Genomic DNA, 68,329 nt, shown 5'->3' on the forward strand with positions numbered 1-68,329 from the left:
AAGAAAAATGGTAACAATTATTCCAATGGGCATGTTCTTCATCTTCAGCCACATTATTGTGCTTGTAGTGCTTATAATGTGCATGGGACCAATCACACCCGAAGCACAGGCACAGACCAATGAGACCATGACTCTTCCAGATGATGAGGGTATGGGGCTTTTCTCTTAATATTCTGATAAATGAAGTTATTGTTTAAAGAAAATAAAAAATAATTATTGACACTTTTGTTTTGGTGGGTAGTGCAAGCTCTTCGTGAAATAGCTGCACAACTGAATAAAAAGGACTGGAATTTCAGCGACCCATGTAGTAATATTCCAACTTTCTCAACCCCACATACGGATCAGTACACCAACACTCTCCTCTGCAATTGCTCCTTCTCTGCCGCCAATGTATGCCACGTCCAAAGCATGTAATGCACCTTTCCCCAACCCTCTTATTAGTTCTTGTTGCACTACTACTTTATTCCTTATATATATGATGGGTGCTGGTTAATTTGGTCGAAAACTCGAAATGCATCATTGGCAAGTAATTTTATTATGATTATGATATTTAGTTTAGATGACTTCAGCCTCTGTTTCCTTTGCTTCTTGGGTGATACCCAAGTTTGTTGTGTGGATTGTGCAAGAGTGTGTTGAGTCCCATATCGATTATGTATTATTGGGTCAACTTGGGCAACCCAAATTAAAGTAATGGGTCTCCCAAGTGGCGACTGGCGAGTGAGTCCTTGGGTAGTGACGAGTGTCGAATTTAATTATCAATTTAAATTTATAATACAAGATTGTCTCATAACCTATGATTTTTTGGGTCCATATCATGCAGTTTGCTCGTGGGGCAGGAACTTGATGGTGTGCTTCCATCAGCTCTGGTGAAGCTGCCTTACCTTAAGCAAGTGTATGAAGAGCTTTCCACTATGTGTTTTAGCTTTAATTACCAGTACCACTCAAAGCTATTGGCTTTTGTCCTAATTAATAGCACTCTTTCTTGCTCATAGTAATCTAGGCCAGAATTACCTTAGTGGTTCAATACCACACGAATGGGGTTCTACCAAGATAGAATTTCTGTAAGTGACTTCTACAGCACTCATGTTTGAGGTTGCCAACAATAAATTTTCTTGCCAATAATTGAACTAATGCAATGTACCCACTGCAGGGTTCTCAGTGTGAACAACTTATCAGGACCCATCCCTGCCTATTTGGGGAACATAACTACTCTCCGAGCTTTGTATGTTTTGAATCTCTCTTACACACTTTTATCTGATCATTTAGAAATAAATTGATGTACCATTTGGTTTGGTTTGGTTTGGCTGTGACCTTGAAGAGACTATGCTTTCAGGGCGTTGGAAAGCAACTCATTTTCTGGAACTCTTCCTCCGGAGCTGGGGAAACTGATTAACATGGAGGTTCTGTAAGTGTGCTTTTTTTATCATTTTTTTTTTCAAAGTTCATATTTTGATATTCTTTGATTTGCATAAGCAAGTAAAACATGATAATTGACAATGGTTTGTTCCTGCCCATTTGTAATTAACTACAGCTACCTTCGTGCTAACAATCTCACCGGAGAGTTGCCTGTGGCCCTCACTAATCTCACCAATTTAAAAACACTGTAAGTGGTTTTACTGTACTTTAAATAATTAAGATGTTATGAGGAAAAAAGAAATCAGGTTCATGACATTCATTTTTTTTGGGGGGGCGGGGGTTCAAAAAATTTAACAGTTGGATTGGCAGTAACAACTTCTCTGGAAGAATACCCAACTATTTTCCTAGTTGGAAAGAACTCCAGATGTTGTAAGAGATCTTTTCTTGCATGCTTTTTAAATATTTATCTTCTGCAAATATTTTTGGGTGTAACCTAAATCCATTTAAAATGTGCTGTTCACAGGGAGATGCAAGCGAGTGGTCTTGAAGGGCCCATTCCTTCTAGTCTTTCTACCTTAAAGAATATGACATACCTGTGAGTCCTGGCTTCTAAGTTTTCGATTATATCAAGTTTCAGATTCTTTTCATTTTGTTTTTCCAGAAGATCATTGACGGAGAGACTTGCATTCCTGATCATAATCATGAGGTAACCTTTTGCAGAGCAATTAGTGACTTAAGCGGTGAGAGTTCAGATTTTCCAAACTTATCAAACATGAAAGACATGCAGAAATTGTGAGCCATTTTATGGTTTTTTTAATTTTTCTTATTAGAGTAATCCACATTCATATAGCAATTATTTTTCTTATATGTTCAAATTTCAGGATGTTAAGGAGCTGCAATATAACAGGAGTAATCCCTGAATATATCTCTAATATGACAAGTCTGCAAGTTTTGTAATCCTTCTGTTTATTCATTCTCTATTTTTTTTTTTTCATGATATGCAGCTCTTGATACTTGGCTATACACCCTATGGGGTAGGGGCTCTAGGTTAATATGTTGTATAATGAAATAATTACATTTATAAGTATATACAAAATGAGTTGAAGTAAGAATATTCTACCACTGTTGGGTATTCCTTAAACTTCTGTTTGAGCTTACATACATGTGAAAATCTTAAAAGCAGGTAACTCTAAGCTAAGCATCAAATGATAAACTTGTTGAATCTTTGTAGACCCAAATTTAAAATTGGGGGAAATGTTACTAATGTTTTACACTACTTTCATTTTTGGTTTACTGAATTGATATTGATAACCTTTTTTCTGTGTTCCCAATATCCGGTGAGTCATGACTTCTGGTTCCCCATCCTTTTTCTTTTGCAGGGATCTCAGCTTCAACAGATTGGAAGGGAACATTCCAAACCTTGACGCTTTATTAGGATTGGCCACAATGTAAGTAGTGTGATTCATATGGGTGGCTAGCTATAGCTCACATAAGTATTATGATTCATAGGGGCTTTTCCCCTTGGTTTCTGCATGTATCACAAAACCATGGATCATTGTTAAACCACATGAAGAATCCTACTTTTAAGTTTTCCTTTTGATTTTATAATGTGGAATTCTAGTTTTGGATACTGCACATTCTAACCAAATGAGAACCTGAGTATGGTTAGGATTAATCCAAACTGTAGTGTCTTTGCTTATGAATCCTCTGTACCAACTACCAAGGAATGGGCATTTAGTTTCCACACTCATGAACTTTGCATGGTGCATTGTGCCATTAAATTATGTATCAGGAAGGCTGCATGTATACAATTATGTTTAAAAAAATTTATATTTTCCTTATTTCTGTGTAAGCTTTTGAACTAGCATTGGTGTAATTAAATTTTTATTCACATGTAATCATATTGCTCAATGATCAGGTATCTGACAAGTAACTTGCTCACTGGGCTTCCAGAGTGGATCAAAAATAGAGATAGTCGCTAGTATGTTTCTTCATCCTAAATCTTACATAATACTATTGTTAGAGCTCTGTTCATATCCATCATTTACTTCGATCATATGCATACCATTGGCACACAGTGCACAGACCTACTTGTATGCTGCAATTTTTCCTCTTTGATTTCAGTCTGTACTTCTGAGGCTTTGTAAAATACAATGTGTATATATGGCAACTTGGTAGACAGATTATAATGCTAATTTAGATTGTGTGAATGATAAAGCCAATTACTTACACAAAGTCTTCTATAAGGATGGATAAAATTATCCATGCGTGTACTTTTTGTAGCTGATAATCGTAAAAAGGCTGGGATATGTTGTATTGATGAGTGGTAATAAAGTCCAACATTTTCTATCTTGATATCTTTGAAATGTTGAATGATTTCCTCTTAGTTCTGTCCAAATTAATTAATGTATGTTAGAAATTTTACCAAAATATTATGATATTCTTTATCTTTGAATTTCAGTAAGTTAATAGAGAACTTCATGTTTGTGTGCAGCATAGTAGATCTTTCTTACAATAATTTTTCAGAGAACTCTGTCCCAACTACATGTCGAGAAACCTTGTAAGAGTATACCCTTTTTCATTTTTTCTTCTTCTTTTCAGTAACCTGCTTGATATAAACATGTTTTGCTTTCGTTGACTACCTAAATATGTGAAAGTAACTATAGTTTGTTGTTTCATCAGTAATGTGTTCAAAAGTTTTTCCAGACAGAACAACTCGTAAGCTTCGAACTCAATGAGTTGTATTGGAAGTTTATTCATTTTTCCTCATTAAGTGTTCATAAGCTAATGCTTCTTTTATGAATATATATGTCAATGTAGAATTCTTAGCAATTGCCTCTATCCATGTTCAAAAGGTAATTAAATCTGTCGTAGAATATCTGAGGTGTACACCTCTTTTTTCATATAAAATAATTGTTTGAAGTCTTGTCTTTAACCTTATGTATGCTGCTTTTCCTGTATAGAACAGTATTCAGTACATATAAATTGTGGTGGAAAGAAAACCACCATTGGAAGCATCATATATGATGGCGATGAAGCCTCAGGAGGAGGAGCAAAGTTTGTTCACAACACAGAGAATTGGGGATTTAGTAGCACTGGTGATTTTGGGATTATGAATTTTGACCATGACTATCTAGCAAATAATATTTCCACACTCAAAATGAGCAACTCTGAATTGTACAAAACTGCCCGAATATCTCCTCTTTCTCTCACATATTATGCCCGTTGCTTAGCAAATGGAAATTACACTGTGAAACTACACTTTGCAGAAATAGTTCTCAGAGACAACAGGTCTTATTACGGTGTTGGAAGACGAATGTTTGATGTTTATATCCAGGTAGTAATTTTTTATATTCACCATGGATGAGATAAATTGGTAATTTTATGTTTACTTAATGTTTACCTTTTTAATCATTTGGATAAGTTTAACTGTTCTCCATAGTCTTTTTTTCTCCCACCAAACTTAACCACCTGTCCACATAGACTATCTTCCTATAATTTTCCTTATATATTTCTTGATCACTCCCCTTCTTGTTGCAACTCGAATAATTTATTATAGTAATTTATTACAGGAAAAACTGGTATTGAAGGATTTTGATATTGAAAAGGAAGCACAAGGGGTTGATGAGGAAGTGATTAAGGTATTTAAAGCAGTTGTCAATGCTATGATTTTAGAGATCCGCTTTTACTGGGCTGGGAAAGGGACAACTAATGTTCCAAAAAGAGGAATATATGGTTCTCTTATATCAGCTCTCTCAGTGGAGTCTGGTAAGTAATTCAAGTAATTAGTTTTCTCTCTATTTAGACTGCAATCTTATCGATCACTGTTCTTGGCTCTGTTTTCATTTCTAGATTTCAAGCCGCCAGCTGATAGCAAATGGAAGATTTTCATTGTGATTGGAGTTGTTTTAGTGATATCCATTATTTCCATGACCTTTGGCATTGTTTGGTTAAGAGGCTGTTTGGGAGGCAGGACATCTAGGGAACAAGGTAATGTAAATATCATGAAAAAAAAAAAAAAACTTTAATAATTTGAATCATATCGACGAAGTTCAACTGCATGATTGAACACTGAAGAGGGATGTAAAACAATCTAACCTTGTAACATGCATGGACAGATCTGAGAGGTTTAGATCTGCAAACTGGTTTCTTCAGATTCAAACAAATCAAAGCTGCCACTAACAACTTTGATGCTGCTAAAAAACTTGGAGAAGGTGGCTTTGGAGCTGTTTACAAGGTATTTTATAACTTATTTTTGTTTTCCCAAATATGTAAGTACTTTTCCTTTTGTTTTTCTACGCTTTTGGTCTATGACACTTATAAAGTATTATGGATGACCTACATTCCTCTAATGTATTATATTTCAAACGCAGGGCGAATTATTAGATGGTACTATTATTGCAGTTAAGCAACTTTCTTCAAAATCAAAGCAAGGAAATCGTGAATTTGTGAATGAAATAGGCATGATTTCTGGTTTACAACACCCGAATCTTGTTAGATTGTATGGATGTTGCATTGAAGGAAAGCAGCTGTTGTTGGTATATGAATACATGGAGAACAATAGCCTGGCACATTCTTTGTTTGGTAAGCTAGAAAGTTTAAAAGTGGATGGTATATATGTTATAAGTTTTTAACTAGTTTGATGAATGAATCTCATTTATTAGGCCATCTTTGTGAAATTCAGGTCCGGAGGAAGGTCCACTGAAACTGGACTGGCCTACAAGGCAGAAAATATGTGTTGGCATTGCAAGAGGTCTGGCTTTCCTGCATGAAGGGTCAACACTGAAAATTGTTCATAGAGACATCAAAACTACCAATATACTGCTTGACAGGGACCTTAACCCTAAAATTTCTGATTTTGGTTTGGCCAAGCTGGACGAAGAGGAGAAGAGCCATATCAGCACCAGAGTTGCTGGAACTATGTGAGCAGCCTTTCATCTTTTTTCTCTTTCCTTCATTGCGCATTCTATTTCAATTTTTCTTTTTTTATTCTCTGATTTCTTTTCCTTCCAAATCTTGGTTACTAGATTGTTTCATTTGTCTTGATCACAATGTCTCCAAAGTTCAGAAAATGATAAGAACAGTTTTCTCAAATGTTTTTCTATGTGGGTTAGAAGTCATGATATGCTGAGTGCCTATTTGTTGTGCAGAGGATACATGGCTCCAGAGTATGCATTATGGGGTTACTTAACTGATAAAGTAGATATTTACAGTTTTGGGGTTGTTGCACTGGAACTCATATCTGGCAAAAACAACATCAAATATCGGCCAAATGAGAATTATGTAGGCCTTCTAGATTGGGTAAGATCTTCATCACATTCGTTTGGTAGATGAAAAGTACAAAACCTTCGTTTAATTATAGCATTTTATGCATATTTTTCTTTATTAAGAAGTGAAAGTTGGTCATCCCAAAACCACAAAAACCCGGCAAAGCAACATCCCACTTCACCATCAATTAAAAAACTTAAAACAAACCAACTAGATGGTCATTTTTAGCAAAATTTATTTAATCACCAATCAAGAAACGTGCTTTGTATCTTTTTTATGAAATTTTATTTTTCCATTTCGACTTTCTTCTCGATGCTGCAGGCCCTTGTTTTGCAACAGAAAGGAAATCTGATGGAGCTGGTGGATCCAAAGTTGGGCTCTGAGTTGAACAAGGAAGAGGCAATAAGAATGATTAAAGTGGCTCTGCTATGCACCAATCCGTCACCGGCATTAAGACCCACAATGTCTACAGTAGTGAGCATGCTTGAAGGCCGAGCTATTGTTCATGAATTGAAAATAAATCCGAGTATTTATGGTGATGAAATGAGGTTTAAGGCCTTAAGAGATGATGAGTCTGATCTCACTATTCAACAGAGTTCGTGTGAGACTCAGACCCTCATTTCTTCATCTGATCATGCAAAAGGGACTGCCTCTTCCTCATCGTCCGTCCATGATATCTATAATCTTGATTCTTAATAATAAATCTAGCACAATATTCATGCTTGTAAGGACAAGCTTAGACATATGGATGTTATATTTTACTAGTGTTAAACTTCATTTGGATCAATCTAAATTCGTCTATCCAATTCAATCCAATTTGACCAATTTTGATGAATTTCACATTTCAGACCGGATATCCAAACTCAATCCAACATGTTTGGATCGTTTTAGCGAATTTCTTTGTGAAAAGTCAATTCAATCCAAAGAGATTGGTTTCTTTGTGATTGGATTTGATTTGATGACAATTTTGTATGTTTCAAGTATTTTCCTATCCTTTCTTGTTGGGGTAGTGGAGACTGATCTTATGGTGGCGACTGCGAATTTCTTTGGAGCCTTCCAAGGAACCTTGACTGGTAGGCTCTTCAGGCGTCACTGGACTACCATCAATAGGCTCTTTAGGCGTCATTGGACTAATTTCAGGCGGTGACGCTGCTACAACTGTTTCAGGGGGGATCGCAATTGGTTTTGGAGTTGTCATTGAACTTCCATTGGTAGAATCTTCATCTTCAGGTGTTGGCGCTGCTGCAACAGTTTCAAGGGAGCTCGCAATTGGTCCTGGAGTCTCTGGTGGGAGCGACTCCAGAGATGATTCTGGTGATGGGGTTGGACTAAGTTCAAGAGGTTCTTCTTCAGGTGAAGGAGAGTGAACTGGGAATGGTTGAGAGGGGGTTGGTGATGAATCGGAGTCGACTGGTGGTGGAGGAGGGAGAACTGGGGGTGGTGGAGGTGGGTGAATGAGAGTGTCAATTGGAGGTACAAGATTTCCATTGGTAGAATCATTAGGTGGAGTTGACTGGATAGGGGGTGGTAGTGGGGGTGAGTTGATTGATGGTGGAGGAGAGCCAATTTGTGTTGGGGGTACTGAATTGACTGGTGGCAGAGGTGAGTGAGCATATGGTGTTGTTTCAGGGGGGCTATCAACTAGTTTTGGAATTTCTGGAATCGGCTTTGGTGTCTCGGGTGTAGACACCAGTGGCATTGGCCTTGGCGTCTCAACGTGACATTCTTTTGTTGACTTCTGATTAGGCCTATCCAGTACGCAATTGCCCGTGTCTTTGAACACAATGTTCTTTCGAGATTGTACACATTCTTGGGCCTCACCATTGATGTAGTTGTGGGAGAATTCGAAATACCCCAAGTTAGGCAACCTGCATATACTCGCAGGAACAATCCCAGTTAGCTTGTTGTTTGAAATATGCAACTCCTCCACCTTCTCAAGACCTTTGAAAGTCGTAGACATGTCCCCACTAAATTTGTTTGAACTAATATCAAGCACTGTCACATTTGAGAGAGATCCAATTTCAGGAGGCAAAATCCCAGAAAGCTTGTTGTTGGAGAAGATGACCTCATTCAAAGTGTTTGCCATCTTTCCAATGCTTTTAGGAATGGATCCCTCAAGACAATTGTTGGCGACCACAAGCAATGAGACAGGGGAGTTCCCAAGTGTGTCAGGAATGGCGGATGTGAACTTATTGTCGTTCAAGATCAGAGCATCCAATTCTTTATTGAAAAGCTCAGGAGGCAATTTCCCATCGAAATCATTGAACCTGAGATCAAGGTACTTGAGGTTTGGAATTGATAGAACAACTTCCGGGAACGATCCCACAAATCGGTTGTTGCTAAGATCAAGCTCGTAGACAAGTGTAAGCCTCTCGAAGCTTTTTGGGATGATACCACAAAACCTGTTGGAGTTGATGTGGAATAAGGCAATGTCACTCAATAGGCCTAATTCAACAGGAAGGTATCCTGCAATGTTAGCATGGTTGAGATCAATGCCAGCCACAACCTCTAATTCTTGATCATCAAGAGCTGGGGCACAAAACACTCCGGTATAATTACAAACATTCACACCAACCCAATTGGCAGTTGTGTTAAGAGGGTCGGAGTATATGGATTTCTTCCAAGCTTGAAGTGCAATGTATGCACGTCTAAGCCTGGAGTTCGGAAACCTCAGGTCCAACTCAACCTCATTTTCGTAGTTGTCAGGCAGGTCACCGTGGCCTTCACGGAGAGTTAAGAGCTGGCGGCGAGCAATGAAGGACGCTTGGACATCGGTTAGAGCAGAGGAGAAGGATGAGAGGGAAGAGAGGAGAAGAAAGAAAACTAGAAAGCAGCCAAGGGCCTCCATCTTTTGTTAGCTAGGCCCTAGGGCTGATGAGGAGGAGAGGGGAGTTTTATATTTAGAGGGAAGGCCAATTTGGTTGGGGTTTGTTTGAGAGGCTCTGCAACAATATCTCTGCATGCATGTTTTGCAAATTTAAGGAATGCCTTTCTGCCCTTCATAAATTAAGCACCGAAAATTTAGTTAGGTTCGTTAATTCTACCGTTTTTCCGCCCTGGGTTATGTTTTAGAAACCCTTTCTCCACTAACAAACACATCACCAGCACTGATTTTTAGACGTAGAGTGTCATTCTACAGTTGGGAGCATTATGCTTGAAGTCCGAGCTCTTGTGTTTCTAATATTAGTTAGCATTTTTTGTTTTTTGGCTATAGTTTTTACGTGTTGAAAAACTCCATCGTCATGCACTGCTTCATCGTACAAAAGTTTTCAATTCCAAATAAAATTATGGTGTGTACCGGTGTTGATCTCCATCAATCAAAATTATATGGTGTTACTGCAAACAATAAGCGAAAAATTGCTAAAATTGAACCTGTTAATTATTGAAACCAACCCCAGCAAAAATATAGTAGCTAGAAGAGTAGCACAAAATAAATACAAAATTAGAGGAAAATACGAAAAGAAAAATAAATAATGGGCAAATTACACAAAAATACCTCAACTAACCACCCTATATCACTTGAGTACCTCAATTAAAAAAAGTTGCTCGTAGGTACCTCAATTACTGATTTTGCACTCCCAGGTACCTTCGTCAATTTTTCCGTCAGGCCTGCCGTTAATTGCCTACGTGGCACACTAGAAACATGCCACGTGGACAAAAAAAATTTTAAAAATAAAAAATGTTTTAAAAAATAAACTAATTATTTAAAAAAACAAAAACAAAATTAAAAACTAAAAAAAAAAAAAAAATGGAATTGCAGGAGGGGATGGCTGCAAATTAGGATGAGGGGGGGATGGCTGGGTTGGGTGGGTCTCGGAGGGAGAGGTGGGAGGCGGAGGGAGGCTCCTGCAACTCCATTTTTTTTTGTTTTTTTTTTAGTTTTTAATTTGTTTTTGTTTTTTAAATAATTAGTTTATTTTTTAAAACATTTTTTATTTTTAAAATTTTTTTGTCCACGTGGCATGTTTCTAGTGTGCCACGTAGGCAATTAACGGCAGGCCTGACGGAAAAGTTGACGGAGGTACCTGGGAGTGCAAAATCAGTAATTGAGGTACCTACAAGCAACTTTTTTTAATTGGGGTACTCAAGTGATATAGGGTGGTTAGTTGAGATACTTTTGTGTAATTTGCCCATAAATAATTAATTCCTAAAGAATAACAATTGTGACAGAGTTCTTCACCAAAGGAAAAAACAATCATGGAGAAAATCTCGATTGCACTTTGTCAAAAACCTCACAAAGAGAGAGAGAGAGAGAGAGAGAGAGAGAGAGAGAGAGAGAGAGAGAGAGAGAGATGGGGCAGAGGGGAGAGGAGGGCCGTCGTTAGGGGAGGGGGGTCGATGGTGGGGAGTAGGGCTGGTATTTTTTCCCGACAAACTGTCACCGATCGAAATTTCGACCGAAAACAAGCCGTCGGTAACCGAGGTGGCATAATATCGAACCCATCGGCGTCACCGACTGACGTGCCGACCCTTGTCGGTGGTGGTTTGGAAATCCCAAATCGTTGGCAAATCGTTACCGACTGACCCTTCTTCTTCTTCACATCTACAACGTCTCAACTGTCAATCTCTACCGCCGAGTACCACTTGTGATTTCCCCACCACCCGAGACCTCCTCACCACCTGCAATCTCCACTACCACCACCAGTTTCTCTCGCAATCTCTCTGCCTCCCCACCACCGACTTCTACCAACCGCCTCCGACACAGTTGATAGCCGACCACCGTCGAATCAGCATCGACTCACATTTTGGTATTCCGACCAGCCTCGGTCGGTTGGTTGGTTGGAAGCTATCGAGTCAGTTATCGATCCAATACCAGCCCTAGTGGGGAGGGTTTCTCCATCCCTTTCTCTTTTTTTCATATAATATTTTAGTTTTCATTTTTTATAATTGTTTTAGTTTTACTTTTTTTATAATGATTTTAGTTGTATTTTTTGTAATTATTTTTAGGTGAATAGACGTTTTTATCCTTAAAAATTGGTTACGTGGTGACCAATTTTTAATGGAAGTTATCACAGAATTAACGAAAATTCTTGAAACAAATCGTTAATAATAGCCTTTATTTGAAGCAAAGGGAAAACATGATCTTTAACTGAAAATAAGGGTATAGTTGGAGTCTTTGTGCTAAAATTTTCCTTTTTTTGAATGTCTAAGAGGCCTCTCATCTATTTTCTTAAAAAACAATTACAATTTTATAGTCTATGTGTAGTTAAAAACAAGAAAAATGAATTAGACTTTAAATGGCGGCACATCACATTGTAAGACGTAGAAAATTCTCAAGTTTTAATTATAAATAAAGTTAATAACCTACTAAAAAGTCCCTAAAAACATTTAGTAAGACTGAAAATGAGCATATATCGTTTTTAACACGTGAGGACATAAGCACATTGACGGAAGTAAGGCTGGGTTGGTTTGACCGAAAAACCGAGACCGTACCCGAAACCGCTTCAACCGATACCGAAAATAACCGTACCGGAGAGAAACCGTACCGAGATCTCGGTTTGCCAACCGAACCGGTATGTTCGGTTCCGGTTCCGATTTTTAGATCTTAAAACCGTTGGTTTACCGAACCAAACCGAGTATATATAACATTTAATTTAAATATTACATTTTTATACATTTCTATACCCTAAAATACCTTTCTATAATACATTTATATAAATTTCTATAATTTATATAAAAAATATATAAATTTATAAACCCTAAACCCTTTCTATACCCTAAACCCCATAATTAATAATTTATATGTTTTTTAATTTATATAATACATTTCTATATAAAAACTAATTACAAATACCCTAAACTAATATTATACCATATTCTAAACAATTTATATCATATAACTATAAACTAAATACTAAACTCTATATCCTATTCCTATATCTCATACCCTAAATCCTAAACCCTATTATGTATTTTAAAATTTTTAAATCATATACATTATAAGGCTTATTATATCCTATATACCATATACCCTAAGACTATAATTGATAATAATTCAATAATTTATAGTTGGTATATAACTAATAACTATAGTCTATAAAAATGTTTAGTATGGTATAAGATGATAATAGTCTATAACTAATAACTATAGTCTATATAAATGTTTAGGGTTTAGAAATGCATTATATAAAATGTTTTATATAAATTATAAAACATATGTAATACAAAGTAAAAACTCTAAACCCCAAAGTCCAAACCCTAAACCCCACGCAAACCCCAAAATACCCTAAACCCTAAACCCAAAATATCCTATTGTCTAAATTTTTAATGAATTTTTAAAACATTTTATTTTTAGTTTTTAATCATCTCTTCTCTCTCCTGCCAACTCCCCCTTTCTCTCTCATTTCTGACTTTCACTTTCTCTCTCCCCAACGTCACGCTCTCTCTCTCGCCGTGCCTTTGATCAGCGATACACTGTCGTCCGGCGGCTAATGGAGGCGAGACCACCTCCGAAATGCTCGCCTCTCCCTCCTCTCTTTGCCCATGTGTTTTGATTTTCCAGAAAGGCAAGGATCGCGGCAACCTGAGCTGGGGCAGAGCCGAGCCCTTTGCCGACGATCTCTGTGCTCCGACGGCTTCGCGACTTCCCACCACCCAGAACTCATTCCTCTCATCGAGCCGGTCATTTTGGTACCTTTCCCTCACGCCGACGACTCCCCAAGACGGCGAATCGAAGCCACCCAGTTCGACCTCCGATGGCATCTCTCTGTTCCCTTGCTCTTCTCCCTCTCTCTCTCTCTCTCTTAACTCAAGCCGGTCAATGGCCATACCGAGCCGAGCCGACCCGAAATGCCGGTTCGACCGAGTGCCGATTTACCGGCATTTCAGTTCCGGTCTCGGTAACCAAAAGGGGCAACCGAGGGGGGTCCGGTCGGTTGCCGGTTTGGGGTTCTCGGTTCGGTAACCGGACCGAACCCACCCCTAGACGGAAGCATGACCGATCGCTTTTTTATCGTAATAGTGCTGACTGCTGATTGTTTAGTTACAAACTTACAATAATGCAGTAATTAACAATTCTAAGTGTTATTGCTCTGAAAATATATTTTTCTTCCCTATTTTCTACATGTTTGTTGATAATTTTTTAGGTAGAGGATTTTTTTTAGATATGATTTAGCATGTATTAAGGGATTCATAAGGTTAAGATTTAGAATTTTGAGTTTTTTTTTTTAAAAAAAAATTAATAGTGTAACTGCACCGAAAAATGTGCAAAACAACGCTACTGAGCTCTGAGTGCTCGGCCCATTTTTTTTGTACTTAAGCATGAAAATCCTCCATATATTTATTTTTGAATGGATTATAGATTAGAGGTCTTCTATAAAGAAAAAAAATATATATATATATGGATTACAGGTGTTTTAGTCGAAAACCCTTTAATTTTCTTGTAATGAGGTGAAATTCTTACTCATACATAAAATGCTATTAAACTATTATTCAATATTAAAATTTAATCTGATTGCATACATGCATAAAAGTGCATAATTAACCAAAATAGTTTGAGCAGATTATTAGCTTAGAGAAAAGCCAGTTTCCATTCACACACATCAAACAAATATAGAAAATTAAAATGGAGAAGAAATTTGATTGAACAGTTTGCCGATAATGTCCTTTATTGCATTAAGTAGTCATGAATTACAATCTATGATCAACTAACAAAAGTGGGTGTTCATTGAAAGATTGTAAAACTTATAAAGAGAGCCAAAATGTAAGGAGGAGAGGTTGATATTGTATTGCTTAGTAGCCTGGAAACATCGGTGGAGGTGGCGATGAGTATTGGAAGCCGAAGTTCGGTGGGAGGACCAAGTCATCTATTAGGGGTGGTGAGAAAGCAGGAGGAGGAGGTGAAAGGGAAGGAGAAGGTGGTGGCGAAGAGTTTACTAGAGGTGGTGGAGAATGGACTGGAGGTGGAGGTGAAAGGGAAGGAGAAGGTGGTGGCGAAAAGTTTACTGGAGGTGGTGGAGAGTGGACTGGAGGTGGAGGAGAGTGGACCGGTGGTGGAGGTGAGTGGACCGGTGGTGGTGAGGGTGAGTGAACTGGGGGTGGTGGAGGAGAGTAGACTCTAAGTGGAGAGTAAACTATTGGTGCCTCAACCTCCGGACTTTTAGTGGAAAGAGCAGGCGGTGGTGGAGGTGAGTGGATCGGGGGTGGAGGAGAGTGGACCGGTGGTGGAGGAGAGTGAATCGGTGGTGGCGAGGGTGAGTGAACTGGGGGTGGTGGAGAGTAAACTATAGGTGGAGAGTAAACTATTGGTGCCTCAGCTTCCGGACTTTTAGTGGAAAGTGCAGGTGGTGGTGGAGAGTGGACCGGTGGTGGTGGAGAGTGGACCGGTGGTGGAGGTGAGTGGACAGGTGGTGGTAGTGGTGGAGAGTGGACCGGTGGTGGAGGTGAGTGGACCGGTGGTGGTGGAGAATGGACTGGTGGTGGAGGAGAGTGGACCGGTGGTGGTGGTGAGTGAACCGGTAGTGGAGGAAAGTGGACTGGTGGTGGCGAGGGTGAGTGAACTGGGGGTGGTGGAGGAGAGTAAACTATTGGTGCCTCAGCCTCCGGACTTTTAGTGGAAAGGGCAGGCTGTGGTGGAGGTGAGTGGACCGGTGGTGGAGGTGAGTAGACAGGTGGTGGAGGAGAGTGCACCGGTGGTGGTGGAGAATGGACCGGTGGTGGTGGAGAGTGCACCGGTGGTGGAGGTGAGTGGACCGGTGGTGGTGGTGAGTGGACCGGTGGTGGTGGAGGTGAGTGGACCGGTGGTGGAGGAGAGTGCACCGGTGGTGGAGGTGAGTGGACCGGTGGTGGTGGAGAATGGACCGGTGGTGGAGGTGAGTGGACCGGTGGTGGTGGTGAGTGGACCGGTGGTGGAGGTGAGTGGACCGGTGGTGGTGGAGGTGAGTGGACCGGTGGTGGTGGAGAATGGACCGGTGGTGGAGGAGAGTGCACCGGTGGTGGAGGTGAGTGCACCGGTGGTGGTGGAGAATGGACCGGTGGTGGAGGTGAGTGGACCGGTGGTGGTGGAGGTGAGTGGACCGGTGGTGGAGGAGAGTGGACCGGTGGTGGAGAGGGTGAGTGAACTGGGGGTGGTGTAGTGTTGATTGGTGGTGGAGGAGAGTAAACTATTGGTGCCTCAGCCTCCGGACTTTTAGTGGAAAGGGCAGGCAGTGGAGAGTAAACTATTGGTGCCTCAGCCTCCGGACTTTTAGTGGAAAGAGCAGGTGGTGGAGGTGCAACAACTGTTTTAGGTGGGTTCACAACTGGTTTTGGAGTTTGTTCTTTTGGTGGTTTCTCCCTGGGAGATTGTTGGTCGACCACTTTCGGAGGTCTAATTGGAGGATGAGAAGGTTTTAGGGGTCCTGATCCGCCTCCACACTTTGCCTTACTGCAATCCACTGGTTTGCTCACCACAACTTGACATTGTTTTGGTGACTTCTGCTTAGGCCTATCTGGTAAGCAGTTGCTTGTGTCATCAAACACCGTGTCCTTGTCCTTCTTAGACGATGGTACACATTCTTGGGCCTCACCATTGAAGTAGTTGTAGGAGAAGGTGAAATTCCTCAAGTTAGGCAACTTGCATATACTCTCAGAAACAAACCCAGTTAGAATGTTGTTTGCAATATTCAACTCCTCTACCTTCTCAAGGCCTTTGAAAGTCTTAGACATGATCCCACTGAATGTGTTCGAACTAATATCAAACACAGTCACATTTGAGAGAGATCCAATTTCAGGAGGCAAACACCCAGCAAACTTATTGTTGGAGAAGATGACCTCATTCAAAGTGTTTCCCATTTTTTCAATGCTTTTAGGAATGCATCCCTCAAGATGATTGTTGGCAACCACAAGCGCTGAGACAGGGGAGTTCCCTAGTGTGTCAGGAATGGTGGAGGTGAACCTATTGTCGTTCAAGATCAGAGCATCCAATTCCTTATTGAAAAGCTCAGGAGGCAATTTCCCCTCAAAATCGTTGAACCTGAGGTCAAGGTACTTGAGGTTTGGAATTGACAGAACAACTTCTGGGAAGGATCCCACAAACCTGTTGTTACTAACATCAAGCTCGTGGAGAAGTGTAAGCCTCTCGAAGCTCTTTGGGATAATACCACAGAACCTGTTGGAGTTGATGTGGAACAAAGCAATGTCACTCAACAAGCCTAATTCAACAGGAAGGTATCCTGCAATGTCATAACGGTTGAGATCAATGCCAGCCACAACCTCTAATTTTGGGTTATCAAGAGCTTGGGCACAAAACACTCCGGTATAATTACAAACATTAGTACCAACCCAATTCTCAGTTGTTTTAAAAGGGTCGGAGTATATGGCCTTTTTCCAAGCTTGAAGTGCAATGTAGGCATTTTTAAGCCTGGAATTGGGAAACTTCAGATTCAAGTCAACCTCATATTTGTAGTTGTCTGGCAGGTCGCCGCCTTCAGAGATGGCTAACAGCTGGCGGTGGGCAATGAAGGACGCTTCGGCATCAGTTAGAGCAGAGGAGAAGGATAAGAAAGTAGCTATGAGAAAAAAGAAAACTAGAGAGCAGCCAGCTGAGGCCTGCATTTTTTGTTCGGCCCCGGGCTGATGAGGAGGAGGGGTGAACAAGGGAGTAATATATTCCGAGTTTGGTTGGTTTTTTTTTTTTTTTTTTGAGAGGCTGTCCGTGAAATTCTCTGCAGTTTTTGCAAACCTATGGGCTATGGCTTGCCTTTCTGTTAGGCCAAAAAGAAAAAAAAGGATTGCCTTTGTGGCTTCTTAAATTAAGCCCCGCCAATTTCGTTGGTTTGTTTGTTTTTCCATTTTCAGCTTGGTCGTTGCTTGAAGGCCGAGCTATTGTGTCTGATATCCCATTTTGTTTCAGCCAGTTGTTACTTGTTGATAAATTGATTAGAACAGTTTTTGAATTCATACATGCACTTCATTGTAGAACATAACATAAAATGGTAATTAACAGTAACAAAGTCATATAAATGGTCCAATTCTATTATCTGTTGTAGTGACTCTACTTTTTCTTTTCTTTTTTTCGTATGACTAATTCTTGGGATAATCAAATATTCCCGTAGTCATCATTTATGTATTTTTCTATACCTAGATATAATTGATACAAGATGACGAGAAAAAGAAAAGATATAATTGATACAAGAAAAAAAGATTTTTGAAACTTTTTCAAGAGTTTCTGCTAGCTAGCTAGGAAGAAAAAAGTCTAGCATGGATGGCAAACTTGAACCAACCTAGCTAGCTGGGAAGTTTGCCATTTTTAACATTCGTCAATTTCAACATTATGGACCAACCCAAACAACTACAAGAGGTTCATATTCCAATTTAGCAAATGTCCTGAGAACAGGAGTCAAAGGCATTGCAGGTTTGCCTTTGTCGAAAGCAAAAGGAGCATATACTCATGTTTCACCCATTTAAATAAGGAAAAAATTTACAAACATGACACATATTTTGATGGTTGTTTCATTTCAGGACATTAATTTTGTTTTGTGTTAATGAAGGACACATACTTTCATTTTGTGTTAATTAAGCACCATGTTTTTTTCAGTTTTTATCTCAACTTTGGCCCGACGTTGGACTCATCAAAACTTCACTAAATTCAGAAAAATTATACTGGGTTTAAAAATATGCATCTCCTCTTTACAACCATATAGAGATTACCCAAATCGGATCTCTACAACTCCAGATAATCGGCCCTAAAGTAGGGTACCCGAAATTGTTTGATTTTCCAAATTTTTTTCCAAAGGTCCGATTGGACAGTTTCGAGTATCCTACTTTTGGGCCAATTATCTGGAGTTGTAGATGTTCGATTTAAGTGATCTTTATATGATTGTAAAGAGGAGATGCATAGCTTTAAACCAAGTATAAGTTTGCTAAATTTGGTAGAGTTTTGATGGGTCCAATGTCAAGCCAAAGTTAAGATAAAACAGGGTCCTTAATTGACACAAAATAAAAGTATGTGTCCTTCATTAACACGAATCAAAATTAATGTCCTGAAATGAAACAGCCATCAAAGTATATGTCCTGTTTGTAAATTTTTCCCTTTAAATAAAGTATCATGTGTCTTAAAGAAAACAATAAAAAAACTTGCTTCTTATTTTAAATTAATTACATCTAAGAAGGAAAAACGCATTTATTTATATAGGAAATACACCAAATAACAAATTAAAGCTAAAGAATATTTTATGTGAATATGTGCATCTGTCAGTATAAAAAAAAACTATCGAGTGCACGACATTCTTGTCGAGCCCTAAGCAAATGCATCTCCATCTGCGCACATTTTGAGTTAATTTTTTAGTGACATCTACATTTTTGAACTGCTGCAGTTGCTAACTGCTCGGTGCAAATTTTTGTCATGGAACTTAAGTCTGTGACCGGCTGATCTTGTGGTTTAAAAAATTATGTTTTTTGTTCTTTTAATTAAAGCACCCTTATTTTCTTCTTAAAATTTTATCTGGGCCTAGCTACTATCAAGGAATAAAATTTCGGGTTTCGAGGAAATTTCGAAGATTTTTAAATTTCGACAGAAATTAGATGGAAATGACGGAAATTGCTATCAACATACGGAAATTTTGAATGAAACTTTACCATGTGTTTATTTAACATATTATCTACTAAATTGATAAAAAAATATTGAAGAAATCAAATTATATAGTAGGTTTCATGCAAGGAATAAAATTTCGGATTTCGAGGAAATTTCGATGGAAATTTCGACGGAAATTTCGAAGATTTTTAAATTTCGACAAAAATTCGACGGAAACGACGGAAATTATTATCAAAATACGGAAATTTTGAATGAAACTTCACCATATGTTTATTTAACATATTATCTACTACATTGATAAAAAACATTGAAAAAAACCAAATTATATGGTAGGTTTCATGTGATATGTGATGAATATAATGCGCGCTGGAGGCAAATACTGTTAAAAAAATGCTTCACTAATTAATAATTACTTCAATAACACATTAACACCTCAATTTTATTTTTACTATAATATTGCCACATGAATTACAAAAGTAATCAATACCACATAGAGTTTCTAGGAGGTTCAAAATTTCCGCTGTCTTCAGTATCATCATGTCCAGAGTAGGTGTAATGTGAAGAATAATCATCCCAAGATACTTCTCCAGTATAATTTTGCATGTAATTGCCAACATGCCAACCATATGGATCAAGAACCTGTTGTGGTTGAATTTGTCCATAAGCATACTCATTTGAAGAGTTTGTCTCTTGTTGTGCCAATGAGTTACTATCAGACTCAACCAAGTAAGGCAGATGTGGTGGGTAGAATATTGGAGGGTTTTTGCCCATAATTGTAATTGTCACTTCCTACCCCCCTAGAGCCAAAAGTGGTGGATAATGAATCTTCTTCTTCTTGTGCCAAACTCTCATGACCCAAAATATGATATTGATCAATTGATGTTAGATAATATTTAAAAGTGGGTAAATGATATACTCAACCTCATACATACAGATATACTCATATACATCAATACATGATACATTAATTTAGACATTTACACTGTTAGTTAAGTCTATTAGACAGTTTAGAGTTTAGAACTTTAGATTAGTCTATTAGACTATTACTCACAGTCACGGCCTTAAGACATGGACTGATGGACCTAATTCAAAATAGAACCTAACTATAGAAATTAGAAACTTGATTGAAAATGAAATCTAACTACAGCGGTACAGCCACAGCCCACAGAATCAGGACTAATTCTTATTTAGAATGTTCAAAATATGAGATTAAAGTAATTAATTGCAATGTGGAGATCGAAGTTGGCTAGCTATTATGTTAGTGTTTATTTTATTTTATACATGACTACTTTTTTAATAGGATATTTTATATTTGACTATTAAATGGTTCAATTTTCAGGGCAACCGCATAAAAGATTTTAAAATAAATAATAATGTATCAAAAATTCAAAACGAATTCTTATAAGAATATTGAACAGTCAAACTTCTAAAATCAAAGTAAAGTCTAAGAATAAGTCCACAGGAACCTGTTTTCGACCAAATAAAAAAAAAAAAAACAAAAACTATAAAACTCTAATTAAAAAAACAATGAATACAAGTATACAAGTTATACACTTATACTTATACAACACAGTTAACACTATTTTCAATTTTTCACACCGATTGTTAGAGACTCAAGTCACGGGTTGATGGCAGAGGCAGAGTAGCAGACTTGGCAGTATGGCACTTCGGCTTCGCACAAACTGGGTTCAGATTTTCAGGGGGCTTCAAGGTGGCCGGAACGGCGCTGCAAGCCGAGAACGGCGCCGAGAAGATAGCGACGCCCAAGAACGGCGCTGCAAGCCGAGACGATGGAGGAGAGAGGCGAGAGAGAGAGAAGAGACAGAGCCGAGAAGACGAAGGAGGTGTGCGCCGACGGAGGTGTGCACTGCAGATCGGGCCTTAGCTTTCGATGAAGGTGTGCGCCGACGACTATGCAGGTGAGATTGTGAGGGAAATTTGGTGCGCTGGGGGCTGGGGTTTGCTGGGTTACTGGGTATTTGAGGGAAATTTCGTCGAAGTTTCCCTAAATTTCGACGAAATTTAAGCGAAATTTCCCTCAAATTCAAAAAAATTTGCATTTAGGGTATCCGAAATTTCGAGCGAAATTTACCGAAATTCGGTCGAATTGGTGTTAAAATTTCAGACCCCCGAAAAAACGAAATTTTCGCCGAAAACTTCGAAATTTAAACCCTTGGTTTCATGTAATATAAGGTGAATATAATGCGCGCTGGAGCAAATACTGTTAAATAAAATTAGTATAATTAATAAACAAAATTAGTATATTCTTTATACTGTATAATTTAATTATATACTAAAATCTAAACCCTAATACTCTATATATTCTATATACTCTAATACTCTTTATACTCTATAATCTATACATTAAACCCTATATATTCTATATTTTTTAAGATATTAGGTTTTAAGTCCTTTAGGATACTTTTAATTATTTTTTTTATATATAAATGTATTAAAGTTTAAGGTTTAAAATAACTAAAAGAAATCTCAAACCTTTTTTTCTTCTTTCCAATTGCCCAAAGGCCCCAAACCCCTCCTCATTTTTTTTCTTTTTCTTTTTTCTTTCCTTACTTTTTTTCCCCGTGCCTCTCTCTTTAGTCTTTTTTTTAATTTTTTTATCTTTCCTTCCTTTTTTCCCGTGTCTCTTACTTAACCAAGCTTTGTCTTCACAAAGTGTAACAACCCAAATTTTGGCTTATGTTAATTTTGTTACATAAATTTTTCAAATTTGTTTTAAGGTTTGTTTAAAGGAATTAGAAATTTCTTTAAATTTATTTTAACTAACTTAGACCTTTGGTTGTGGTTCTAGAGCTTAGTTGTATGGAAATGAATTTTAGAAAATGAAAATTCAAGAATTTGACGATTATTATTTTTTTCTGAATTAAATTATAAGAGTAGGAATTTTCATAATTTTTTTGAAAGCAATTTGACTATTTTGAGGTTATAGGAAATTAGTACTCATCAATACAAGTCCGTAGAATTTTTCAGTGAATTATTTGGAGTCTCGAGCTATTTTTGGTGAATTTTTGAAGTTGGAGAAAATAGAAAATATGAAAATTTCGATAAATTTCGCCAAAATTTCTGAAATTTCGGCGAAATCTTTCCGAAAAATTATTAAACATGTATTTCGATTTCGACATCTTAAAAAAACGAAATTTTGTCAAAAATTTCAAAATTTAATTCCTTGGCTACTATTCATGAAATGAAGATAAATTGGAGTATTGGAAATGGATTCAGATGGGCTAGGCTATTTATTCTTTTTATTTTTTTGGCCGCCACTGGCTAATTATTCTTTTTTGGGAGCTTTAGAGGCTAGTCAACATCTTTTAAACTAATACCATATTAGTTTTTAAAAATCGACTGAGGTCCAAAACTCTTGTTCAGCTGCCACGTTGTCATTTTCAATTCCAAAATTACCCTTAATATTATCCTAATATTATTAAGATTTCAATTTTACAATATTTAAATCTCACAATTTAAAGGATTTAATTAATAGATTTACATCCCACAATTTTTGGGATTTAAATTGTAAAAATGTAACAAAATATTCACTAGTAAACATTTCCTAAAATTTCACAAGCCGTGCCGTGAGATGTCACTAGCTAGCTCCGATTTACCCATGACCAAAAAGGTTCCTCTATTTATACAGTCTACCCTCTCGTTCTTTCATCTTGTGTATATTGACCTTGTTCTTCGTCCCCAACTCAACCGTGAATCACAAAAACGCACGTCTTTAATCCTGATCAATAACCCAATCAAATCTAAATTTGTGGTTGTATTCGATCAGTCTGGGCTTTATTCCGAAGAAGAAGGTGAAGGCCAGGTTTTTATTTGTGCATGGGTTTCAAAATAGATCTTGGAACAAGAACGAGTGGCTGTGTTGGTGATTTTTAGTCTGAATGACAAACCCATTCAAATTATTGAAGAAATGCATAAAATGGAGAAAAACATCAATTGTTAAGGATGTACACTATATATAAAAGAATGAAATTTTTTGTTTTTTTCCTGGAGTTGGGAAACCACTTTGGCTTTTGAGTTGCATGTTGGTCTGCCTCCTGTAGAGAAAAATCTTTTGATCTTACAAGTATTTTAATATATCCGTACCTGATAGAAGCAATACCCTTTTACAATTACAAGGTAATATGAGAGGGCAATATCATGTTAATATATTTACTATAATCATTAAAAATTCATATTTTGATTGCATATATGCATGCATAAAAGTCCATAACCAAATTAGTGTGAGCAGTTAGCTTAAACAAAAGCCTACACAGAATTAGAAAAATAAAATGGAAAGGAAATTTGATTGTACAGTTTGCCGATAATGTCCTTTATTGCATTAAGTAGGCATATGGAGAAGATTTACACTTTGATATATGTCACCAATTACAAACTATGATCAACTATCAAAAGTGGATGTTTGCTGTGAGATTGTATAACTTATAAAGAGAGCCAAAATGTAAGGTAGAGAGGTTGATATCGTACTGCTTAGTAGCCTGGAAACATTGGAGGAGGTGGCGATGAGTATTGGAAGCCGAAGTTCGGTGGGAGGACCAAATCGTCTACTGGAGGGGGTGGAGAGAAAGCAGGAGGCGGAGGTGAAAGGGACGGAGAAGGGGGTGGCGGAGAGTTTACAGGGGGTGGTGGAGATTGGACCAGAGGCGGTGGTGGTGAGTGGACCGGTGGGGGAGGAGAGTGGACCGGTGGTGGTGGAGAGTGGACTGGTGGTGGAGGAGAGTGGACGGGTGGTGGAGGAGAGTGGACCGGTGGTGGTGGAGAGTGGACCGGTGGTGGTGGAGAGTGGACCGGTGGGGGAGGAGAGTGGACCGGTGGTGGAGGTGGAGGAGAGTGGACGGGTGGTGGAGGAGAGTGGACCGGTGGTGGTGGAGAGTGGATTGGTGGTGGAGGAGAGTGGACCGGTGGTGGAGGTGGAGGAGAGTGGACGGGTGGTGGAGGAGAGTGGACAGGTGGTGGAGGAGAGTGGACCGGTGGTGGTGGAGGTGGAGGTGAGTGGACCGGTGGTGGAGGTGAGTGGACCGGCGGTGGAGGAGAGTGGACCGGTGGTGGAGGAGAGTGAACCGGTGGTGGAGGGGGTGAGTGAACTAGGGGTGGTGGAGAGTGGATTGGTGGCGGAGGAGAGTGGACTGCAGGTGGAGAGTAAACTATTGGCGCCTCAGCCTCCGGACTTGTATTATAAGGAGCAGGCGGTGGAGGAGAGTGGACTGCAGGTGGAAAGTCAACTATTGGCGCCTCAGTCTCCGGACTTGTATTAAAAGGAGCTGGCGGTGGAGAGTCAACTATTGGCGCCTCAGCCTCCGGACTTGTATTAAAAGGAGCAGGCGATGGAGGAGAGTGGACTTTTGGTGGTGGTGGAGAGTAAATTGGTGCCTCCGCCTCCGGACTTGTATTAAAAGGAGCAGGCGGTGGGGGAGAGTGGACTTCTGGTGGTGGTGGAGAGTAAATTGGTGCCTCAGCCTCCGGACTTGTATTAAACAGAGCAGGCGGTGGAGGAGAGTGGACTTCTGGTGGTGGTGGAGAGTCAATTGGTGCCTCAGCCTCCGGACTTGTATTAAACGGAGCAGGCGGTGGAGGTGCTACAACTGTTTTAGGTGGACTTGGTTTTGGAGTTTCTGGAACCGGCTCAGGAGATGGTTTTGGTGTAAGGGGGTTTTGTTTCGGAGGTTCTTCTTTAGGAGGTTGTTCTTTGGGTGGTTCCTCCTTTGGGGGATGTTCTTTTGGTGGTTCCTCCTTCGGAGGTTGTTCTTTGGGCCGTTCCTCTTTGGGAGGTTGTTCTTTGGGTGGCTCCTCCTTAGGAGGTTGTTCTTTGGGTGGTTCTTCTTTCGAAGGTTGTTCTTCCTTGGGAGGTTGTCCTTTAGGTGGTTGTGGCTTTGGAGTCTTTGGTGTAGGGACTGGTGGCTTAGGCTTTGGCTTCTCAACTGGCGGACGAGAAGGTTTTGGTGGTCCTGATCCGCCTCCACACTTTGACTTACTGCAATCCACTGGTTTGCTCACCACAGCTTGACACTGTTTTGGTGACTTCTGCTTTGGCCTATCTGGTAAGCAGTTGCTTGTGTCATCGAACACAGTGTCCTTAGACGATGGTACACATTCTTGAGCCTCACCATTGAAGTAATTGTCGGAGAAGGTGAAATTCTCCAACTTAGGCAACTTGCATATGCTCTCAGGAACAAACCCAGTTAGCATGTTGTTTGCAATATTCAACTGCTCCACTTTCTCAAGGCCTTTGAAAGTCTTAGACATGATCCCACTGAATGTGTTTGAACTAATATCAAACACAGTCACATTTGAGAGATATCCAATTTCAGGAGGCAAACACCCAGCAAACTTATTGTTGGAGAAGATGGCCTCATTCAAAGTGTGCACCATTTTTCCAATGCTGTTAGGAATGCATCCCTCAAGATGATTGTTGGCAACCACAAGCACTGAGACAGGGGAGTTCCCAAGTGTGTCAGGAATGGTGGATGTGAACCTATTGTCGTTCAAGATCAGAGCATCCAATTCCTTATTGAAAAGCTCAGGAGGCAATTTCCCCTCGAAATCGTTGAACCTGAGGTCAAGGTACTTGAGGTTTGGAATTGACAGAACAACTTCTGGGAAGGATCCCACAAACCTGTTGTTACTAACATCAAGCTCGTGGAGAAGTGTAAGCCTCTCGAAGCTCTTTGGGATGATACCACAGAACCTGTTGGAGTTGATGTGGAACAAAGCAATGTCACTCAACAAGCCTAATTCAACAGGAAGGTATCCTGCAATGTCATAACGGTTGAGATCAATGCCAGCCACAACCTCCAATTCTGGGTCATCAAGAGCTTTGGCACAATACACTCCAGTATAATTACAAACATTAGCACCAACCCAGTTTGCAGTTGGTTTAAAAGGGTCTGAGTATATGGCCTTCTTCCAAGCTTGAAGTGCAATGTATGCACGTCTAAGCCTGGAATTGGGGAACTTCAGGTTCACCTCAACCTCATATTCGTAGTTGTCGGGCAGGTTGCCATCTTCAGGGATAGCTAATAGCTGGCGGTGAGCAATGAAGGACGCTTCAGCATTGGTTAGAGCAGAGGAGAAGGAAGAGAAAGAAGAGAAGAGAAGAAAGACAACTAGGAAGCAGCCAGAGGCCTGCATTTTTGGGTTTCCACCGCCTCCTTGGCTAGGCCCAAGGCTGCTTATAGGTGATGAGGAGGAGAGGGTGAATATGGAGGGTTATATTGAGTGGGAGGGCCAGTTTGGTTTTGTTGTTTGTGAGGCTGCGCAAAAATATCTCTGCCATTTTTGCAAACTCAAAGGAATGGCTTTCTGGCTTCCTAAACTATGTGCCACATACTTGGTTGGTTTCTGTTTTACAAGGCATATCTAAATTTAGAGAACTTACTGTTTTGCAACGGAAATGTTTGGTTATTGGCACTGTTTGCCTAAATTTGCATGTGATGGTTATCAACTGACAGACGGGCAGATGACCAGGTCTTCTCCCAAATGTATTAGTAAGGAATTGCAGAACCACATTGTATAGCCAATGATAGGTTAATTATCAATTTGTCATAATAATTGATAATAATTAATGTGATAAATGGACTTCACCTGTCATATAATGTGATTTTTCTAACATTACTCTATATATTAACCCAGATGTCATAGTATAAGTAGTTAAACTACATGCTAGGAGAGTTGGAGTAAGAAAGAATTGTAATATAATCATCGTCATCATCATCATCATATATGATGAATTGATGATATTATAATTAGAAGCAGAAAGGTGCATAAAATTTTGTTTGAGAGCAGAGGAAGGGCACTAGATTGGGTAAAGTCGGAAAGACACATGGGACATGTCTGAAGGAAGGGCCACCCAACAACTGTAAAAAGGGACATAATTATTAATAGAAAATAGTCCAACTTGGTACAATTCTATGTTTCAACTCTATTGTTGGGTCCAATAAAAAAGAGAGGCAATGAAACAGCGCTTTGGTTCCATTGATAATTGTTTTTGGATTATACATTATTTTAGAGATGGATTCTTTGCAGGATGTCCAGTATTTTGTTTTCAGGACATATGTTATCATCAAATTTTGCAGGACATCGATCTGCAAGTGGAAATTCTCTTGGGTTGCATTTGGATGGTGAATTTGAAACTAAGAATTTGGATTTTAATTTTTCTTAGAAATTTGATCACTTTCAATTCATGTTTTGCCCATCCGGAATCAAAATTAAGGCTTTGCTTCAAAGATGAGCAGCCTTAGCAAATGGTAGATTTTTAGTATCTAAGAATGCTTTTATCAGTTTATGTAAAGTGTTTTTATTAGTAGCACTAGCACCTTTTTAGAAGTACATAAACCTTCATTAAAAATTCTGCTACTTATATATATATATATATATATATTTTTTTTTTTTGGTAAATACTAATTATATATTTCACTTGCAAACGTAGTCCAAGAAACACCTATCAGATCAACCTAAAACCACTATTGTAGTTCATATCACCAAAAGTAAAAACATTTTTAACTATTTAGAAGCATTTTCAGCACTACTAAATAAAAAATATAAATGTGCGGTAAAATGTAATATTATATATATATATAAATGTGACATATCATTCAACAATTATGCATAGAATAAATTCTTTGAAGTGTGTATGACATGATTCAATAGACTAGATGATGCTTTAAGGTTCAAAATTATCACCTTTCCCGGACAATATGATATTTTAGGGCTCTTGGCCTGGTCTGACTTTTGGGTGGAGTTTCAACTTTGAACTTAGTCCTTAAAAGGAAGACTAGTCAACTCAGAATCCTCTTTGTTATTTCCCCATTTCTATATAAACACATTAAACGCGTTTTTAGCCATTCTTACAGTCAAAAGCTGCTTTTCGAAGAAGAAGAAGAAGCACAAGAGATGCCCACCAACCTCCACATAGTCTAAAAAAAACATCAAAGCCAGCCACCGCAAAAAAACTCCCCAAGACAAAAACAAAACAAAACAAAAATGAAATGATACTCCCAACCAACCAGAGAATTCCAACAACAACAACCATTTCTTCTTCTTGTTCAGCTTCTCTTCTTTCATGAAAGACAGTAGTGACCCTTTTGCTATGGAGACCTCAACAGCAAGAGCGGGGAGCTCCAGCTCAGACGCTTTGACCACCACTCTCTGCAACTCAATCCAAGCTCTGGGTCGTGGCTTTGATGTCACCTCCGATATCAGGCTTCTCTACTGCAAAGGAACACCTGGGTCGAGGCTTGTGAATCTTGATGATGATGATGAGGGCCAGGAGGCTAGGGATCTCGTTCTCTCTGATGGTGTTGTTGTGCCAAATGTGCCTCGCGATATCGAGTGCTCACCTGGCAAGAGGACCATTGAGAGAATTCCCGTCTGTAGTTTCCATGAGGTGCTTTTTGATCCACTTTTGGTTAATGGGTTTTTGTTTTCTTATGAGTTCGGATTTGGTCTAGTGCTTAAATGCTTGTATGGGCATTTCATTTGAATTCCATGGTTTTGTTGGCGTATTGGGTTTACTGGGATTCTTGTTGCTGCTTATGTAATTTCAGAAACTTTAGTTTAGTTCAGTATTGGGATTGCTGGGAATTAAGTTTTCTTGGTTTTATTTTGGTTGAGTACTAAAAAATTATCATCTTTTCTAATATGATGGTGAAGTGGGCATGCTGCTTTGCTGCGTTTTTTGGTTCTGGAATTGGCTTGTTATCCAAATCGTTGATTCTGCATATTGTATCTCATGTTTTTGTGCTCTGTTGGGCTTTTTGGGATCTTTACCAACGGTACTCCTTTTGGTTAGATTGATTACTTTATATTCCTTGCTTGAAATTATTCAATTTTGCTCGTGTTGTTCAATTGGCTTATATGTGTCTTGATGTCTTTGGGTATGCCAACACTTGATATGATTGTTTTCCATGGCATGGTCTGAAAGTTTAAAAAAAAATTTGTCTTTCTTTTCTTCTGGGCTTCTGATTTCGGTTGGTTTCCTCTGGTATATACTTACAGAGAAACTCATTTAGCTTCAGCATTATAATGAGGTCATGATAACAGTAGGAGATATGAGTAGAAACTTGCTAACTTGCCTGGGTCAAAGAAAGCAATCAGCTGAACATTGTTGCATTTTTACAGTGAACATCAATAGTCCTTAAAGTATTCTTCATAATTATTGACTATTGAAACTAAGGTATCATAACTGGTAATTGCTTTTTCCCTTAATCCCGGAGCAGTCTGGATCATACAATGAGTAAAGTAGGCAAGTGACAACTGGAACATGTTGCATACTCAGACGAAAGAGAGATAGCTGGATAAAAGAAATGGCGTCAATAAATGATTTGAAATCAAGTTAATCAACTGTTTTCATAGTTTGCTTAAACCTATACTCTCTGATGCTAAATAGAATAATGTTCTTGTGGACACATTTACCAAGTCTGGATCCATATTCTCTTAAACTCAATTTTCTTGTTTGAACTATATCTTCTATTTATGGATTAAATGGTATCATCTCGACCTCTGTGGTTAGGATTTCATGCATGCATCGGAATTTTAAATTACTTTCTCCTACTTAGAGAAAACCGTTTTACCTTGTTGTTAAACTTCAATTTTTGTGACCTTGTGCCTTTGATGCTTGAAATTCCAGATGGCAGAATACTTCAATAAGAAATCAGGTATATCAGGCTGTATTCCCCTTGGAAGCTTCAATGCCATGTTTAATTTCACTGGTTCGTGGCAAGTTGATGCAGCAGCAACCAAATCCCTTGCCATGGTTGGGTACTTCATTCCCCTATACAAAGTTAAACTAGAAAAACAAAATTTAGTTTTGCATGAGGAAATCAAGCGTGCTGTTCCATACTCTTGGGATCCTGCAGCCTTGGCAAGGTAAGCAACTGTATATGGCAGTGAATCATCGGACTTTACACCTGACTAATATCTGTCAATTTTTATTAAGCAGTTCTAATCCTCTCAATAAAAGCTTATTATCAACCAAGTGATAGGCTAATAGACCTTCCAGAGGACAATGTGATTTTGCAGGGCCTGATTACTTACTTTACATCATATTATGTTCCTACTTTGATCAATAGGTGATAACTGCAGAGAGTATTTTTATAAGATAAGATAAGTAGGTCTATTTAGTCTGGAAAGCACCAGGATTTTGATATGCTATCTGCTTTGTTTTCCTTTTTCTTTGGTCATTATTCAGTTTTATTGAGAATTTTGGTACCCATATCGTCACATCTGCAACGATTGGTGGAAGAGATGTGGTCTATATCAGGCAGCACCAGTCATCTCCTTTGTCAGCATTGGACATTGAGAATTATGTGAAAGACATGGGTGATCATAGGTTTCTGGACTCAAAAAGCCAGTCAAGTGCTGGCCCCTTAAAATACAAAGACAAGGTTTGTGTTGTAGGCATTACGTATCATATTTTTCCCTTCTTTTTCTTTTTCTTTTGTGGTTTTACCAAGGAAATTTGATCCTCTAGCTCTCACTGCTTCTTTACTTCCAAAATTCTCATGGAGCTTTTTGCTCAATCTTGAAATAATTCTTGAGCAAATGTCACCTCTCCCTATTTCAGTTACTGTTCATTGTTCAAATTCTTCTTTTGGACTTGTGTGTGAAAAGATCCTTTAAATTTTGTTTCTTGCTTCAGGATGTTACAGTAATCTTCAGGAGAAGAGGGGGTGATGATCTTGAACAGAGTCATGCCAAGTGGGCAGAGACCGTACAGCTAGCACCAGATGTGATTAACATGACCTTTACACCCATTGTTTCTCTGCTTGAAGGAGTGCCGGGAATAAAGCATTTGACCCGTGCAATTGAGTTATATCTAGAGTGTAAGATCCAATCTAAAACTCACTTTGTTAAACATCTGAGTCTTAGTCCATTATGTCATTAGATATATCATTTTAATTCTTAATGGTTGGTTTGGATTATTTCTATAGAAGTATGCATGCCTGATCCCCCTCCCAACCCACCCACCCCCACTACATAAAAGAATGTAGGCTTACTTGATTGTACCCACCAGGGAAGATGTTTAGATCCAAATGCTCCATTTTTTTTATCAAAGAAAAAGGGATCCATTCAGTGTAGCACAATTTTTCCCATCAAATTTTCAGTTTGTCGTGTTTTGATGAAGATGATCCGTTTCTTGAGAGATTGTGATCTTTGGCTTGCACTAAAAAAAGAAGTGGGTGGGGGGAATGAAGTCTATATTCTTGAAATTTTCAGTTGTAGCACTGCCAGTCTGCCAGGGCAGCCTTTGGTGATGGGCATTCAGGTGGATCATAATGATAGAAATTAGAAAGTAGATGGTGTACTTGTTAAAAAATGATTTGCACTTCCAGACTTAAAAACAATGTTGTTTTTGTGAATTTACATGCTGATAAGTGATAAGCCAGGAAGAGTCTGAAATATTTGGTGTTCATGGCTGAAATCTCATAGTTCAATAATTTTTGGGAACAGGGTCTTTCTACAACTATGTAGCTTCATCTATTCGGACGTACAGGTTTTTTAACATTTATTATATGTTTGTCATTGTTTTTACCAGATAAACCACCAATTGAAGATCTGCAATATTTCTTGGATTTTCAAATTGCTCAAGTTTGGGCCCCAGAGCAAAATAATCTACAAAGAAAAGAACCTGTGTGTTCATCCCTCCAGTTCAGCTTGATGGGTCCCAAGCTTTATATCAGTCCAGATCAGGTATTCTTCTTGGTTCTCATTAGTCCTTTAATGACTATTATCATCAAATTATTGAGTTGAAAAAGAATTGACTGTTTCATCCTTGGCTTTCTGAAACTCCAGTGAAAGAAATCACAAAGCTTAAAAACAATAGGCCTTATTGAGATTACTTATAAAAAATAAATAGATAAATAAATAAAAGAATCCTTTGAGATTGTGCTATTCCTAGTTTTCCTCATCCAATAGTACCTCACCTTTACTGCACCTATAGTTGTATTTTTCCAACCCTAAATATGTCTCTCTACCTATGTGAAAAAATTTCTCGATGTTGCAGGTAACAGTAGGCCGTAAGCCTGTCACTGGGCTTAGACTTAGCCTTGAAGGCAGCAAGCAGAACCGACTTGCTATACATTTGCAGCATCTAGTGTCCCTTCCAAAAATCCTTCAACCCCATTGGGATGCACACATGGCCATAGGTGCACCCAAGTGGCAGGGTCCTGAGGAGCAAGATAGCCGTTGGTTTGAGCCAATAAAGTGGAAGAACTTCTCCCATGTAAGCACTGCACCAATACAGCACGTTGAGACTTCTATTGGCGACCTCTCTGGTGTTCACATTGTCACAGGGGCTCAGCTTGGTGTTTGGGATTTTGGTGCAAAAAATGTATTGCACCTCAAACTCCTCTTCTCCAAGGTACCAGGCTGCACAATTAGGCGGTCTGTTTGGGATCACAGCCCGTCCACCCCCTCTGCACAGAGACATGATGGTGCTTCTTCGTCGCATTTAAACAACAAACACTCTGATGACAGAAAGGAAGATGGTCAAAGGAAGATAGCAAAATTAGTGGACTTGACAGAAATGTCAAAGGGGCCGCAAGATATTCCAGGTCATTGGTTAGTCACAGGGGCAAAGCTTGGAGTCGACAAGGGAAAGATTGTATTGCGCGTAAAATACTCCTTGCTGAACTACTGATCATCAGCCTTTTTTTGGGTAACTGTAGGCTTTCCACTAAAAAAAATTAGCAGTCAAGCATTCTTTGCACAGGCAACCCCTACTCTTTTGTTTTGTACATTTTGTTCTTTTGTTTCTTGGTCATCTTCAATATAGTCACATCATTGTTTATCTGAGGGCTTATCTTAGAATTTGTTGAATTTTTATTTTATTTTTTTATCAGAGGATAATGTATGTTTTTGAAGAATTATATACTTGTTTAGTTAATATATAAAGTTCCCCAGTGGCATTAATGCCTGTGTATGATTAATGACTAGTGGGCTTGCAATGCATATAGATTTCTTTTTTGTTAATGATGCATGTTTCTCGATTCATGTCTGTTTCATTCTTTTCAACGCCTAACATGCAGCTAGAATTTTATATTTGTGAAAAATAGAATGAATAAGGATTAGAACCAATAATTTTTGATAGGAAACAATAATCCCACCAACTTCTGATTACTACACAATTTGACTTTTTGAGCTGCAATCAAGTTATAAGCAGAGTATCTCAGTCTCTCTGAGCTCTCTTTTTTTTTTTTTTTTTTTACCAATTTATAGAGAAGTTCTTTGATTGTGAGGTAAGACTTGCAATGAGACAAAAGTAACTACAGCCTAGTGATGGAAACTATGTTTTACTTATAGAGAAGTTCTTTGCTTTTGAAATATGCAAGTACTTGCAATTAAATAGACAATAGTAACTGCAGCTTAGTGATGAAAACTATGTAGTACGTAACTACCTACTCACATGTAATTTTTGTCCTATTTTGTTACAGAGCAATAATAAGTACATCTAGACGCAAAACCAGAATTACTTCATCCACAGCCACACAGAAATTAGTCACTTCCACTATCCTATGATGAACATAACTTTATAAAAAAAAAAATAATGACATAATTGGACATTGGATTAGCTTGGCTTGGAAAATTATTGAGTGTCAACAAACACGCATCTTACATATGCATTTTTGTTTGAACGTATGATTCAACTGATTAACAAATATGGTGATGAAGTAACTTAAATACGTTAAATATTCGGAAAAAACAAAATCCTAAGAGCATGTATAATGGTTTTTTGCTATATGCTATACTATATGCTATATTTAGCATGACTTTTAGCATTTAACAATAACTTTTATGTTTTTTATTTCAATGGCACAAAAGTTATAGCTATATGTTAATATGTTTATATTTTAAGATATTTATATATATCCTTATAAATCAAATTTAATATATTAAATTATTTTAATAATTATCTCATTGTAAATATTTTAATGAGATCTTTAATATGAGCCCAATATTAAATATATTTAAATATTATTATTTTAATACCCAAATTAGTATTTTTCATGTCAAAGTCAAAGTCAAATTTAGGAATTGTAAAATTTGAATACATGGTTAATCAACCCATGAGAGCTGCCCATCCTCAGGCCTAAACCCTGCCCATCCTCATGCCTTTTGCTGCAACTTTTTTCATTCATGTGAATATCATTTCCTCTCTTTCTCCTCGTGGGACCCAGTACTTTTTCAACCAATCACTTTCTTTCACTTGGTTTTTTATTTTTTATTTACCCATACTTTTTAAATGGTGGGTCCACTTTTTTCTTGAATTCCTCAGTAGCAATTGCTAAATTTTCTGCTATATATAGTGAAAAATTTAGTAATAGCATAGCAAATGCTAAATTTAGCTATATTATTGTAGTGAACTTTTTTATCAATTCTGCTATATTTAGCATATAGCATAGCATTTAGTTATGTTATTGTACATGCTCTAAAAGACCTGATGGATTGATAAGAATATTATAATTCAATTGAGACCGGAGGAGGCAAGTAGCTACATGTGGGGTTATCAGGTTATGTAGTCTCACATCTGACTTAATCATGCACACCCAATTACGTTGGTCACAGTATAACACAGTTGGATTTTGAATATAGTATTTGGTTTATATGACAGCGTGAACCTATGAGATGTGTGTTCTAGTATCCGTCAGCTTTCTGTTTTAATTTTTCCTCAATAACGACATACAAGTCCTTTTTATTAGTGATCATTGATGAGCTCACATCAAAATGCAGACTTGTATTAGACTGACATTTTGCATTAACAAAGGTTGTGTGGCTTTCATCACTCCCTTATAATTACGTGAAAACTAAGTTGCTGTGATGCAAATAATTGCAGCAGAAAGAGATTGCTAATGTCCAAGAGGATAGGTCCTCCAAGAGCAAAGACAGATTGGGTGTTTAGATGCTTTTGGACTTGGGTGAATGCAGACTCTTCTTCTTGTAATGCTTCTTATGTAACACTTCTAAATCTTCAAGAATTACAACTTCAAAGTACCCAAACATTTTAGAATGCACTCAACATTTTTGTATATTTCTTCCATGCCCACTGTAGAAATTCAAGCATCTAACTCAAACTAAAACCAATTAACAATGGATAGAGAGGCTCAATTCAATATATATTGTAACGCAAGACTTTACATTTTCAACGTAAAATACTCTCTCAACATTATAAACCAAAAAGTAAAGAGAACGGATTCATAACGTTTATACTGTAAAGCTATATACACAAGTTTTTCCTAAGCAGAAATAAGATTGATCTTTCTTTTTTAAACAGTAAAGGTTAAATGGGTAGCTCTCATTCTGCTGTCCTTATATATATACGTTTCCTATTGGACAATCTTGACAATGTCCTGGGAATCTCTCACACATCCAAGTCGGCAAGGTTATAGCAAAACATGCACCAACATTCCAACAAATACAAGGGCATTATGGGCATCAGAAATGGTCATCACCAGCTTCATCCACAGTTACACGTCCGTCTATATTAAGCCTTATATATACAAACCTCTGTTTCAATCACCCTCTCAACCCTTTTTGCCAAACATATTCCTCTTTCTCTTTAGCACCAGAGAGGCCCCAAGATCCTTGTAGCTATGGTAATTCTTCAGTGCTTGTAACTTCAATGAATTCATGTTAACTAAAATGGGCCTTTTTTTTTTTTTTTTTTTCCAGTTCGATGTTATTAATAAATATTCTTGTATACCTTTATACCCTGTAGGACAAAGTTGAGCTTGTTGAAGGAAAGGTGGATTGGAAGGGAAGGACTGCTGTGAAACATAAACATGGAGGAATGAAAACTTCTGTCCTCATACTTGGTACAAAATTAAACCCAAAATTGTCAATTTTTAGTGTAGCTTTTAAAGTTGCATTATAGAGTCAATGAGTTCACTGGTTTACCATTTGGGTCTGTGAATGTTGCAGCTACATTTGGTTTCGAGAACATGGCAAATTTCGCCTTGGCAGTGAACTTGGTTACATACTTCAATGGGGTGATGCACTATGAACTATCAGATGCAGCTAACCAGCTTACCAACTACATGGGTACTGGCTATATTCTCTCCATTTTCATGGCCATCCTTGCAGACACCTTTATTGGCAGATTCAAAACTATGCTTGCTTCAGGATGCCTCGAGTTTTTGGTACGCAAAATACTCAAATTACTCATCAAAATACATATAATTTATGTTGCTTAGCCTGTTTCGATCTGAATCATTGATCATGTGTATTATTGTTTGAAGGTGTAGTCCAGATTGATAGTCGGATTAATAGTCTGACAAGAGAATTTCACCCATGAAACTGTTGTATATCATTGATAGTCTAGCAACTCATTGGTAATTGCATAGTGAGTAATGCATACATGTTGTAAATTTTGATTCAGGGACTAGCACTACTAACTGTGCAAGCTCACTACCCCAAGCTCAAGCCACCAGTCTGTAATGTCTTTGACCCAACTGCACATTGTGAGAAAATTGAAGGTGGCAATGCTGCTCTTCTGTTCATTGCTCTGTACCTGTTGGCTGCCGGCGCTGCAGGATTCAAGGCTGCATTGCCATCACACGGCGCAGATCAATTCGACGAAAAAGATCCAAGAGAGGCAAGGCAGATGTCCAGCTTCTTCAACCTGCTGTTACTAGCAGTGTGCCTGGGTGGTGCTGTCAGTTTAACACTGATTGTGTGGATTCAAGATAATAGAGGATGGGATTGGGGCTTTGGGATCTCTACAATCGCCATGGGATTGGGGGTCGTCATCCTTGTTGCTGGATTGCCTATGTACAGAATACAAGTCATTCGAGGAACTAGTGCCATAGTTGAACTTATACAGGTTTGTGTTCCTTATCAATCCTTGTTAGATAATCACTACACTCTAAAAACTTGAATAATGCATGATTGGATTCTCTATGTGAGGTGTTAAAAAATGATAAAGTACAGCCATTTAGAGTTTTAACTCCCGAATTTTCAATGTTCAAAACCTTTTTAGAGGTGTTAATGACCATTTGATCTAGTGGCAACACATCGGTCATGTGTTCAAATCTTATGGTCAACAGTTGCAACGCTCTTGGAGGTTAAGAAAGATATGGTTCCTATAAATTTATTGAAGTTACCATCAAAGTTTGACCAAGCCGTTAAGTTACTGTAGTGCATACTTTGTTTCTATTGGGGCTTAATTAGAGGGTATCTAAAGGGAGACGGCTCCTGGAAGATCCTTTATGGATACTTCCAAATACACTCTGTTTCTTCAGATCAACTGCGTATATCACAACTAGTTGACTTGTGCTTATGTCCTTTTCAGGTGTATGTTGCAGCCATCCGTAACAGGAATCTTAGCCTTCCTGAGGACCCTGCAGAGCTTTATGAGATCAAAAAAGACAAGGAAGCTGCTATTGAAGCAGAATTTCTACCTCACAGACCCATTTTCAGGTCCTTAATTTACCCAAATCTTAATAAAGAGGAACAAAATAAAGCACATATATATGCAATTCCATTACTAGTTCGGGTAATGATTTATTGCCTAACATATTATGTTATGAGATCGCCATCGCATTCAGACATGATTGCATCAAACATAACATGTCAAATTGTGTGGCTTAAGAATAATTTCTATTCAGATTACATGCCTAATATATAATACGAATTTGTATTCAGATTCTTGGACAAAGCAGCAATCCAACCAACATCAACTGGACAAATTGATGAACAGAAGTCACTAAACCCATGGAAACTTTGCAGAGTGACCCATGTGGAAAATGCAAAGATCATACTAGGCATGGTCCCTATATTTTGCTGCACAATTATAATGACTCTTTGCCTGGCTCAGCTCCAAACCTTCTCAATCCAACAAGGACTCACCATGGACACAAGCATCACCAAATCCTTCAAAATCCCACCAGCCTCACTACCCATCATCCCCATCGTCTTCCTCATCATTATAATACCTGTCTACGACCGAATCTTCGTGCCCATAGCAAGCAAATTCACCGGCATTCCCTCTGGGATCACCCACTTGCAGCGCATAGGGGTCGGCCTAATTCTCTCCTGTATCTCCATGGCTGTGGCTGCAATCATGGAAGTCAAACGAAAAGATGTCGCAAGAGACCACAACATGCTGCTTGCAATCCCAGTAGTTCAACCATTGCCCATCAGCACATTCTGGCTATCTTTCCAGTACTTCATATTTGGCATTGCTGACATTTTTACCTATGTGGGTCTTCTTGAGTTTTTCTACTCAGAGGCACCCAAAGAGCTCAAGTCAATCTCAACTTGCTTCCTCTGGAGCTCAATGGCACTTGGCTATTTCTTCAGCACTGTGTTGGTTAAGATTGTCAATGCTGCGACAAAGGGAGACACAAGAAGTGGAGGTTGGTTAGCTGGGAACAACATTAACTTGAACCATTTGAATCTTTTCTATTGGTTGCTTTCAATCCTGAGCTTCATCAACTTCTGTACCTATCTGTTTGTTGCTAAGAGGTACAAATACAAGCCTGACAGCCCCATGGTGGTCTCAAAAGTGAGCAACAGGGCCTGAGTTCAGAGATCCCAAAAAAAAAATAGTAATTTATGTTGTTTAATTAATGTACTAATGTGTGAAAATTAGATAACTGTTGTAAAAGTATATAGAAATTAGGGTTTGTAGAAAAGAGGAGGCAGAGAGAAACATATCAGTCTATTTCATTCATCTTATAAATATCCTTATATAGAAGTAGGGTTTACTAGGTTTAGAATATTTACTAGTATGCCCCCAACAACTAATTACAGGAATAGCCACATATAACAATATATTTACAACACTCCCCCTTGGATATTCCATGTCATTAGTGTTGTCTCTTCTATGCGCTTCTAAGTTGCATCGTTAAAATCTTGCCAAGTAATAAAAACCCTGTGGGAACAAAAACAACCCTAGTCGAAGGAAAAAGAGTGCAACGCGCATGAGGGTGGAGTAGTCGCATCAGAACCTCGAAAGTAGGTGAAGTCATATCTTCTGGATCATAAGCAGATAGTATGTCAATGGGAGCGGGGTGCATTAGAGTTGCTACACCAAAACCTTGCCCGGTAAACCCAATGGGAAAAACCCGTGGTCGAAGGGAAAAGATGAGCAAATGCATATATATCAGATCAACACATCTTCATGATGTAGTATGAGTAGGGTAACCATGCCAAGATGTGCCTCATTAAAACCTTGCCAAGTAACAAAACTCAGTGGGACAAAATAACCCTGGACGAAGGACAAAAGAGTACACGATGGTCAAACGAGTATGCTTCGGGATACTCCCCCTGATATCGACTCCCCCTGAAGACTACATACTAGGTAAATCAGCCAATCTACGCAAACCAATACCTCGAACATGCATCAAGAACGTGGACTTTGGCAGTGACTTGGTGAAGAGGTCTGCATAGTTGTCTTGAGATTGGATCTGCTTGACTTCAATCATCTGATGCTCTTGTTGCTGTTGATTGAAGAAGAACTTCGGTGCAATATGCTTGGTGTTGTCTCTTTTGATGAAACCCGTCTTCATCTGCTCGATACAAGCGGCATTATCCTCATAGATAATCGTTGGTTCATCAGTGGTGGAATTCAGCCCACACGTACTTCGAACATGTTTGGAAATTGCTCTCAGCCATATACATTCACAAACTGCTTCGTGAAGGGCTATAATCTCAGCATGATTCGAAGAGGTAGCAACAAGGGTCTGTTTCGTTGACCTCCAAGATATTGCTGTATTCCCAATGGTAAAGACATAACCAGTTTGAGAACGCGCCTTGTGCGGGTCTGATAGATACCCTGCGTCAGCATATCCAACAAGACGGGCATCGTTCCGAGGATCGAGGGGGTTCGATCCATTCCTTGATGCATAGGGATAGAATAAGCCCATATCCGTCGTACCTCTAAGGTAGCGGAAAATGTCTTTTATGCCATTCCAGTGGCGGCGTGTTGGCGCAGAGCTACATCTAGCTAACAAGTTCACAGCGAATGAGATGTCCGGTCTAGTACATTGAGACAAGTACAATAATGGGCCTATTGCACTTAGATATGGGACTTCTGGTGCCAATATCTCTTCGTTATCATCTGCGGGACGAAACGGATCTTTCTTAGGATCTAGACTACGGACGATCATGGGCGTGCTAGAAGGCTTCGCTTTATCCTCATTAAAGCGCCTTAACATTTTCTGGATGTAATTCGATTGATGGACCAAAATTCCATCTGCACGGTGCTCGAGCTCCAGGCCGAGACAGAAGTTCGTTCTCCCAAGATCTTTCATCTCGAATTCCAACTTCAGGTGTTTAGTTGTTTCTTTGATCTCTTCAGGAGTACCAATTAGATTCATGTCATCGGCATAAACAATTACAATAGCAAAGCCGGAACTTGTTCTTAATAAATACGCAAGGGCATAGAACATTATTCACATATCCCATCCCGATCAAATACTCACTTAGACGGTTATACCACCTCCGTCCGGATTGTTTCAATCCATAAAGTGAACGCCTCAAACTAATGGAGAGCGTGTTCCGTGGTCTGGAACTATTTGCATCGAGTGTCTTAAGTCCTACGAGAACTTTCATATATATCTCTGTATTAAGATCCCCATAGAGATAAGCAATGACCACATCCATAAGCTGCATACTCAATTTTTCGGAAACTACCAAACTGATAAGATAGTGGAACGTTATGACGTCCATTACGGGGGAATACACTTCCTCGTAATCAATCCCAGGGCGTTGAGAAAATCCTTGCGCCACTAGACGAGCCTTGTATCTCACAATCTCGTTTTTCTCATTACGCTTCCTTACAAATACCCATTTAAATTCTACAGGTTTAACATGGGGAAGGTGTAGGAACGACAGGCCCAAACACCTTTCTCTTTGTCAAGGAATCTAATTCGACCTGGATTGTTTCTTTCCATTTTGGCCAGTCGTCTCGACGTTGACATTCATCAACGGAATGAGGTTCGATGTCATCGCTAGTTATGATTTCGGTAGCTACTGCGAATACAAATATATCATCAATGATAATCTCGTTTCGATTCCAGAGCTCACTTAAGCATGCATAATTTATAGAGATCTCTATGTTCTCGGGAGTGGGTTCTAACGTTGGAGCGTCCCCCAACGCCGTCTCTTCTGGGACGGACCCATAATCCGGAACTATTTCGTGAGATGGATCGATTGAGATCGTGATGTCAAGGGGACTCATTTGTGCCAAATGTATCCTCTTTCGGGGATAAGAGTCCATCGAACCTAGTGGTCAACCTCACTTCTGGGCAGGGACATATGACTGGTTAGCCACTATTGTTGTACCTCGTCCATCTGGGACGACACGTCCTCCTAGGACGACACGTCCTTCGGGGACGGATATCCTTGCAGGCACATTTGCAGCAGGTATATGTGATGTCGTCACTTTAGCTAGATCAGAGAATGCGTCTGGCATATTATGAGTTATACTCTGTAGATCTAGAATTCTCCGCACTTCACTATCACATTGTGCGGTTCGGGGATCGAGATGAGACATAGTGGGGACATTACACGTCAATTCACGTCGTTCTTCAGGAACGGTGACGTTCTTATCTCCCCCTAACGGCGGGAAGACTGTCTCATCAAAGTGACAATCCGCAAATCTAGCGGTAAAGAGATCGCCTGTCAAGGGCTCTAAAAAGCGTATAATGGATGGGGATTCATAATCGACATATATGCCCATCGTTCGTTGAGGACCCATTTTGGTACGTTGTAGCGGCGCAACTGGCACGTAAACTGCATACCCAAATACGCGTAAGTACGAAACGTCAGGTTCGTACCTAGTCACCAGCTGTAACGCGGAGTAAGGTTGGGTAGCAGTGGACCTCAACCGGACCAACATGGCTGCATGCAAGATTGCATAGCCCCACGCAGAAATTGGAAGCTTGGTGCGCATAACCAAGGTTCGTGCGATCATTTGTAATCTTTTAATGAACGCTTCTGCGAGACCATTATGGGTGTGAACATGGGGAACTCGATGTTCAACATTAATCCCAAGGGGCATGCAATAATCATCGAAAGTTTTCGATGTAAACTCTCCGGCATTATCAAATCTTCTAGACTTTATAGGATAATCCGTGTGGTGAGCCTTCTGGGCGAGAAGTTTAGCAAAAGCAGCGTTTCTTGTGGACAATAGTGTAACATGTGATCACTTTGTCGATGCATCAACCAAAACCATAAAATATTTAAATGGTCCGCATGGTGGTTGGATAAGTCCACAAATATTCCCTTGTATCCTTTGCAGGAAAAGGATGGAGTCTTTACTAGTCTTTGCATATGATGGTCTAGTATTCAACTTTCTGAGTGAGCAAGTTTGGCATAGTGTGTCACTAAACACAAGATCCTTATTAGTAAAGGAATGCCCGTGTGATGAATTGAGAATACGGCGCATCATACTTTGACCTGGGTATCCCAACCAGTCATGCCATAGAAAGAAACTGCTCGAATTGGTTAACTATGTGATTGGCCTCAATCGATCTAATGGTGGTCATATAAAGACCGCTCGATAGGCATTTCAATTTCTCCAATGTACGCTTCTGGCCATACAAATTAGAGGTTATGCAAAGATATTCCACTTCATTTTCCTCAGTGGTTTCAACGTGATAACCGTTGGCTCGAATATCTTTATAACTCAACAACGTTCTTCTGGAACTTGAAGAATATAAGGCCTCATTAATGGTAATTCAGTATCATTGGACAACAAAAAAATGGGCTTTGCCATGGCCCTCTATCAGGTTAGATTGGCCTGATATGGTTGTCACAGAGGTATGAGTAAGCAATAAGTTTGAAAAATACTTCCGATCTTGAAGTATGGTGTGCGTAGTAGCACTGTCTGCCAGACAACAAACTTCCTCACTAAACATGCTTATTCATAAATTTAATTCAATAGATCACATGTATGAAAATAACTTGATTGAATTAAATAATATTCGAGCATAACCAAATTTTCAAAACAAATAATCCAAATCATAAATCACCAAAATAATCCGAATAAGAAAAACATTATTCAGAAAATAAATACGACACAAGTGCTGATCATATCCATGTCATCGAGTTTTTAGTCCTCGAAGTGTCCAATAGCAGCCTGAAAATCAGTGACCTCTAAGGTGGTATCCATAGGAAATGATCCATCAACAAGATTGGTTTCTCGAGTTCCGCGACAGGCATGATACTCATTTACAGCTTGCGCTGATGCACGGCAGGTGCGAGACCAATGATCAGTTCCTCCACATCGGTAACAGAGATCATTCTGATTCTGATTCTGGTTTTGGTTCTGATTCTGGTGGCGACGGGCCGGACCAGTGTTCCTCTCATTTCGAGTTCTTGGGGCCGAGAGACCATGGTTCCTACCACGTTGGCCTCGGTCATACGGGTTATTCCTCTGAGAACCTTTCCTTCCATATCTCGGGCGGTCGGACTTTGTGCTCTTTCCATGACCTTGGTATCCTCTCTCGCGGTTTGAATCGCGATAGGCAACAACGTTTGCTTCAGGCAATGGTGCTGCTTTAGTACCGACAGGTCGGGCTTGATCATTTCTCATTAATAAGTTGTTGTTCTTTTCAGCGAGCAACAGAGTAGTGATCAATGCCGAGAACTTGGTAAAATTTCTCTCCCTGTATTGTTGCTGCAGGACCAAACAGGAGGCAGGGAAGGTGGAGAAAGTCTTCTCCAATAGGTCAGCTTCGGTGAGCTCCTCCCCACAAAATTTGAGGAGCGACTGGATCCGGCAGATTTCTAAATTATACTCATTCACGGATTTGAAATCCTGGAAACGAATCTTGAGTCCACTTTAGATAGTTTCTTCCGGAAACTTCCAAAGCGACAAAATTAAGTTTGTTGAGATTTGACATTTTTTGGTTGAAAGGAACAAATAATCATAATTAGTGCTTTGGGCAATAACATCCATAAGCAATAAATAAGAACTTCAAGTTCTATAACATGGTATAGACATGTAAAATCTACTGGTTTTATCATGTATGGTGAATTTTATAAAGGAAACTTCAGGTTCCTTATATGGCATTATTGAAGCTACAGGTTCAATATTTATGTATGAACTACTGGTTCATTAATTACCTGCAATTTCTACACATATACTCTAGTGCAAAAATTTAAACAAGTAAAATATTCATATACCCAAATAGAACAGAAAAATATCACAAAATTATTTGAATAAAAGTTTCTGGCATTTAGGGTATATATATTAAAAGATTTGCATACTAACAATAAACTATCAGCAGCACAGTGGTTAAGGTGCACTCTTGGTACCCAAGAGGTCCTGGGTTCAAACCCCAGGCATGACAAGAATTAACATCTCTTTTTTACAAAGTTTCAGGAGGCTTGCCATGTGTCAGCGTGAGAGTGACGCATGCGTGGCGCTGACGTGGCAGCTTAGTGGCGCATGCATGGAGCTGACGTGGCAGTTTGTTGGCTGCCTGCGTGGCGTCCACGTGACAGCTGACGTGGCAGCGGCATGGTGGGCCTGCTGGGCTGCCAGCGTGGGAGTGGGCCTACTGGGCCGCTGCAAGGCTGCTGGCCTGGGCTGCACAGGCCCGCTGGGCTGGGCCGTGCTGCATTGCTGGGCTGGGCCGCGCTTCTGCACTGCTGGGCTGCGCTGCGCTGCTAGGCTACAGCAAGGCTTCTGGTGCGCGAGGCTGCTGCGATGCGGGGTGGTTTCTGATCACCCAAATAAATTTCCTCCTTTTTATTATTTAATCATTCAACCCAAATACATGTATAAAATATATGTAATCCCAAATAAATCAATCACATAGATTTAGGGTTTATGCTTCATGGAGAATTTTTCAATCAATCAAGGTTTTAAAACATAAACATAAAATTGTTTTATAAAACCTACTTGGTTGAAGAACAGATTGAAGGATGATCCTCTTTCGTTTAGCGATCCACAATCCAAAGAGTTTTTCGTGCTGATAACGTGTTGTAAAAGTATATAGAAATTAAGGTTTGTGGAAAAGAAGAGGCGGAGAGAAACATATCAGTCTATTTCATTCATCTTATAAATATCCTTATATAGAGGTAGGGTTTACTAGGTTTAGAATATTTACTAGTATGCCCCGTACAACTAATTACAGTAATAGCCACATATAACAATATATTTACAACAATAACAATATCATTTCAATATACGATTTTGGAATACGTTTGTTTCATTCAAGCTTGCAACTAGATTTGATGCGGTAGGTGGTGTCTTTGTCAGTAATTAGTAATTACAATTTACAATTTGTGGTGTTCATCAATGAAAATTATGATGACAATTTCAATTCCAATACACATGCATATGGTGTCAAAATATGATTTGTTAACTTCTGAGCAGCGGGATTTCAAATTTGGATTTTAAATGCATGTAACAGTTTTCCTTTTCCATAAAATAATGCCACATTATTTGAATCCAAATTAGCTTGTTATGACCATAAAAATACTAATCAAATATATAGAGCACTAAGATAAGAACCAAAGGGACCGTACAAAGATCACAGTACGTAGCACTTTATAAGTTCACTTCAACTCAAAAGAAGCCAGCAAAGAAGCCCAAATTCACAAGCCTCAACCACCTCACCCTCCCCCATGCAATATGCATGTCCACGTGGGAGTCTGACAATCCTCCACGTTCCCACCCACTTCATTTCATATTGTAAACCCCTCTCAACTCTCTCAAACAACCAGAGACAGACTGATCACAGACGCAGAGAGACGACAGAGAACGACATCGTTTGAGATGGCTTCAAGTGACAAGTCTCCAGCTCCAAACCCTGCAGCCGGCGCCGGCGGCAACCCGACGCCGCCGGGGAAGCCGATGACGGTGGGGTCGCACATTGTGGACAAAGGGGCGGAGATGATCCAGTCCTTGAAGCCCGTAAAGCAGATGAGCCAGCACGTGTGTACCTTCGCCCTCTACAGCCACGACATGACACGTCAGATCGAGACCCACCACTTCGTCTCTCGCCTCAACCAGGACTTCCTCCAGTGCGCTGTTTACGATTCCGGCGACTCTCATGGCAAACTCATTGGTAATGCTTAGACGCCGTCGTTTTAGGCTAATTAGGATTAGTGTGTTTTTTTTTTTTTGACGGGTTTGCAATTAATGTGCAGGTATTGAATATATAGTTTCCGATCGGATATTTGAGGCTCTGCCTCTGGATGAGCAAAAGCTTTGGCATTCCCATGCTTACGAGATCAAATCGGGTCTCTGGGTCAATCCTCGGATCCCAGAGATGATTGGGCAGTCTGAGCTTGACAATTTGGCCAAAACTTATGGCAAATTTTGGTGCACATGGCAGGTTGATAGAGGTAATTTAAATACAAACTACACATGAGATACAAACCGATCTAACGATTTAGAAATTTATACTCAACTAAAAAAGTAATTGTCATATGTGTCCCTAGGACCAAATCATGTTATCTTATGTGGATTATTAATTTGGTAGTAGACTTTAAATTCACAATCCATACCATAATATTTCAACATCTGGCAAGAAAATATCACCCATTAAATAGATGGTTTTTTAAGAATTGTTATATATTTGATGTGGGTTTTTGTGGTGGTGATGATGGAATTAATGAATGAATGGGTGAATTAGGCGATAGGCTTCCACTGGGTGCACCATCCCTAATGATGTCACCCCAAGGGGTGAGCCTGGGGATGGTGAAGCCGGAGCTGGTGCAGAAGAGGGACGAAAAGTACAAGATATCGACAGACTCCTTGAAGTCGTCGAGGGTGGAGATGGCGGAGCCGGAGTGGATCAATCCGCAGGCAGACTACTGGAAGCAGCATGGCAAGGGGTTTGCCATTGACATCAAGCCCGCTGAAATGAAAACAAGGGCACCCTTTCCTTAATTAACTAAACCAATGCATGCATGCCTTAGATAACAAGCTAGACTTTCAAAGCAACAATGTGTGCTTCCACATATATGCGTATGTTTAATTGGCTACCTATTCTGTTTAATCTATGAATGTTTGTGCAGTAATAAGAGAGCAAATATATTTGCTATGTTTACTTATAGATCAGTGCTCGCCCAAAACGGGGTCGTTTAACTTGTTTTAATGTTTAAGCTACATGTACAATAAAATAACAAATTTCGAGGTTTTCTTGGTACAATGGGCCCAAAGCCCAGAAACCCGATATTCCTGGGCACCCCTTATCAATACAGTAAAAGGTTTTTCAAAACTAAAAAATAATAAGGATGTTTTAATTAATTAGAAACCCAAAATAAGAAAAAGAAATTTAACCCAAATTTCAGCCGGTATAAAAATTATGTTGTAGCTCAAATTGTCCTCTGAGCGCTCGGTGAAAGTATCTATTCCATATTTGCAATTTAAAATATACATGTTACAACTTCAAATATGTAATCTGTAACTTAAAAAAATGCATCTGCATCTACTGAACATTCGGCCTCCTATATACTCAAATAAGTAAATCCTCAAAGTGCTTAGCTTTTCAAAATAAGAATGGAAATTCTTCTGTAAATCCCCAAAGTGCTTAGCTTCAAATGGAATGACTTGTGTACTTCCTTTGAGCCCCATATATATACACCATCTCCGATGAAAAATCAATTGCTTTTCATCGTACTGTTTTTGTGTGTACACATTTGACATCCAGAACCATGTATAATTAACATAGAAAATATAGGTCTGCAGCTATATTTGTAACTGGAACATACATGAAAACAGATATGAAATTATCATTAAAACTTAATTATAATTATTTCGTTTTAATTAATGAATTAACCAACGGTTAACACATGATCAACTGCTAATTAATAGTGTTGATGGATCAGCAGTTGAAGTAGCAGATGCACTTGAAGAAGCAGCATCCCCCCTTTACTGCTTTCTCTATATACTGGCATTTTCGATTACATGCTATACTACCAATGCACGGTCCCTTCCAATGCTTGCTACGATGGTCACAAAAATGTCCAATCTGGTTGCAAAAACTGTCATACTTTGCTACACTTGCTGCTGCATATATATATATAAATATAGCAAAATTGAATTTTTGTTTTTGAGTACACAAAACTTTCAGAAACTACTGCACACCATGAATTTCTGCAACACTGAACTTGAATTGATATATATATATATATATTTATATGGATGTAGTTAATAGTTATATTAGAGGGCTACACAGAGACCAGTTAAAGCGAACACTGCACATTATACATTCAGATTTAATGATCCAGAATCTATACTTTAGAGATGATCGAGAAATGTAAATTCAAAATCAAAAATGTGTTTGCATCACATATGTAGTGTTCACATGTTAAAAATTTTCATACTACGTACATATGGCTGGTGTTGGTTAACTAGCTAGCTATAACAAAATTTAAAGTAAAATTTCTTACCGGAAGCTGAAAGGTGAACAAAACTCATAAAGAAGATGATGACAAAGAGTAGTACTGTTAGATTTTGAGTTCCAGCCATGTATGTTATGTGCTTCCCAATTTGCTATATAAACTGTGAAAATTGACAAGCGTGTATATATATCAAACAGTTTTTCTTTTAAAATTTATAACAAACCGCAGTACTCTTGAATTAGCCACTTGACCATAGCATAAACGAAAGAGTTATTCATTGGATTTGCTACCTATTAAACATAAAAAGTTCAGTATCACTTGGCCATAGCATATGCTAAGGAGCTACATAGAAAAGTAAGTTTAACATTTTTTTCTTTCCTAATCAGTTGGTTACAATATTGATTCGAGATGGAGATTTGTTTCGTTTATTTTAAAAAATTTCAATTGTTTACTTTTTGTTGTTTATAAATTATGATGACTAGGGAGAGGGGCTAAACTGGGTTGGGCTTGGTTAGAGAAATCTAAACCCAAGCAAATAAATCCGAGTTAGGCTTGAGTAGAAGGCTCTGCCCGAACCCGGAGTCCAACCAAAATAATAACCCAATATTTTTTTTTTGGGCCATGAATAATAACCCAATATTAAACACCCGGCTTCAATCCACTCCAACAAATAATCATGGTTCTATTCTCATTTTATGAAAAAAATATTTTGTGATCACACCACACCATGTGACATGTTAATATAATATTGCAAATGTACTCAAATTTTTAATAGTATTGTTTAACGTGCCACATATAATTGCTAATGACTATTTGATCTAATAGATTATATCTAATCTCCATTAATTAATTAAGTAGGTTTTGAATTTAAATACCATAGACGTCAATTGATTAATAATAATATATCTTTCTATTTCCTTTTTCCTTTTAGCGAATAATATAGAAAAATTTGTCCATTTAATCATATATACCTTTTTATTTCCTTTTTCCTTTTTGCTAATAATATACTCTCTTTATGTTTTCTATACATATATATATAGAATTTAATAAGATACTCTTACCTATTGACTATTTTATTGTTTATAGAATTATAGTTAGTGCAAATGATAACAATGGTCCTTGAATTTTACCCTTAATGTTAATTTGGTTCACAAACTTATTTTTTGAATTATATATTCCGCGAACTTTCACCCGTGTATCATATGTTCATTTTGTCAATTCCATTCACTTTTTTCGTCAATTTTAATCATGTGTCAAACATGTAAACCACTTTTAAGAGATAAAAATGATAATTCATCTCTTATTTCTTTCTCCAACGTGATATACATAACTAAAATTAATAAAAAAAAATATAGATAAAATTGACGAAATTGAATAAAGTGATGCATATATGAAAGTTTATGGACTATGTAATTCAAAAAATAAGTTTATGAATTAAAATGATACTCGAGGTAAAGTTCAGAAACCATTAATATAATTCCCTCTTCATACTTATCGTTATACCTACTCTATTATTTTCGTTGTATGAACGTAAATTAAAACCGCTGACCCCAAAAGTCTACTAAAAATATTATTTTACACCGTTATTGTCCAGTGATGTTTCGAGAATATTCTATCTATAATTCTATTTGATGATATTACGAACCCAACAAAAAAAAAAACTTAAATGAAAATTAATCTCTTTCATATGAGGCTTAATTATCGATTTACCACCCAAAATTGTAACTCATTCCCACTTTACCACCTGAAAGTTTTTTTGTCCCAGATTACTACCTGTAACTTACATCCGTGTCCTATTTTACCTTGTTCCGTCAACAATTCCGTTAATGCTAACATGGCGCGCTGGATGTGCGCCACGTGTCACATCTTTTTTGTATTTTTTAATTTTTTTGATTTTTCTATTTTTATAAACTTTGAAAATTAATTAAAAATAGCTTCGAACTTAGAAAAATACACGGAAAATTCCTATCGACTTGTCTTAACTAGTACTAATTTACTATGGGGTCAAAATGCCAATTTTCCCTCTAAAAATTTCCAAAAAATTTGGAAAGTCCAAATTTATTTCTAGAAAATTAAAATACTCTAGACTCTTTGAAAATTCATAGAATAATCTCCCGAACTCCAAAAAATATGAGGTCTGCACCGTTAGTCTTCTAAAAACTAACAATACCTTTCTCGTGAACACTTGCTACCCAAAAGACCTCTCGGTCTTAGAGAAAAATAAAATTTTCTATAAAATAAATTCTAGAAAAATTCTAAAATTTCTGTAAAGTCTCGAAATAATTCTCTAAAACAAGCTTTTGGTAATTTTTCAAAATATTTTTGAGAATTTGTCCAAGAGTTTACGAAAATTCTAGAATTTTTTCTAGAATTTATTTAATAGAGGAAAGTTTATTTTAATTTTTTAGAAATAAATTTGGACTTTCTATTTTTTTTGAAAATTTTTAGAGGGCAAATTGGTAATTTAACCTTATAGTAAATTAGTGCTAGTCAAGACGAGTTCGTAGGAATTTTTTTTGTATTTTTCTGAGTTCGGAGCTATTTTTAATTAATTTTCAAAGTTTATAAAAATAAAAAAATAAAAAAATGCAAAAAAAAAAAAAAAAAGATGTGACACGTGGTGCATATCTAGCGCGCCACGTCAGCATTAACGGCCACGTCAGCATTAACGGCCAGATCGTCAGCATTAACGGAATTGTTGACGGAACAAGGTAAAATGGGACACGGATGTAAGTTATAGGTGGTAATTTGGGACAAAAAAACTTTCAGGTGGTAAAATAAGAATGAGTTACAGTTTTAGGTGGTAAATCGATAATTAACCCTTCATATGAATCATATCCTAACCAGTATTGGACTCTTGGGCCTTACTCCTAAGTCTCTTCCTCTTCATTCACTCACTCTCATTTCTGATGGCAAACCCAGAAAGAACTACCACCTCTGCAAACCAAGACGTGGCCGAAAAGCACGTGTATTCGGTGTGGGCGCTTCCACCGGATGACGTGGTCCCCAGGCTGAAGAAGCTGATGGAGGGCCTCCGGGCCGAGTTCAGTGGGCCCCAGTTCGAGCCCCACATCACCGTTGTGGGGGCCATCAGCTTGACCCCTGAGGACGCGCTCAGCAAGTTCAGATCGGCCTCTCAGGGTCTCAAGGCATACGATGCTAAAGTTGAGAGTGTGGCCACTGGGACTTTCTTTTATCAGTGTGTCTTCCTCCTCATTCATCCAACCCCCCAGGTATTCTCTAGTTTTTAATGTCTGCTTTTTTTTTTTTTTTTTTTTGATTTATATGAATTTTCTCTATTGGCCTGTGATTTACAATTACAATCAAATTTGTTTCTGGGGTTTATTGTACATTAATGTAAAAATATGTGATTTATTTTCTCAGGTAGTGGAAGCTAGTGCACGCTGCTGTGGGCATTTTGGTTACAATAGTTCAACTCGTAAGTGATATACACTATAGTCTTTATTTTGTTATGTTTCAAAATAATTTTTCTGCATCTGTTTTTGTTTGGATTGAGAGAAAGTGAGACACTGAGGGGAAGAAAAGAGATATGGGTTTCTGTTATTTTTTCTTCTTTCTTAACTAAATTGCCAAAGATTAAGTTTTGAAAACTTTCTGCTGGTGATCATTGATATAAGCATAAATGTTACTACTCAGGACTGTCCCTAAATAGTGTTGAAGGGAAGTAGCTTAGCATTTCTCAAGGTTATACTATATGCCATGAACCCCACAAAGGAATTCCTCTGTAAAATCCATGGCGTTTGTAGATTTCCCATTTCATATAAGCCAATTCTTGTTATGGGTTTGCTGATCATTTAGACAATGAAGAGTAGATTGCCAATGGTGCTACTTTGTCTGCAAAATTGAACTCCTCCTTAAATATCCATTTCTGTACATCCCCATTACATATAAGCCAATTCTTGTTATGGTTTGATGAGCATTTAGAAAATGAAGATTGGATTACTAGTAATGCTACTTTGTCTGCAAAATTTATGGACCAAAACTCTTATTCTTATTTTATAACAAATGATTACCGCATGAAATGCAATTTGTCTTGCAGCTTATATGCCACATTTGAGCATCCTTTACGCGGATTTGACAGATGAAGAGAAGAAACAAGCTCAAGAAAAAGCTAAAATTCTGGATGAGAGCATTGCCAGCCTAAGCTTCCCCATAACTAGCCTTGCACTTTACAAAACTGACACTGAAGATGAAACTCTCAAATCTTGGGAGAAGATTGCTGAATGCACCCTGGAAGCAAATTAGTTCTGTTCATGCTTATAGCTTGTAATCAGACTCTGTCCTAGAGTCCCTGTCATCTCTTGCTTGATCAAGAAGTTTGCCAACTAGCAAAATTGAAGTTTTATCAGAGGCTGGGGCTGTTTGCCAACTTGTCTCGTTTTGTATGTCTGCTTTTTTCTTTTTTGTGTGTTTAAATTGTATGTCTGCTATTTGTCTACCGATTCCTCTAAAGTAAACGCTTTTTTGGGCCACCACTAATCCACTACCAATTGAGTACTAGCCATTTGATAAAGATGCTAATTGGATTGATTTAATTATAGGTAAGCTTTTATAACGGATTTGACAGAAATGTATAGTATATGGTAAGTGGAGCAATTGGATTGATCTTTATGACAACCCTATTTAAATATTTATAGGGAAACTTGTAGTCCCTATATGGTAGAAGGATTCGTGTTCATAAATGGTCATAGCTTATCCTCTTTGTAATTAATATACCAAAAAATGGGTGTACAATCCCCCTCCCCCCCAAAAAAAATGCAGTCAAAAAATGGTGGTGGCAGCCTAATTTGAGCAAGTCAATAATGTTACAATCGTGCACAAGAGAAATGCAGTCGAAATGTATGCAGCTTAGATCTTAAGTTAAGCCTCATGTGATCTTTATCCATAATCACAAGAAAAGAATGAACAAGCCTTTATTTAGTGAGTTGTCAACACTCAACAACAGCCAGCCTCATTTTCTCACGATGCTTATGATTGGCTGGCCCTTCCAATACCCCACGATTTTTTCAAGTCTAAATCTGATCCCGAAGGGTTTTTTTTATCATTATGAACATTGATGTTGCTATTTCAAAGAAAAATAAAATAGCATATTGAAGTGTCTTCCAAGATAGATTATTAATTTACTTATCATCGAAGTTTGAACAAGCCAACAAGGAGTGAACCCACTTGCAAGAAGTCAGACAAATTTTAATTGGTTTTGTGTTGATGAAGAATAGCAGTTGGCCTAGCCAACCTCATCTTCCTCTCATTTTGTTGTTTTATTTGCAACAAAACAGTCGCACCCAATTTATTTTTCTGCCATATTATATGCCACATTAATAATATTAAAAATTTGAGATCTAAATTAGTGATCTAAAATTATTCGTCTTTATTATTAGAATGCAAAATTAAGTAATTAATAATCACAAGATTAAAGTTATAAGTATGAAATAAAAGTATAAATTTTCAATTAGGACGAATAGGGTGAGACTTATAACTTTAATGGAGAATATTACTTATCTCATATCCAAAGTCAATGTTCCACTCTTGTTTTCTCTCTTTCTTGAACCAAAATAAACATGTGGAAGAATGCAAATACAATGTCACTGTTAACTTGTTTTCATTTATTTTGGAAGAGTAAGACAATTCAAATGCCAGACCCAAAAAAAAAAAAAAAGACAATTCAAATGACAACTACTTTTCAGGTAATGTGAAATTGTAGAAGTGATGACAAACCATGTCAACCATATATCAGTTTGGTAGATAAGGAAAAAAGAAGAATTTTGGCCAAAAAAAAAAATCAAGAGAAGAATTTGTCTTAGATGAGACTTTTTCTTCTTAAATAAAAATAATTTTTAAAAATATTACTAAATTAATAAATAATTATTCTATTAAAACTACTTAAATTATGACTGCAATCACACCTAATTTTGATAAGAAAATTAAAAAAATAGTTAAAATTTGAGGTATTTATAGGCATTTAGCCATTCTTTATTAAAATACTCTTGAGTAGTGTTTGAAATCTCTTAAGTAACGCTTGAACTCTATCAAATAGTGCTTAAGAAAGATTTAAGCCATATTCGAGAAAATTCAAAAATTTATCAAGAAATTATATTTCTAAAACTCTAAAAAACACATTAAAAGTCAGTAATAAAAAGAAAAAATGTTTAGTTTTAAAAATTTCACAAATTTGTGACGTGGCGTGAATGATGAGCTAATATTCCCGTGCCGGGTGGGTGCATTGCACATGACAGTTCACACACCCAACGGCCCCAAACCATACCGACCTGTTCGTTGGTGGCGCAGTGAGCATAGCAGGACACATTAGCCAAACCCCTCTTAACGCGTACCGTCTTCGCGTGACGCCGAAGTTTCATTCACGAGCCTCGCAAATTCGCAATGGAACCCACTACAAAATAAATAAATAAATAAAAAAACGCGAATGACGTAACGAAAACACGATTTCCTGCAAAACCGTCGCGTATATAGCAAAAAAGTCTGCAGATGGAAAACAAAAGCTGATTACTGTCTTTACTAGCAGTCTACTACAGCACAGAACAACGAAGGTCGTACGTTTTCGACAATGGATTTGAAGACGACGCCGTTGCGGTTCCCTTTGGGGAAGCAGTCGTCGCTGGCGCCGGAGTGTGGATTGGACCGTGCGCTCGAGGTGGAGGTGGAGGAGGATGCCGTGGAGGGGATCGATCCCAGAGTGAGGCTCATGTATTTGGCCAATGAAGCCGACTTGGATGGGATCACGGAGCTCTTAGATTCGGGGATCGACGTCAATTTCAGGGACATTGATGATCGTACGGCTCTGCATGTCGCTGCTTGTCAGGGCCTCACCGACGTCGTTTCGTTGCTGCTCGAGCGCGGTGCTGACGTTGACCTCAAAGACCGATGGGGCAGTACCGTAAGAAACTATATGCTTAAGCTTAACCTTCACTTTTTCTCTTGTGCTTTGATAATTTGATGACTATAATTGCTTTACAAAATTAAGAGGAGAAAAATTGGCAATTGGGGAAAAGATGCTAATATAATGTGTATATCAGTATATGTTTGGTGATTATAATCTAATGTTGCTTAAACAGCCTCTTGCAGATGCTATATACTATAAAAACCATGATGTGATTAAACTTTTGGAGAAACGTGGGGCAAAGCCTGTGGTACGTTTTAATTTATGGATGCAAACTGTCATTGCTTATGCTTATTGCATCTGTGTTCTTTCGTACTGATCTGGGTTTGTTTAATTTGTATTTATTATGCTTTTAATATACCCTGATTCATTTGACTTTAACTCCCAGATGGCCCCCATGCACGTTAGGCATGCCAGAGAAGTCCCAGAATATGAAATTGAATCCAAGGAACTTGATTTTACCAACAGTGTTGAAATAACCAAGGTAATATCTTTTCTTTTTTTCTTTAATCTTGGCATATGGAGTTTCAATTTGTTCCTTCCCCTGTATTGAGACCTTTTGGAACCATTTCTTGCATTTTACAATGCAAGGTCAAAAACATCTTTTTATGTTATCATTTTTTTTTACTAATGGCTGTTCTAGTCCTTGAGTTTTGTATTCATGATCATGAAAAATATCAGTCCCCCACCTTTTCTGTTTTAACTAGAATGGAGTAACTGACAAATTGCCTGCACAAAATGACCATGTGTTGTTTACATTACTATGTGAAAGAAAGCTGTTAATGGCAATTTACAATGGGTTTGAGTGTTCTGTAAGAAATTTTCAATTAGTTGTTTAATTGGGGTCATGCCTCTTTTAGTATTTTGAATCCATTATCCTCCTCATCTTGCATCAATAACTGCCTATTGCATGCAAATCCTCAGTCAAATTCTCATTTGATTATTATCTCATTGTCTTGTTGTCGCGTTCATTTGTTTCTGTGCAACCATATGTTGTGTCCCAGGGAACATACCGTATAGCATCCTGGCGTGGAATACAGGTTGCTGTCAAAAGGCTTGGGGAGGAAGTGCTTGTTGATGAGGATAAAGTGTGGGTTGTTCATAAACTACTCTTGGTTTTCCCAAATCAATATTTCCTTGCTTTATGGTCTTTGAAATTATAGGTCAATTTGGTCTTTCTGCAGGAGGGCATTCAGGGATGAGCTTGCATTGCTTCAAAAGATAAGACATCCAAATGTAGTCCAATTTCTGGGGGCAGTGACTCAAAGTAGTCCAATGATGATTGTAACAGAATATTTGCCTAAGGTTTTTATCGTTCCTTTGATTATTTACATGGAATAATAGTAATCCCGTGCATTGTGTATCTTGTGACTGTTTCTTGAACTCTTATCATCCCCATGTTTTTTATTCTGTGCTTATATATGACCCTCTTATTCTTTATCTTGCATTTGTGGTTATTCATTTGGAATGCCTGCAATATTTGTCTCTCCATATTGTGAAATAGTAGGAGGGATGAGTATATTTCATAATGTTTACTTCTAAAATTTGAATTTTCAATAATAGTGTGAAGTGGAATATTTGAGGTGCTTAATTACTCTGAGATTGTTATGCTCTTTGGTCTATGTTAGTGCTTAAATTTGGTTCTGGGGTTCCATTGACAATTGCATAATATAGTAGGCAACTAGGGAAGTGCAAATCTAGATTTTGTTAGATCTTTATTTTGCTGTATTTTTGTTGCAGGGAGACCTTCGGGCATTTTTGAAAAGAAAAGGAGCGTTAAAACCAACTACAGCTGTAAGATTTGCACTTGATATTGCGAGGTCTGTTACTATTTTGCATTGGCCTTGATTATCATTTTCTGATTATCTGGCTAACAACTGATAAGTATTTTATAGATTTTAAGTTTGGGAAAAGTACATATGGCATTTATAATTGGTATTGATACTTTCTATGTAAATGTAATAATAGAATGTTATACAAAGTGGGAGAATTTATTTGGCCTACTCAAGGTCTTAAATTTTGATTTTTTCAGCAAAATGTACCGAGAATTTCGTTTCACTGTAACCTGTCAAGAATACTCGTCCGTGAGCTCAATAACTTTCAACAAAAAAAAAGAGCTCAATAACTACATCAGTTATTGGAATTTCATAAGCACATATTTTTCCTAAATTATTCCAACTCCTGAATTTAGCCTTTTCTTCAAGCTTAAAAAACTGGTAGAGTTATTTAATTTTCAAGAATTTTGCTTTTTGGATTCTGTGATGCTTGGATGCTCTGCATACAAATACTCATCAGATTTGTAGGTGCAAGATCTCATCTTCATTTCTTTGGTTTAGGAGAAAGAAAGTTTATACTAATTTTATTATTCTACGATTCATGCCGCAAAAGAAAGAGACTATTACCACATCAGTGCTTGGCTGATAGAAGCTACTATTTTTATTTTTTTTTTTAAATTGTCAGTTTCTAGATTCCCGTTGTGAGAGCAAGATCATGTGTAGTTGCTCGGATACTTTTTCTTACTACATTGTCCCTGGATATCTTTCAGGGGAATGAGTTATTTGCATGAGAATAAGCCAGAAGCAATAATTCATCGTGATCTTGAGCCTTCGTAAGTTTCTTGTTCTTCATTTTCTTTTTTCTTTTTTCTTTTTTATGCCTGGCAAGAATTGGACCTAAGATGTATTCATTCCCCATTCCACCCCTTAGCACTTACTTGTACCCAAGCCCAAGTGGCTCTTTTCCCCCTTTTTTTCGTTTTTTGATTTGGTCTTTCCCTTGAACAAGCACATGCTCGTATTAGCATCAAAATTTCTAAACAATGAATTAAATGGCCGGCATTTAATTTGTATGTTGCTGACGAGTAAGATAACAGGAACATATTGCGAGATGATTCTAGGCACCTGAAAGTTGCAGATTTTGGAGTTAGCAAGTTGCTGACAGTGAAAGAAGAGAGGCCTTTGACCTGTCAAGACACTTCATGTGAGTGTTTTCTTCTGGGCGTAATGGTATAATCTACATTGTAGTTAATATGTTGCATAGGTCAATTGTCTCCTATGTAGCTTGTGAGTGGAATGTGTTAATTGTTATTGACAGATCGATACATGGCTCCAGAGGTTTCCAAGAATGAAGAATATGATACCAAAGTGGATGTATTCTCTTTTGCTTTAATTCTACAAGAGGTAAATATGGCTCATTTCTAAATCCTGGACCAAGAGTATTCATGAAGACGTAGCTATACCATCTTAGTGCATACTCATCTTCTACATAAACGATCCTTTATAATATTAATTTTATTACTGAAGAGCATATATCAATATGTCATGAATATGTTATTAGTACCTGATTTGGTTTATTATGAAGAGGGGGGGAAGGGGGGGGGGGGGGGGGGGGCGCATTTCTGAAACATGACTACTCAATTGATTTATAAGGCTTCATTAGTGACATTTGTAACTTGCTGTATATAGATGATAGAAGGCTGCCCACCGTTTCCTGCCAAGCAAGATAATGAAGTTCCAAAAGCATATGTTGCAAGAGAGCGCCCACCTTTTAGAGCTCCAATGAAGCGTTATGCACATGGTCTTAAAGCGTAAGTGCTATATGTTTCTAAAATCAACTTTCTCTGCTTTTATCAATTAAAGCTATTGTTCAATTTCTCAGTTTCTGCACGGAAAGTATCGAATGCTTGTGGCATTGGTGTTTTCTCTTAAGAATGCAAACCCCTGCCAATGATTTGTTAACTTCTTTACCAATCTGGTTTGTGTAGTTGTTCTTAAGAGAATTAGCAAATGTGGCATACTACTTTTGGAGTGCTTATCAAAATTCATCTCACTTCTGAGAATCTGATTTGTTACCAGTGTGTGTGTGTCTTAGGGTCATAGAAATTTAGCCGATCTTGTTTAATGAGATGCCTGCTCACAGGTTGATTGAGGAGTGCTGGAATGAGAAACCAGCTAAACGACCAGCGTTTAGGCAAATAATTTTGAGGCTGGAATCTATTTATAACACTATTGGTCATAAAAGGCGTTGGAAGGTGCCTGCTCTCTCTCTCTCTCTCTCTCTCTCTCTCTCTGTCTCACTCTCTCACACACACACTCACTTGCTGTCTTCCCCAACCCATTATTCTGTGTGTGTGTACATTTGCATGTTTTGTAAATGTTGAGAATATTATCCTTTACTAAAAGTAGAGTTTTGTAGGAAATATCAAAATTTTTTTGGCTATAACCTCAATCAAACTAATTCAAATTTCTCTTTCTGAGTACAAGTTATAGAAAATGAATTCAAGAAGCTGACCACTGGATGTAACTTTAGGGGTTGTCTATTTCATGTTGTTGAATGACCTGAAGTTAATACATGGAGTACCATCAATGGGTTCAAGGCATTGTAATAGTGTGTCGGTTTTGGGCTATTACTTTGTTTACTTTTTATGTTCCTGCATGGCTACTTACATTTATCTGAAGATTTCTTCTATCCTCGCTCTCTATGTAACATGTACAGGTTAGACCATTGAAATGCTTTCAAAACCTTGAAGCCATGTTGAGGAAAGATCATTCCAGTCCAAGCAGCAGAAGTCGTTCATCACGTTCTTCTACCATGAGCCTGTAAAGAATGGGAATCTTTTTTTCATTTGCCTCAACAGCTAGAAGAAGTTTGTAGTTCCAGCTTGGTGTAGAAAGTTTGTTTTCAAGACAGTAGAGCATGGCTGTTTCTTATCTGTGTAATCCACTAATTGGTTATTAAATTTGAATTCTTGCTAATTCTTTAACTCTCCCTTTGAAATTCTGGGCTGAGAATGACATTTTGTACACCATGGTTTGCATGTAAGTACATTTTATGGGTAATCATAATATTTCGTTTACATGAATTTATTTCTTTGCATCACATTGTGGTGATAATATGGCCATTCATGCCGATGCTGAACTTCTGAATTTGCCAGATAGGTTTGTTTGTAACTTTGTCATTAATCTTTGGATAAATGATTTCATTTGATACGATTTATGTTGTAGACAGCATAAGTGATGTGATATGACAGGCCCATTCAAGTTTTCAAAGAGAAATTTTATGAGGAAAATCTAACATCGTTGAGCATTTAAACTATAAAAATGGGAAAATTTTATAAGGACTTTACCATAATTTCAAATTTTCTAATTTCATCATTCTGTTTTACCAAATGGGGAAAAGACTCATCATTCAATAATCAGATCAAAAGAAAATAACAAGCTAATACGAGTATAAAAAGGGGAAAATTTTGCAAGATTTGACAACAATTAATCAACATTAACCAGAGAGACGTTGCTGTACTACGGCCACATGAAGATGGAAGATTGCTTTCCCCAAGTACCCCAACATCAGTTTAGGTACCTTTTGGCTTTGCATGGATTGTGGTTACAAATTCATTAGCTTATACAACTACAACCTCTTCCTTTTATGCTTGGTCATGTAACTTGATGTAAGCAAAATCTATTGGGAAGAGCTTAGTCTTGGACTAGTTTTCTAATTTATGGGTCAAATCAACTGTTATATCTTAACCATATTTATAACTCAAATTGCTAATCCGATCGACAAAAGAAAGAGTCCAAAAACTGGATATGCCTAATCAACTTTTCAATGGCTTGTTGGACCAACATAATGAACTCAAATTAGTATGCAAATAACTAACTGGCTGGACCAAATTGAATCAAGTTAATGAAAAATACAAGATATTTTAGAAGCCTAATTTCCACCAACACCTTAATTAGTATCTAGCTAATTGAGGCACTCAATTGTCACAATCAGTTTTTTCTTCAAGTTGGGTTCATGCAAGCCTAGCTATTCCCAACACAAAGTCCTTGTTAAATGAAATTATTAAATTATAAAAATTTAAACTGTTAGAAAATAAATAAGTAAATCACTCTAAAGTCTATTTTACATATTAATGGAGGTTTCAAACTTATGAATTTCTATAATCAGAATATTGAGACCATATTAGAAGAGTATAAAGCATAAAAACTCGAACGCTTAGAAAATGCACCAAGACTAATGTATGCCAAGCTAATTAGCAGTTCTAACTTTAAACTAGCTTCTAAGGCATCTTAAAGTCTGAAATTTTAAAAATCAGACCTGGCTAGTTTTTCATTTAGTCAAAATGGTAACACATACAATGGCTTCACGAAAAGAAATACTTGGTTCTTAATCATTATAATTTAGAAACCAGATGAAGAGGGGAAGAGAAAAGTGAACATATATATGTTCATTCCACTCTCTTCAAATTTTCTAACCAAACATACTTTATGATACATTCTCCTTTTTCTTTGGCCACTTTTCAATGGTTAGGCCTACTTTTTCTTTCCCGACTCCAATTTAAACACATCTCATTCTCATATCAAAACTCATATTATAAGGATCAAGGCTGTGAGAGCAAACTCTATTGCCACAGCCGCAAAGAAAGCACCTAAAGAAGTTGCAATTCCTGAAGAAGACATTTCAAACTCTGACAATCAAGAAAAACATTATTACAGTTTCTGACATTCTTTGTTTTGCGTTTTGGACTAGAAGTTTCCGCAATTACAACCCAATAACTTTGAAACAAAGTGAGAGCATGAAATTGGAAATTGAAATAATAATTATACTTTCAGACGTACCACCCAAAAGAAAAAAAAAATGTAATGATGATTAATGTCGATCCTTTGGACTGTGGACATACAAAAATAAATAAAGAATATTATTACATGTCTCCTTCATTGGAACAGGGATTTTGATGTCTTTGCTGTCTCATAAGAGGATTAATACAAACAAACTTCTATTTCATGGAAAATACAAGAAACTATATATCTGATTTAATCATAGCCGTCCATGACATTTCTTTTTTCAAATGTGAACGATGTGCTAATTATAAATTAAAATCAATTTCCCAATATGGAAAATTTCAAGTGTGAGAGACACATCTTGTGCTTTGCTATTTTATATTTGGGCATATGGGTGGTATGGCATAAGGCAATGTACATGCACCACAAAAAAGAAACAAGAACATAGACATTCCACGATCCATACATATCACACATTTGCTTGAAAATCAGATTTCATTTGCTTGCTAGTTGATGGCCGGCTTGAACATGGATGTTGATCAATAATACTCCAAATTATTTTTTGATAGTAGAAACTGGTAATGGGTTCATTGAGCCAATATATTAATGTAGAATAATTAAGATCACTACTGATTAATTAGGATAACCTTGCCAAATTAATATGTTAGACATTTTCTTAATTTAACCTTGTTGAGAAGAGCAATTCTGAAAAAGTAGTAAAGTAAGTACCCATACTAAGAGTTCCTTAATTTAATGTGAGAATATTAATTTCACTATTTAACTACATGTATATCTTGAAAAAATTATTGGGTATAACCGATATACCGTCACGTGGTGTAATCAATCTAACGTGTAAAGTTATTATTGGGTGACATGTTTATATTTGTAGGGTATATTATTAAACATCCACCCATATTATAACACATAAGTAGGTTGGTTATACATAATAATTTCTTATTGTTTTGTGTTAAACTATAAATGGAATTAATTAACATGGTTAAGGAAGACGACCAATATATGTATATATCATGATATATATATATATGTATATATATTCTGCATGGTCAACGATCATATTGCAAGGACCTGATTTGATCGATTTAATGTGTTCACATAATTAGGAAGTGGGAAAAGGGACCAAGGAGCTAGAGAGGTAGATTATTTCATATTAATTGGTTTTAGATATATAAAAGCCACAAAAACCATATGATATGGTACTCCATGTTGAGAAATTTGAACGTTATACATATTATATATACATTTATATATGTAAGAAAATGACGAATATGCTCGGTCATAAAATTCTAAAACAAATAAATAAATATGGTAAAAAGAAACATCTAATTTACTTTTGACACATAATAATTTCTTCCGATCCATGCACAAGCTAGCATTGTATGTGAGTGGATTACTACGCTCTTAGTCATTGGATGAAATTAAATCAATAATTCCAACGGTTTAGATTGAGCATGGTATGTTTAATTTAAAGTACTTGAGTTTAGGTATTTGAACAATATTTTTTATTTATATAGATGATAATTAATATAATGGGAGTGGAATCATGCATGATGCCATGATGTAGCTGGCCATCACAATTCACAAAGCGAATGGAAGTGGTTGTGCCAATGACAATGAGTGAAAGCTTTAGTACTAACAAAGTGGGGACTACGTATATGCCCTTTGAAAAGGACCACAAACATAAAGTCAACATAACCTTTCACTCTCTTTCTTTTTCAATTACATTCTTGTTTAATTAATTAGCTGCCCAAAACAAAATTACATTCTTGTTTAGCTAGGTGCCAAAGCCTTTGCTCAATTGCATTTATGTGCTTTGTGCTTCTAACTTAATCGATCAGAAAACTAAAGAGGATAACAAGTCAATTTTCATTGATTTATGACCACCTTACTTAATACAATTGGCTGGGGAACGAAAATACCAAAAGCTAACAAGTAATTTCTACTTGTGTGACAATTTCTAAGTAATGAATAATTCGACGTCAATCTTAATATATTAATGACTATTTAGATCGCAAAACAGTGATTACGTATGGCATTAAATTGAAGGGGTAGGATAACCTAAATGAAATGACCAAGAGAAATTGAAAATTGGGCACCAAGAAATTGAATAAAGATAAGGGAATTGATGAACCCACCAAATAATTAATTGTTGGGATTCAATTAATTAAAGAAGGCAGTTAACATACTTGAGTAATTAGAGGAGTTTATATAGCTCCAGCGTTAGAGTACGTTACTTTGCCACATTCATAGTTAGAGTTCGACTCTCTTTCTTTTTTCTCTTGAATCTAAAATGAAAATTAATTAAGACAATATTTTATAAATCAGTGTTATATTGTTGATTGTTTCCAATGTAGCAGGCTAGGAGAGAAGGTTCTCCACATAGGCTTGGGCATTTGGCAGAGTGTTTTAACCAAATTTGGTAAGCTTTTAAAAGATCGAGTGACCTATTAAATACTAAATGTATCACTTTTTTTTTTTTTGGCCACATATATACTAAATGTATCACTTAAAGTTGTACAAAGCAACCGTATTAGGTGGAAATTCATTGGACCCAATAATTTCTTGCTTTTGATTTCTTTTTCTTTTCCTTTTTATTTTTTATTTTTTTCGTTTAGGGGTCTACAACTTGAAGATGAGGTGCTTGTTGTTAGACTCACGGACTCTATAATTTGGGTCTACTTTAAGGTTACATGTGCAGCTTAATTAATTAATATTTGTTTGATTTATGCTAATGTTTTTTTTTTTTTTAAACCTTTATATATGTGTGTGTGTTGGCCACTTTATTACTCGATGATTACAATTATCTTGTAAAGACGGTAGTAATTGGTTCACAAATTAAGAGAACCAGAAAATAAAAAAGACAAAAAAGAAAAGAAGATGAAGAAGATGAGAAGAACCTTCAAAGCAGTGCATTGAAGGTGAACTACTGCAGTGGAGTATGAATCTATGATGCATTTATGGGATTAGGTCTTGCATTGAAGAGACATGCAGCTCTCAACATCGATCAATTGAAAGGCATATGGTTGATTTTTGTGGTCCCCTTTTATACAGAGAATATATATTAGTTTCATTAGCTAGATGTGGGGCTCTTGTACTGCTTGGAATTACTTTTTTTCAATTCAATGTTTACTTATATGTATATTTGTAGTAACCTTAACACATAGTCTACACAGGAATTAACTTAATTGGTGTGTGAGTGTATAAACGTTAAGTAGATCGATCTTACTGCTTACAACTAAAATGGTATATATTAAAAGATGTTATGATCGATATATGCATGAACAGTACTAAACAACTTCGATCTTTTCCCTTCTAAGCTAAACAATTCAAACCTACCTGGTTTCTGGGGTCACAGTTTTTTCGTGAAACATAGCTATAGAGTATAATCAAGTATAAGATCCTAGAGTCCTATCATTTTAATTTGGGAATTGAAATTAACTTTATAACCAAACTGACTAAGTATATGTATATATATGTGGTGGTGTTCCTTCTCATAGGACAATCTTAATATATATATAAAGGGAGGATAGCTTCTTATACAAGATCTTGTGCTTAATTTTCACATTGAGGATTTAGGTTTATCCTAAACCTTACCTTTGTTCTAACTTGAAAAGAAAAAAACAAATTAAAACGTGCATGGTTCGAAACAATCCCATTGGACGTCTAGCTAGGATCTTACTTTTGTTATATATACACTAATACACATGCATATATACAATCGAAAATGTTCTTTGAATTGTTAAACAGAATGACAACACAACAATATATATTATGCTCGATTGTGAAACTGGATCATCATGATTAGATTGATTTTTATTTGAGTGGATGATTCAAATTTACAAATTGTTTAGTAAGACAACAATACTCTATATATCAATATAATTGATAATTTATTTTGTTGGGTCACACGTTTAAATAATTAAAAATTTACTTAATTAATTATCTATATATACATAGTATCAAATTTTTCAATATCTTAGATTAGATTCAGAGTTTGATTCCCCCTAATGTAACAAAAAAAAAAATTCAGTATCTTTGTTTTTCCCAATTTTCCTGGTGCTAGTGTTTGCACAATGTATTTACATTCAAATTTAGATTAATCAAAACCATAGTAAATTTATTGACTGATCGCACACGCTTTTTATCATTTACCATGCATGTGGGGGATGTATATATGTGTGATACCAGTTGTTTTCAATGTGGTCCTCATCGTAGATATGGAGAAGATTTTTTTGTTGTGATTGTGAACCATGCATAAAAGAGTTTTGACCTATGAGGTGGCTTGAGTCTTGAGGACATTACCATGCATGCCCTTTCTATTTTAGAACTAATTAAGCAAATTAATATAGATATATATACTTAATTGGAGCCATGAGATCGTGATCATGATGAAACTAAAGAAGGTGTGTTAATTGCAAAGTTAATTTTGAGAAATTTACAATTAAGATTATCTGCGTACAGAGAGGTTAGCTAGGCAGAAAAGAACTCTATATGATAATCACTCCTACTTGTCCTAAACTCAATCACGACATATATATGGTTGAGGCTGAGGTTTCGATTAATAGTGATTGATCATGATATATATGGGGTCACCACAGTAACATATATAAGCGTATGCATTATATATATATAAGCAAGTTAATACGAAGCTAACCATGATTTTGAGACCACCATATAACTAATCTCATAATCCGAACCTTCAATTATTTAGGCCATACTTCAAAGATCATCATTATAAAAAATCAACAAAATCGGAAATCATTTAGTCATTTAATTGAGATCAAATAAACAGACGATCAGTGTTTTCGATAAAAGCATATAAATAGTTGTTGTTATAATCAAATGATTAAATGGCTTCCGATTTTAGAGATTTTTTACATGAATAATCTTTGAAGTATGGCCTAAAAAAAAAACAGTTCAGATTTTGAGTTTACATTATGCAGTGGGCCCAATAGGGTGGTTAGCTTTGTATTAACTTACTAACCAGTTAGTTTTAGAGCATTCTTGTGTGTGTATATATATATAATTTTCTTTAATTACAAACGGATGAGGGTTTTTATTTATAAACTTTAATCATTTTTATCTCATTCTTAATAATGTTTAATATTTTAGGATACAAAATTATTGTTCAAGATTATATTTTAAGTTATAACTCTCAAGTTTTGAGTTTTAGATTTTGGGCGGCAAACTTGAGAATCAAAACATAAAATTTAACCAAGGAACAGATCCGATCGATAATTCTATATCCTAAAATATTAAATTATTTAAAAAATAAGATTGATCAAAAAGTGAAAAAAGAAAGCTATAAAAATTCGCGTCCTTTAATAAATAATAGATGTCTTGCAAAGAGAAAGACCATATCTAATGGAATTTTAACACTGTACTCATCCAAAATTTGGAGTTTATCTCAATTTATCACCTAAAAAACAAAAATTGAATTACATTGCCATCTAGACTTTCATTTTTTTTTAGGTTCATTGACTTTAGGTACCAAATTGTAATATTTTTTCATTTTAACTACCAAAACATTTATGTCATTTCATTTTAGGTACTAAATTTCAGTTTAGATACCAACTTTAAAAAACATGGTTATATCGAGTTGTGACTGTCTAACAGTCATAACTTTTTTATTGATTTGTTGTTTTTTCAATATTTGCAAGGCTTAAACTTTAATGTTTAGTCTTTGGGTTTAGGAACTCATCCCCCAAACTTAAATCAAAAGTATGAAACCCTTAAAAATTTTGATTTTTTATAAATTTTAAACAATCACAACTGTGACTGTTCGACAATTACAACTGTAACTGTTCGACAGTTACAACTGTATAACAAACTGATTTGTGACCTAATCCAAAATGTTTTACTCTAGGTTAGTATCTTAACTAAAAAAAATTAGTGTCTTGCTGCTTTACTGAAAAACTATTGATATTTGGTATTTAATCCTAATTTTCTTTTTCTTTTTTTGCAATATCCCACCTCCATTTGATTTCATTAGTATCTCCATTAAAAAAAAATACGTGCATTGTACGTGAACCATTTTGAAGGGTTAGTTTGGTCTTCTTGGGTCCCCACGACATGCTAAAAGGGATTAAGGCTATGTTTCTTCAGATTTTTAAAGGTTATTTTGGTATTCCTTAGATTTAAAAATCTAAATAAATACTGACCGGAGGTAGAACATTGCAAAGAAATGAAAGTCCAGTGGCAATATAGTTCAATTTTTTTTTTTTTTCATATGGTAAATTGAGATCAACTTCAAAGTCTGAGTGGTTAAAGCATAAAATACCTTATACTGTATATAACCCTTCAGGTGTGGGATTCCATATTTAGGCTTATTTGTAAGAAGATCTTTCATGGGGCTCACTCCATATTGTATTTTGGAAC

General features: G+C 37.3%; 9 protein-coding genes across 12 annotated transcripts; 6 read left to right on the top strand and 3 right to left on the bottom strand.

Moving 5' to 3' along the window:
- Positions 1-7: 7 nt before the first annotated feature.
- On the top strand, positions 8-7,320 carry LOC147297027 (putative LRR receptor-like serine/threonine-protein kinase At1g07650). The gene is made up of 24 exons (XM_086229921.1): positions 8-149; positions 242-410; positions 821-892; positions 993-1,061; positions 1,151-1,222; positions 1,334-1,405; positions 1,532-1,603; positions 1,714-1,785; positions 1,880-1,951; positions 2,077-2,148; positions 2,238-2,309; positions 2,736-2,804; positions 3,275-3,337; positions 3,851-3,916; positions 4,039-4,074; positions 4,177-4,211; positions 4,320-4,693; positions 4,929-5,124; positions 5,209-5,346; positions 5,475-5,593; positions 5,730-5,940; positions 6,041-6,278; positions 6,507-6,657; positions 6,946-7,320. The coding sequence occupies exons 1-24, from the start codon at positions 8-10 to the stop codon at positions 7,318-7,320; spliced, it is 3,027 nt and encodes a 1,008-aa protein (XP_086086047.1).
- A 292-nt stretch (positions 7,321-7,612) lies between these two features.
- Positions 7,613-9,472, bottom strand: LOC147297028 (pollen-specific leucine-rich repeat extensin-like protein 1). The gene has a single exon (XM_086229923.1). The coding sequence runs from the start codon at positions 9,470-9,472 to the stop codon at positions 7,613-7,615; it is 1,860 nt and encodes a 619-aa protein (XP_086086049.1).
- A 4,883-nt stretch (positions 9,473-14,355) lies between these two features.
- Positions 14,356-17,157, bottom strand: LOC147297029 (pollen-specific leucine-rich repeat extensin-like protein 3). The gene is made up of 2 exons (XM_086229620.1): positions 15,195-17,157; positions 14,356-14,477 (listed from the first exon to the last, which is right to left on the bottom strand). The coding sequence occupies exons 1-2, from the start codon at positions 17,155-17,157 to the stop codon at positions 14,356-14,358; spliced, it is 2,085 nt and encodes a 694-aa protein (XP_086085746.1).
- Positions 17,158-23,487: 6,330 nt separating this feature from the next.
- On the bottom strand, positions 23,488-26,281 carry LOC147297030 (leucine-rich repeat extensin-like protein 7). 4 transcript variants are annotated; one of them, XM_086228924.1, is made up of 3 exons: positions 25,014-26,281; positions 24,656-24,797; positions 23,488-24,307 (listed from the first exon to the last, which is right to left on the bottom strand). In XM_086228924.1, exons 1-3 carry the CDS (start codon positions 26,279-26,281, stop codon positions 23,624-23,626), a joined length of 2,094 nt encoding a protein of 697 aa, XP_086085050.1. In that variant the 3' UTR covers positions 23,488-23,623. The 4 variants fall into 4 exon arrangements, with proteins under 4 accessions (XP_086085050.1, XP_086085051.1, XP_086085049.1 ...); XM_086228925.1 differs by lacking the exon at positions 24,656-24,797 and having other exon boundaries at positions 23,488-24,209; positions 25,113-26,281; XM_086228923.1 differs by having other exon boundaries at positions 23,488-24,297; positions 24,538-26,281.
- A 1,725-nt stretch (positions 26,282-28,006) lies between these two features.
- Positions 28,007-33,078, top strand: CAD1 (MAC/Perforin domain-containing protein). Its single transcript, XM_086229428.1, has 6 exons — positions 28,007-28,535; positions 29,778-30,016; positions 30,339-30,534; positions 30,789-30,972; positions 31,686-31,840; positions 32,154-33,078. The coding sequence occupies exons 1-6, from the start codon at positions 28,212-28,214 to the stop codon at positions 32,787-32,789; spliced, it is 1,734 nt and encodes a 577-aa protein (XP_086085554.1). The 5' UTR covers positions 28,007-28,211; the 3' UTR covers positions 32,790-33,078.
- Positions 33,079-35,491: 2,413 nt separating this feature from the next.
- LOC147297032 (protein NRT1/ PTR FAMILY 4.6-like) lies at positions 35,492-48,557 on the top strand. Its single transcript, XM_086229927.1, has 7 exons — positions 35,492-35,590; positions 35,865-35,961; positions 36,068-36,285; positions 36,525-36,968; positions 37,437-37,564; positions 37,790-38,642; positions 48,519-48,557. The coding sequence occupies exons 1-7, from the start codon at positions 35,492-35,494 to the stop codon at positions 48,555-48,557; spliced, it is 1,878 nt and encodes a 625-aa protein (XP_086086053.1).
- LOC147297033 (oil body-associated protein 2B-like) lies at positions 45,870-47,000 on the top strand. The gene is made up of 3 exons (XM_086229866.1): positions 45,870-46,173; positions 46,256-46,453; positions 46,744-47,000. The coding sequence occupies exons 1-3, from the start codon at positions 45,882-45,884 to the stop codon at positions 46,998-47,000; spliced, it is 747 nt and encodes a 248-aa protein (XP_086085992.1). The 5' UTR covers positions 45,870-45,881.
- A 2,732-nt stretch (positions 48,558-51,289) lies between the features above and the next one.
- LOC147297034 (cyclic phosphodiesterase-like) lies at positions 51,290-52,950 on the top strand. The gene is made up of 3 exons (XM_086255238.1): positions 51,290-51,690; positions 51,842-51,896; positions 52,518-52,950. Exons 1-3 carry the CDS (start codon positions 51,367-51,369, stop codon positions 52,721-52,723), a joined length of 585 nt encoding a protein of 194 aa, XP_086111364.1. The 5' UTR covers positions 51,290-51,366; the 3' UTR covers positions 52,724-52,950.
- Positions 52,951-54,774: 1,824 nt separating this feature from the next.
- Positions 54,775-60,227, top strand: LOC147297035 (serine/threonine-protein kinase 12-like). Its single transcript, XM_086256642.1, has 12 exons — positions 54,775-55,370; positions 55,549-55,623; positions 55,762-55,857; positions 56,378-56,463; positions 56,558-56,678; positions 57,114-57,193; positions 57,919-57,981; positions 58,246-58,352; positions 58,467-58,552; positions 58,838-58,959; positions 59,292-59,403; positions 59,868-60,227. Exons 1-12 carry the CDS (start codon positions 55,041-55,043, stop codon positions 59,973-59,975), a joined length of 1,386 nt encoding a protein of 461 aa, XP_086112768.1. The 5' UTR covers positions 54,775-55,040; the 3' UTR covers positions 59,976-60,227.
- The last annotated feature ends 8,102 nt before the right edge of the window (positions 60,228-68,329 follow it).

Source organism: Dryas octopetala, chromosome 1, assembly GCF_963921425.1.
Source record: "Dryas octopetala chromosome 1, drDryOcto1.1, whole genome shotgun sequence".
Taxonomy (NCBI): Eukaryota; Viridiplantae; Streptophyta; class Magnoliopsida; order Rosales; family Rosaceae; genus Dryas; species Dryas octopetala.

Excerpts from the sequence above, each read along its gene's own strand:
- LOC147297027 (XM_086229921.1), top strand. The coding sequence starts at position 8 with ATGGTAACAATTATTCCAATGGGCATGTTCTTCATCTTCAGCCACATT. Across the intron at positions 1,604-1,713 it reads CTCACCAATTTAAAAACACT|TTGGATTGGCAGTAACAACT; the intron begins GTAAGTGGTTTT and ends AAAATTTAACAG. Across the intron at positions 4,212-4,319 it reads CCTCTATCCATGTTCAAAAG|AACAGTATTCAGTACATATA; the intron begins GTAATTAAATCT and ends TTTCCTGTATAG.
- LOC147297028 (XM_086229923.1), bottom strand. The coding sequence starts at position 9,472 with ATGGAGGCCCTTGGCTGCTTTCTAGTTTTCTTTCTTCTCCTCTCTTCC.
- LOC147297029 (XM_086229620.1), bottom strand. The coding sequence starts at position 17,157 with ATGCAGGCCTCAGCTGGCTGCTCTCTAGTTTTCTTTTTTCTCATAGCT. Across the intron at positions 14,478-15,194 it reads ACCGGTCCACTCACCTCCAC|CTCCTTCCCTTTCACCTCCT; the intron begins CACAGCCTGCCC and ends CGCCACCACCTT.
- LOC147297030 (XM_086228921.1), bottom strand. The coding sequence starts at position 26,281 with ATGCAGGCCTCTGGCTGCTTCCTAGTTGTCTTTCTTCTCTTCTCTTCT.
- CAD1 (XM_086229428.1), top strand. The coding sequence starts at position 28,212 with ATGAAAGACAGTAGTGACCCTTTTGCTATGGAGACCTCAACAGCAAGA. Across the intron at positions 30,017-30,338 it reads GATCCTGCAGCCTTGGCAAG|TTTTATTGAGAATTTTGGTA; the intron begins GTAAGCAACTGT and ends GTCATTATTCAG. Across the intron at positions 30,973-31,685 it reads AATTGAGTTATATCTAGAGT|ATAAACCACCAATTGAAGAT; the intron begins GTAAGATCCAAT and ends TGTTTTTACCAG.
- LOC147297032 (XM_086229927.1), top strand. The coding sequence starts at position 35,492 with ATGTCCTGGGAATCTCTCACACATCCAAGTCGGCAAGGTTATAGCAAA. Across the intron at positions 36,969-37,436 it reads CCATAGTTGAACTTATACAG|GTGTATGTTGCAGCCATCCG; the intron begins GTTTGTGTTCCT and ends TGTCCTTTTCAG. Across the intron at positions 38,643-48,518 it reads AGCCTGACAGCCCCATGGTG|GTGAACAAAACTCATAAAGA; the intron begins GTCTCAAAAGTG and ends GGAAGCTGAAAG.
- LOC147297033 (XM_086229866.1), top strand. The coding sequence starts at position 45,882 with ATGGCTTCAAGTGACAAGTCTCCAGCTCCAAACCCTGCAGCCGGCGCC. Across the intron at positions 46,174-46,255 it reads CTCTCATGGCAAACTCATTG|GTATTGAATATATAGTTTCC; the intron begins GTAATGCTTAGA and ends ATTAATGTGCAG. Across the intron at positions 46,454-46,743 it reads CACATGGCAGGTTGATAGAG|GCGATAGGCTTCCACTGGGT; the intron begins GTAATTTAAATA and ends TGGGTGAATTAG.
- LOC147297034 (XM_086255238.1), top strand. The coding sequence starts at position 51,367 with ATGGCAAACCCAGAAAGAACTACCACCTCTGCAAACCAAGACGTGGCC. Across the intron at positions 51,691-51,841 it reads TCATTCATCCAACCCCCCAG|GTAGTGGAAGCTAGTGCACG; the intron begins GTATTCTCTAGT and ends TTATTTTCTCAG. Across the intron at positions 51,897-52,517 it reads TGGTTACAATAGTTCAACTC|CTTATATGCCACATTTGAGC; the intron begins GTAAGTGATATA and ends TTTGTCTTGCAG.
- LOC147297035 (XM_086256642.1), top strand. The coding sequence starts at position 55,041 with ATGGATTTGAAGACGACGCCGTTGCGGTTCCCTTTGGGGAAGCAGTCG. Across the intron at positions 57,194-57,918 it reads TTTGCACTTGATATTGCGAG|GGGAATGAGTTATTTGCATG; the intron begins GTCTGTTACTAT and ends GATATCTTTCAG. Across the intron at positions 59,404-59,867 it reads GTCATAAAAGGCGTTGGAAG|GTTAGACCATTGAAATGCTT; the intron begins GTGCCTGCTCTC and ends TAACATGTACAG.